This window comes from Benincasa hispida, chromosome 12 (genome assembly GCF_027475165.1).
Source record: "Benincasa hispida cultivar pf3 chromosome 12, pf3_genome.v1.1, whole genome shotgun sequence".
Classification (NCBI taxonomy): Eukaryota; Viridiplantae; Streptophyta; class Magnoliopsida; order Cucurbitales; family Cucurbitaceae; genus Benincasa; species Benincasa hispida.
This window is the reverse complement of record NC_143489.1, coordinates 58,531,235-58,603,323: the sequence shown is the minus strand read 5'-3', so window position 1 is coordinate 58,603,323 and position 72,089 is coordinate 58,531,235. Positions and strand designations below refer to the sequence as shown.

Here is a 72,089-nt window from a genome sequence, read left to right as displayed (position 1 = left end):
GCAAAGAAAGATAAAGATGAAATCGAAGAAAACATAGAAATGCATTGAACACACAATGTATTAATTTCTTAATCCAAAATGTAATACAATACAATATAAGAAAAGAAGAGAAAATGAAATGACAAGCTGGAAGCAATATCTTGCTTCCAGCGGATGTGTTTCAAGGCTGCCGGTGGTGCTATGGATGGGCGGTGGAGCTGACTCTCTCGAGATCTAACTCCGTCGAAGGCTTCGATCGTCACTTGGAATGGATGAAGAAGATGAAGAACTCTCAAGCTTTCTTCTAACGTGTTCTTCTGGATCACAAGGATCCACCTGAAGGTAGGGAACCTTGGGTGAGAACCCTGGATGCAATGAAATTCTTCTCATCGACTTCTATTTATAGAGTTTGGATCACCGACAACATTAATGGATCTGCTATGATTCTGACATTCGCGGCGCGCTGGTTCTTTTCTGAATCTTTGCTGCTAACGACGTGGTAGGTGAAATGTCAACATCATATTTTGATTTGTCCGAGATATGCGTTGATGCATCCATTCCAAAGACCTTGCGGTCATCCCACTATTATGGTTTATCGAGTAGCCGCAATCTTGAAATGACCGCATTCACTTGATTACCGCAACTTCTACACGATGACCGCAATCGCTTGACGATCGCAACATCCATGCGATGGACGCATGCGGTTGATTAGTGCAACACCATGCGTTGATCATATGCGTTCGCCTTTTCGATGGAGAGTTTCTCCGCATGCGGTCGTCTGTGCGATAACCCGGCTTCCGCGTTTGCGTCCACTTCCTGCGTTAGCTATAAAAATAGATAATTGAATGCATAATAACGCATAATAGTAGGTTAGCCGAGATTCTTAATGCTGAACGACGCAAACTCATTTTCTCATGAATTCCTAACATAATTGCTGCATATTCTGCTTACCAGCCTTCATAATTCTAAATAAAAGGCCTAAGATGACGTGCATTTCTGCATGTCATCACACCCCTAAACTTAGAATCATGCTTGTCCTCAAGCATGCGTTATACTCAAGAAATTCTAACTCATCGTCAGGCTTTCCTTTGTAATGTCCAGCCTCTCAGAGTATAATTTACTCATACCTCTAACCATCGCCGCAATGCTCTGCTCTACTTCAGCTGCTTCTTCAAAAAGATCCTTCCTAAGTTTAGATCCGGCAAGCCTTTGCTCAAAAACTTTTTATTCATTCTCCGCAACTTTGCATTTAGCTTTTGAGAATGCGTTCGTTCAAAACACTTCAAAAATTTGCAATTCTTTAGGAATGCAGCGTTGAACCTGGTTACGCTCTTCGTTTTGGCTTACCCCCATGTGTGTCATGCAGGCATCCAACTTCGGTTGCGTTCCATATTCAATTCAACTCTTGTCTTGCTTAATTTTGCTTGCATCGGATAGAGGAGTTGCGCTTATGCATTGATCCTAGCGACTTACCTTCATTTTGGCTTGCCACCACATGTGTCATGCGAACATCCAACTACAGGTAAATGTTGATAACTTGTAGAAATATAAGTTATTTATGCTATTTTATTTAGATATTGCGGCAAAAAGAGAAGAAAGTTGCGTCGATAGTATAAGTATTGGCTGAGAAATACAAAAATTATGAAATGTCGTAAACGCATCCATTAACACCATTGCGATGGCGAAATAGAATGTTTCAGTCTGTTTTGCAGGAAATAGGTCACCGCATACGTTAATGGCTCGAAGACAAAATGTACAACGCCTTTACATCACATGCGCCCATCAATCAATAACGAAGATGTTGGATTTTATGTCCTAAAACTCGTAGTTTGTAAATTAATTAAACATATTCTATTTTGTTTTTCGATAAAGTTGTTATTGAAATTGTAATCTTGAATCCAATAAACTAAGGTCCTGAGGCTATTTAATGTAGTTTGAACTTTATGTAGTGACATAAATGTGGATCAAGTTCAAATATATAGCCAAAATGGTCTATAGTATATGAATAAGGTTAGGCACCTTATTCTGGGGACACTATAGATGCGGCCCACTTTGTACTTAGTACAAACGATGTGATCCTAAATCATTCATATAGAGATATGTGAGTGGGGGCATTCTATGCAATGAGTTTGCATAAGAATGAACCATAAAATAGTCACTTTTTACGTTCTAAATGTCGTTTTATGTATAAAACTGACTATTTCGTTAATTGATGACCTAGGTAACTTAATCTTAATCCTGAGCTAACTATGAACTCTTGTTCACTCAGAATTATCCTTAAATCTGCATAGGTGAGGGCAGCTCATCATCGCTGGCGCAATAAGCCTCCGATTTCAGGGGTAAGATCGGGTGGATAGCTGGGAACATAGGGTGCAAGACGGAATTCACTCCTACCCATTATAGGGATAGTAGATAGGTTGTTCCCTTTAGTACTAAATCCAGGTCTTGAAAAAGGGGCCCCACCCTCTCCTTGGCCCGAGAGGGATTCGGTTTATAGGTTGGACCTTAAACCAATTGTTCATTAGAGGATCAGTGGAACTTAAGGAACAAGATGTAGTCTTGGGGGTAAAACAGTTTTTATGACCCAGCTGAGATTACGAATAATCTTTGAAGGATTAGCTTACTAATCATGGTTATATCAAATGGACACAAATATATCAATAGTGAGGGGAGTGCAACTACAGGACTGTAGTGGAATGTGACACGGCATAAACTATAATGATGTGTAATGTATGATACAAGTCCATGTCCCCATTACCAGTTCCCTGGCAACGACACCATAAACTTGACACAGCATATTTTAAGTCTTTATCATCATAAACAATACAATGATGCAAGCAAGGATGCGAGATACAATGTATTCTAATCTTATGCCATACAACGCATGGATGAATGATGAATTTTTTTCTTTATGCGATACTACTTCTAGATATGCGTTATAAATGAGAATCTTGTAGTATACTATGCGTTGTCACAAGTTTCCTTGCGTTGGAACCAAGTATAATTCCACTGAAAGTTTCTCGGTGTGATCCGAGGTCGAACACAGGGATTGTTTTAGGTTGATTGCGTTATATTTGTGATATATGCGACCGGGGGTTTTTCAATTTATAAATAGGTGTTGTTTGTACATGCGATAAAGTAAATTGTGCAGTAAAGTAAAGATAAGCGATAAAAATGCGGTAATAAAGTAAATTGCGATGAAAGTAAAGTGCGATAAAATATACCTAAGCTATGATGATACAAGATATAGGTTACATGATACAAGATACCGAGGGTGAGACTGACTGTGAAGATTATACAAAGATCGTGTTATGTGGTGACAAGGCTTATGTGTGAAACAGAAAGAGAAAGGATAATTAATATAAGCAATGCAAGTTTCTTAATTGCGTTAAAAGCATAAGTACGGTTCCATTTTTCCCTTGGCATACATCTCTCGGTGATCGACCACGTTCCCACATCTCTATGGTGAAACAGGGTAAAACGTAGTGAATGCAAGGTTGCTTCCATCTCTAGAAGTTCTTATCACTTTAGTTAACGCATTCTTCTAACCTTCTCTCGACAGATCAGAATGGCATCTTCACTTCTGCTCTCACAGGTGAAGATGTCGTCTAGCATGCTTTAGCTAAACATATTTATTTCTTTAGCACAGATTAAGTTACTTGTGAATGGAAGGATGAACTTCCCTCTCAGGCTTACTCAACCGGTAGAAGGGATCTAAGTATAGAGCTTCATAATGGGGATTTGGAAGAATTGCACTGAGACTCACCTCTCGGCCTTGTCTCTTCTCTTCCCGAATTTCCTCTAATCAGCACTCAGATCAGCTCTCTCTCAATAGCCTCGTATCAATTATCCCCCGTATCAAGTATATCTTTCAGTGAATTCTTTGAGGGTATTTATAGGCTGAAGCCTTTGACTCTCTGAATTATGTGATCCCCACTTTATTGTTATGAAAAGTCCGAAAATGGTGGAATAAATATTCCTTCTGTTATGCAATCAATCCATCGAATATGAACAACGGTTAGTTATACACGTGTTACAATCCTCCGCATTTGCGTTGCTCATTTGCATCTTTCGATCATGTGTCCGCATGCGGTGTTGTTTTTATTACTGTATGCGGTTGAAGTTTAGCTCTGGATCGACTGTCACATTGCGTTGATTGTCTCTTCAGTATTGATTTGACGGGCGCAATGCGACAGAGATGCGTTGTTCAATTTCTCTTTGAGCCTTGATCGCAAGCGGTGACTTGGTTTCCTGCAAAACAGACTTGAAATATCCTTTTCTACCATCTTAATTGTCTTAGTGGGTGCATTTGCGATAATTTATAATTATAGTATTTCTTAGCTAATTTTCATACAATCGACGCATATTTTCTCTCTTTTGGCTGCAATATCTAAATAAGGCAACATAAATAACTTGTATTTCTACAAGTTATCAGAATGACCCGTTAGTTAACAAATGTTGATTAGCTCCGTTTAAAGAGTTTAGCTAGCTAATCTCGAATCGTTGGAGCCCATGATGATTAATATGAATAAACTTCGAACAGTATGATAGAATAATTCAAATTGTTTGAATTAGGTGAAGAGAGAGAAATTGACAAGTATATGTGATATAGTGGTCGGGTTTTTCAGTTTAGAGATACAACTTTAATATTTAAATGTGATTTAAATATCAAGAATATGAATATGTTCATATTCGGAAGCTCGAAAATAATGGAAATGGTCAAAGGTGTAAAAAGTCAAAGAGTTGACTTTTGACTTTGAAAAGTCAAACTTTGACCGACCTTATATTTAAATGTGATTTGAATTTCGAGAAAATGAATGCCGATTCATGCCTGGGAGGTCAAAATTAGTCAACACGAAAAAAATAATAAAAAGTCAAAATGTTGACTTTTGGTCAAAGTTTGACTTTGACCAAATGACTATTTTGCCCTTTGACTAAAGTTAGTGGGAAAATCCAAACTTTTGTTGGATAATTCCACTAACAAAATAGTGAGCTAGGTGTTGGCTTATTGTGGAGACATTAAGCCCACTAAGATAGTGGATTATAGGTATTGAGTTTTTATGGATTTGGTTCATGCAATTGTTGCATGGTTTTTTCTATAAAATGGGTTTTCATTTTGAATGAAAAATGTTTTGCCAATTTTGGCAAATTGTTTTTTAAAATTGGGCTAAAAAAGGGGAAAACCCAAAACCAAAATTCCATCTTATTTTCTCCATCTCTTTCTCTCTCTTGTTTTCTTCATCCACCGAGTCCCACAATCCAGTTCTGAGTCTAAAGGATAGTAGGTCAACTCTAGTGGTGGTCTGAAAGAGTTCAAGTCGAGATTCAGTGAGAAAAAGCAGTTTTTGGGAGCAACAAAAGTTGTATCCTATCCTATTGATTTACTGTTTTCCCCTTGATTTGCATGCTAGTTTCTTTTTAATTAAAAGCAATTAGACTGTAATTAGATCCTAATTCTACTGCGTATGTCCCATGTTCCATCAGAAGAGATGATCAACGCAATGACGATGCATACGACAATCGATCAATGGCTTTAGGGATCAACGCATTTCAACTGCATGCGGTAATAAAAAACAACATCGCATGCGGCGATAGATCGAAGATGTGAAGAGCAACGCATTCGCAGATGATTCTGACAAGTGTACAGTTTTTTGTTGTGCAATTCTGACGGATTGATCGTGGAACAGAAAGGAATCTTCTGTTACGCCATTGTAGGAATTACCATAATTATACAATGGGGACCACAAATTCAAAGAGCCAAGGCTTGTCTATAAATAGCTTCCTCATATTCGCTAAAAGAGATACTGAAATGGGGAGAGAGAGGCTGGTCTGAAGAGACTTTATAGAGTAAATCCGGGAGAACTATGAGACAAGGCAGAAAAGTGAGTCTCCAAGCAAAGAATTCTTCCGATTCCCAAAGTTGAAGCTTTGTGCAAAAGGTCAATTCCACTAGGAAAGCAAGCCTGAGAAGGAAGCTTTCCTCTCCACCACATTCATACGCCGGCAAGCATAAGTCTCCAATCATGATCTGTGTCAAGACGTTGACACTCTTTCTGTATTTGTTTCTATTCTCTAATTCATCTTCTGTGTTCATCTTCTTTATTTTCTCATTCACAAACATGTATCAAACGCTTAAATTTAGAATTAAATGTTATCATCGTCATCGTTATCATCTCTCTGTCTCTTTCCATACATTTATCATCCATTTTCTCCATGATGTGTTCTTAATCCTCGGGGTAAAAAGCGAGAATTAAGCGAGTGAGTCAATCTATGTCAAGGAATCAATTAATTTTAGCTAAAGCATGTTCGACGACATCTTCACCTATGAGAGCAGAAGTGAAAATGTTATTCCACCTATCGAGAGAAGGTTGGAAGAATGCGTTAAATAAAGCGAGAAGTATTTCCAGAGATGAAAACAACCTTGCATTCATCACGTTCATCTCTGTTTCACCATAGACGTATGGGAACGCGGTCGATCACTGAAAGGTGTACGTCAAGGGAAAGTGGAACCTTAGTTGCGTCCTTAACGCGATTGACGAACTTGCGATGTTTTTACTCTTTACTCTTTCTCTTCATTCATAAGATTTGCCATCGCATTTATCGATTCTTTTATACAACTTCACAGCCAGTCCTCGACCCCTATATCATGCATCACAGTAGTTTAGGAATTTACTTTATCAACGCATTTTTACTTTCAATGCAATTTATATTTCTGTACAAACCAAAATTCTTTATTCATTATTATAACCAGTCCCATGTATCACATAAGTATCGCATTTAACGACAATAATCCCCATGTTCGACCTCGCATGCACGATTTGAAATGAAGCCAGTCATGCTCCAGATGATACAAAATGCGGGGCAATTTGGAGGTCTACAAGATGAAGACCCGCACGCCCATCTGACCAGCTTTGTGGAGATGTGCAACACTTTCTCCATCCCTGGCATCAACCCTGAAGGAATTAGAATTTATCTCTTCCCATGCACACTAAGGGATGAGGCAAAGAGATGGGCTCATTCGTTGGAGCCAAATGAAATCACATCATGGGACCAGTTGGTGGAATGGTACATGAAAAAATTCTTCCCTCCAACCGTCAACGCAAGGAGATGAAAGGATGTGCTGAATTTTGAGCAGATGGATAACGAGACTCTAAGCACCGCCTGGGTGCATTTCAGAAGATTGGTGAAAAATTGTCCGCATATTGGGATTCCAGATTGCATTCTGATGGAAACTTTTTATAATGGCCTGAATCGATCAACGTAAGCCGTTGCTGATGCCTCCACAGCGGAAGGATTTATGGATAAGACCTACATGGAAGCCAAGGTCATCCTTGATCGCATTTCGAGTAACACGAATGACTAGGTTGATGATGGGTATGGGGGAAGAGGCCCCGAGAGAAGAAGAACTGATAACGCCATTGTACCAGCAGATACAATGACAACCCTAGCCACAAAAATGGCCGCGATGACCTCTCTTCTACAAACGAGGCAATTAATCAAGGTGCCCTCTCTCAAAGTTCAGCGCAACCCAATGCGCCGGCACAAGTGGCCGAGATAAGTTGCGTCCAATGCGGAGAGGGCCATACTGCAAAGATTTGCCCATCGAACCTACAGTCAGTGTTTGCTATCCAAAACAATCCTTACAGCAACACTTACAATCCAGGTTGGCGGCATCACCATAACTTTGGTTGGGGAGGGAATCACAACCAGGGGGGCCAAATTAATCATTAGAACAACAATTCAGGGAATCGAGGAAATCCTCCATCTTTTCACCAGAATCAAAATTAGAGTCATCAAAGGCAACTGCATAACCAACCGTCCTCATCGAACACCTCTGTAAATTCATCATCATTGGAGTCCCTGCTGAAACAGTATATTGAGAAAAATGATGTTGTCAAGCAGTTGTAGGCGTCTTCAATAAGGAACTTGGAGATCCAAGTCGAGCAATTAGTAGCTGAGCTTTGCAACAGAACACCGAGAATGCTGCCAAGTAACTTAGAAGCCTCGGGATCTCATGGGAAGGAACAATGTCCTTGATGACATTGTGCAGGCAAGCTTGATCGCCTGCAGGGGTGTGGATTGCGGTAATCGTGAGAAATTTCTTTCAATTCACATCTCTAGAATCTATGTTTAATTGCTTTCTTTACAACTTTCCTTTACTGTTTTCTACATTGAGTTATTTATTGTTTACTAAATTTAACCTTTACTACTTTATGAATTTACTTTCAATTTAATTCAATTGCGTTATTTCTGTGCCTTGTTCAATTTACTTACTTTTTTGCATTAGTTGCGTTGTTCTTAAGTCTCTGTGAATGATTGACCAAAATAAAATGAACACCGCAAAGTCTTAGCGACTTGCGTTGTTGATGAAAAAATAAAAATAAATAATGTATATAAAAATAAATAATAAACTTTAATAAACATTTGGTATGCATTGCGATGATGGGTGCATCTTGGGCTGACAAGATACACTTTGCGTCCATCTTCCTCAAATGCATTGCGCTGAGGGGTGTGTTACGCATGTATGTATTCTACACACGTCCTTAGCGAAAACACACTATGTCGAGGTAGTGTTGCGCTAGTAGAAATACCGTGCGCCCTCCTCCATAAATGCGCTGAGTTGAGGGGTGTGTTACGCTAATACATGCGTGTTGCCTGTCCTTTGCAAATATGCATTTGCGGTAACAGATGCAATGCGTTAATCTTTAACTTTGCACCTGTCCGAATAAAACATAAAAGACAAATTCTTTTTGCGAGAGAGTAGTCCAATCGCTTAGGCTTCCAAGGAAATGATGACTTAACAGATGAAAGGACGTCCTTTTCTGCTAATTCATAAATGCGAGGAGCGCGGGGGGTAGGCTTTTTGAGTATCTCAAGGCCTGCCACGTAGAATTTATATTGGGTTCATCAAGGCCCAACCTATAACTTCCCTCCTCCTTCATTTGAGGAAGTCTATTTGAATCTTTTGCATAAAAGAAAACCCTAAGCGAATCCTCTGCATACCCAACCTTCGAAATTTCTTCCTAACTTCTAAGAACTTTCCTAACTCTATCACTCACCGGAACCATGGCCGAACAGTCCTCACATTCATCTTCCCTACCTTCATCACCTTCCCCAGCCTAAGTCACCGCACGGGAGGCGGTGTTTCTCGCAGCAAGCCACCGTCTCGCCGCCCAGCCGAAGCCTATTCCAAGAATCGCCGGAAAACCTCGGCGAAAACCTTTTGTAGCCAAACCACTCCAAATCCGAGAGGGCCGAGCACGGAGAGTGCCCCACTCCTAGCACTGTCATCAGAAAGCGAAAAGAAGAGAAAATATGACAAGGAAGTGTTTAGGAGCATCCTGAGCAACATGGATGAGGAAGGAAGGCTACCCGAAGTTGGAGTTGTTAATCAGCCCTTGCCTTTGGAGGAGGAGATGGCAGAAGCTTCACGAAGAAGCGCCCTAGACATTTCGGAACCTAAGGAAACTGTTCAAACAGAATCCTATGAGGGACCTATCTGGGTCGCTTTGAAGGAGGTGGAAGTGAAGAAGCTGCCGAAAATGGCTAAAAGGAAGAAGAAAAGAAAAAGCAAGGAGAAGAGGGTAGAAGAAGATGAAGAAGCCCAGCCAAAGAAGGAAAAGAAGGAAATAAATCGAGTAAAAAGAGAGAGCGCATGCGAGAAGAGAAGCGCCTAAAGAAGAAATAAAAGAGGAAGAGAGCTGAAAGCCCAAATGTCGACGGAGAATCCACCACCGCAAGGGTGGAAGAGGGGATGTCACAACACGAAAAAGAATTAGCGCAACCTCTAGAGGCATCAATGCATATCAGGATGGTTGCGACTGAAGACCGAGAGGATGCAGACATTACCCTTCTAATGCGGTGTCGCAAGGAGAATGCACCATAAGGGTCAACAAGCGACTCACAATTTTGCCAAAGTCTAGCAGAAGAGAAGGAAAGGAGAAGAAGAGAAGAAGAGGAAAAACAAGAAAAGTTGTTACAAGCGCAACAAATCATCGCAGAAGGAAATTTAAGAAGAAAACTCCAAGATGAGGAAGTGTGCAGTAACAATGCAATTTCGGCAGAAGAAGAAAGAAAAACGCTCGACGATGAACAACGTATATTGCTGAGAGCAATTTGAAAGAGAAATGAGAGAAGAAGAAGAAGAAGAAGAAGAAAAGAAGAAGAAGGAAGAGAATGAGAAACGGTGCAAAGCAAACGTACAGTGCATTAGAGAGAAGAAAAGAAAAGAAATTGCAGAGTGGAGAAGGGAAGAAGAAGATCAGTGCAAGGAACGGGAGCACAACCAAAGATAAAGGTCCCGCCTTGCATTGGCACAAGATAAGGGCAAAGCAAAAGTTGAAAGTAGTGAGCTTGCGTTGACCAAAGGGCGCCCATCAAAGAAGAAGGAAAATGATGACATGATGATGGAAATGCGGTTCTTTCTTGCATCAACGCCACTATCAGATTTAATTACAAATGTTGTGCTGGAGCATTGGTGGGAAACATTCTGCTAGTGCCCATCTATCATAATTTCAATGGTAGTGAGAGCTTTTTACAATGGACGACTTCATGGCACCAAAGATGTGGTGATCATGAAAGGGTGTACAGTGCCATTCAACGCAAGGGACATCAATGAATTATATAAGATGAAGGACATCTCGGATGTGTCGGGTAACAAAATTATTGATGATCCCCAAGAAGAACAATGGAGGATTCGTTAAGAATATTAACGCAATCGGACACTCAGTGGTCGGTATCTTTGAAAGGCATTAAAACACTTGCATCCAACAAACTGCTTCCGGAAGCACACCTTTGGGTTTACTTGGTGAAAAGGTGACTCATCCCTACATCGCATGACAAAACAGATTCAAGGGATCAAATAATCGTCGCATACTGCATAGCGCGCGGTATTCTGACCGACGTGGGTCAATTGATCGCAAAGAAAATTTGAGGTTTTGTGGGGCATGTGACAGGCTAGTATTTCTTTCCTTGGACGGTTTCAAGCTTATGTCTCTCAATGGATGTAGGTATTGAAGAGGAGCCAATGTCATAAGTCCATGGTCTCATCAACACAAAGATCTTAAGAATGCTTCTCAAGGACTCTTCTCATTGCCCCGAGCTTCCACTTAAACGACTCCTTATCGATTTGAATGCGCCGTAGCAACCCAAGCCAAAGAAACAGCGCAAAGATGACAAAGGCAAGGAAAAAGTCCAAGAGCAATCAACACAAGACCAAATACCCTTAGACCCCTTAACTTTAGTTATTCGCCATTCAAGCCTACCTATGGAACATCTTCCCCACTCCTGGAACATTTTACAAATCTTCTTCTTGCTCCCGATTCACCTAACGCATTCCCAGCAACATCTTCCTTCCCTTTATCTCCACCGCATTTTTCTTCTCCATCGTCGTATGTTGACGACCCATACGGTTTGGGTGAAGGCACTTCTACTCAACCTCAAACTGTTGATGGTGAAACATCACAGGTGCATCCCTCCATCGCAACCCTTGCTGCTAACTTAGCGGAGATGCGTTCTTTTCTCTCTCATCAATAAGAATTTTCTGCCAAAGAATAACGGAGTTACAAGAGAGCCACACAGAGGTTCAATGCAGTATTGCGATGATGCGGCAGGTGCTGATCAATATTCAACGCAATATTTTCACGATCCACCTTAACCAAAGATAAATGGCAGAGTGCAACCATGAGTACTTTAACTTTTTGATAGCCTATTTATATGGTCCCATGGTGCCTCCGCATTTATAGCAGTTGCCTCCGCATTTATAGCAACCTCTGCATTTTGAAGAAGCTTCTCGAGTTCCTCCATAGAATCCTCCTCCAGAGCCCCCGCCGTAACTCTAAATTTGGGGGTGTGCCACATTATCAATAAATCTGCAATTTTTCGTTGCGGTCATTCTTTTATTTTATTCATTTCATTATTCTTATGTATAGAAGCTACCTTGATTTTTTTGTACATGCTTAAATTTTGTGTTGCGATATTGTAATTCTTTGTATACTTAGTTAATTTTAATACAACTGAGTAACTATTCTTTCCATATGCGTTAGCCTCTTTACTTATCATCCTTTGTCAATTATTGCGATATTCCTTGTCTTTTATTTTGCATTATTAATTGCATTGCCATGATGAGTAGTATGCATATCCTTAGCAACATTTCTTACACTTTGCACTTTCCGACTAACACTTAGACAATTCATAGCAATAACACTACTTTACCTTTTCTATTTCAAGACTCTGCTTAAACCTTCTTTTCAAAATTTTGACTAAGTGTTTTGTCTTTTCTGTCCAAAACAATGCAATGAGAACCTTGCATCTCTAAATTTGGGGGTGGAGAAGGTCTGAGCAGATGCGATCAAGCGGATGCAGTCATTATCAAGAACATGTGTTCATTATAAAAAAAAAATCATAAAAACTCCAATGTCAGCGTAAGGGAAAATCCCAATCTGATAAGAGTTAAGTCGTGAAAGGAACCTACTCGTAGTTGGATGTTCGCATTTCACCCATGGGAGCAAGTCAAAACGAAGGTAGGTTTCCAAGATCGACGCAATATGAAAAGAAAAAAAAAAGAGAAAATAAGAATATAAGAGACAATTCCTCTGACTAGCAAAGTGAAACTTGGCTGAAAATCAAGAGTTGAAGTTGAGATTGGTGCACAACTGTAGTTGGATGTTCGCATAACACCTGTGGGAGCAAGCCGAAACGAAGGGTGTAACCATGATCAATAGTCTCTAATAAGATGACGCAAACCAGACCATCGCATAAAGACGCACCTAGTTGTTTTCGCAAGAAGAGGTAAACATTCTTCTCAAAACAAGAAAGGAATTTTTGGGTAGAGTTTGTTGTATAAAAGAATAAAGTAGAGCATGTTGATGAATTGTTAAAGGATAGAAGGAAATTGCTGTGTTAAATAATATTGTAGAGGTGGAGCATTCGGTGAAGCCAGTCGACGCAAAGTTAGGATAGGAATTGAGCGAAATTGCCTAAGTTGAAGATATGCTTGAGGACAAGCATATATCTAAATTTGGGGGTGTGATAACTTGTAGAAATACAAGTTATTTATGCTGTTTTATTTAGATATTGCGGCAAAAAGAGAGGAGAGTTGCGTCGATAGTATAAGAATTGGTTGAGAAATACGAAAATTATAAAATGTCGTAAACGCATCCACTAACACCATTGCGATGGCGAAATAGAATATTTCAGTCTCTATTTAGCAGGAAATAGGTCACCGCATGCGTTAATGGCTCGAAGACAAAATGTACAACGCATCTACATCGCATGCACCCATCAATCAAGAACGAAGAGATGATCAATGCAATGACGGCGCATGCAACAATCGATCAAGAGCTTTAGCGATCAACGCATTTCAACTGCATGCGGTAATAAAAAAAAACACCGCTTACGACGATAGATTAAAGATGTGCAGAGCAACACATTCGTGGACGATTCTGACAAGTGTATAGCTTTTTGTTGTGCAATTTTGACAGATTGATCGTGGAACAGAAAGGAATTTTCTGTTACGCCATTGCAGGAATTACCATAATTATACAATAGGGACCACAAATTCAAAGAGCCAAGGACTTGTCTATAAATAGCTTCCTCATATTCACTGAAAGAGATATTGAAACGGGGAGAGAGAGGCTAGTCTGAAGAGACTTTACAGAGTAATTCCAGGAGAACTATGAGACAAGGCTGAAAAGTGAGTCTCCGAGCAAGGAATTCTTTCGATTCCCGAAGCTGAAGCTCTGTGCAAAAGGTCAATTCTACTGGGAAAGCAAGCCTGAGAGGGAAGCTTTCTTTTCCACCACATTCATACGCCGGCAAGCACTAGTCTCCGATCGAGATCTGTGTCAAGATGTTGACACTCTTTCCGTATTTGTTTCTATTCTCTAATTCATCTTCGATGTTCATTTTCTTTAATCTCTCATTTACAAACATGTATCAAAAGCTTAAATTTAGAACTAAATGTTATCATCGTCATCGTTATCATTTCTCTGTCTCTTTCCATACATTTATCATCCATTTTCTCATGATGTGTTCTTAATCCCCGGGGTAAAAAGCAAGATTTAAGTAAGCGAGTCAATCTGTGTCAAGGAATCAATTAAGTTTAGCTAAAGCATGCTCGACGACATCTTCACCTGTGAGAGAAGAAATGAAGATGTTATTCCACCTATCGAGAGAAGGTTGGAAGAATGCGTTAACTAGAGCGAGAAGTATTTCCAGAGATGGAAACAACCTTGAATTCATTACGTTCATCTCTGTTGCACCATAGACGTATGGGAATGCGGCCGATCACTGAAAGGTGTACGCCAAGGGAAAGCGGAACCTTAGTTACGTCTTTAACACGATTGACGAACTTACGATGTTTTTACTCTTTAGTCTTTCTCTTTCTGCTTCATTCATAAGACTTGTCATCACATTCATCGATTCTTTTGTACAACTTCACAGCAAGTCCTCGACCCCTGTATCATGCATCACAGTAGTTTAGGAATTTACTTTATCAACGCATTTTTACTTTCAGCGCAATTTATATTTCTGTACAAAGCAAAATTCTTTGTTCATTATTATAACGGTCGCATATATCACATAAGTATCGCATTTAATGACAACAATCCCCGTGTTCGACCTCGGATCATTATGAGAAACTTGCGTTGGAATTATACTTGGTTTTAGCGCAAGAAAACTTGTGACACGCACTACTTCATTACATACTACGAGCTTATCACTATCAATGCATACACTTAGAACGTAGTATCGCATAAAATGTCTTTATTGTGAGCGCATATAAAGCATCAATCATTCTTTCATCAGTAGTGTGCATAAGCCATACAAAACATAACAAAGCAAAACACTTTATTTTTATCCTCACAAGTGCCTTTCACAACTTAACTCTTATCAACATGGGTTTCCCCATTGCATTGACAGTGGAGTTGTTATTCTCAAAATATATTTTTTTCTTTTTTTCATAGAAATGATCACAATGTAATAAACGCAATTCTCTGAGACCACTGCCACCCCCAAACCTAGAGGTTGGCTTCGTTCTCACCACAAAGCTAAAAACAAAATCAACAAGAATGCAGTAATAAATGTTTGAGCAAAGGTTTGCACGCAATAAAACTTAAGAATTTCAAAATTTGAAGAAGCTATTCAAAGTAAGAAGCACCTTGCGATGCTTAGTTAGCAGATGCAGTGAATTATATGTACCATCATAGATGCATCGCAAAGGAACGCAATCGGGAAAATAGAATTTCAAAAGGATAATGCATAAAAGATAACAAGAAAGGACCTTAGGCGGAATAACGCATGCGATCATGCTTTGGAATTCACGCAATCGAAGCCATGCGTTGAAGGATGGAGGAAATTCTTTCGTTGTACTATGCACTGAGGAGACTTATTGTCGCACCTGAAAGGAGCAAATGCACCATAACCAAGGAAGCTACCGCATATCCAAAATAACAATGAAAATAAAAATAAACTAAACTAAGAAAGCAAGGTAAAGATAGAGTAGAAGACGTCCCTGGAGAAATTAAAGTGTTGTCACCACAAAGAGTCTCCCATGCAGAAGATTACTCTTGACTTCTTCAAGGAGCTCGTCCTAACCATTGGAACTTCCGGCAATTGGTAGGAGCATGTGGCCGCCATGTGCTTGGAACTACCTTCAGCTCATGCGACTGATTGCCCTTCTACCCTGGGGTCAATATTGGCTTTTGGTGCATCGCCTACACTTCAATATTGTTTACAGCTTGGTCGCACAGGCTGCAATACTTCTAAGATAAAAAGGTTTCCTGTAGAGACACAAAACTCAACAAACGATTAGCTGCCAAGTCCCTCGCAACGGCGCCAAAAACTTGATGACGAAAATTAGCCATTAAAGACTTGATGACTAAAATTAGATGAATGCAATATGCGATATATGTCTTAAGGTATGCATTGATTATCATGCGTCGGTGGTCATGCGTTGGAATGAAAGTATGCGTTAACGAATGTATGCGATGACCATGCGTTCCCGTCATAAGTTTTCTTGTGCTCACGCCAAGTATAACGCAAATGCAAGTTTCTCGGGTGATCCGAGGTCGAACTCAGAGACTTGTAACTAAATGCTATACGGCGGTTGAATAAAAGAATGATGGGGGTTGTAAGCTACAAACTACTCCTACTCCTAACTAACAGACAAGACAATGAGAATAAGAATGAGAGGTAGAGACACGGCAACTGTTGACGCGAAGTAAATGCATGGGAAAATAAATAAAATGGTGAAGATGTCTTCATTGCAACCCTTAAGAGTGATCGTAAGGGCAACCTCAGCCAACGCAAGCTATTGCGTTCATGCCATACACGCCCGCCGCAAATGCACATGATTTATATTAGCAAACGGAACTTATTCCTAAGTCTCCATTCTTGCTCTTGCAATCTTAATCTAGCTCTCCCAAGCATCGATTCTAACCTAGCTCTCTCAAGTCTTAGGTTCTTTCTTTAGACTCTCTCCTGAGTAGCTCTAAAGGTGTGATGGATGCATATATAAGACAAGATAACCGCAAAAGCTTGGTTGACGTAAGATTATTCCTTTCTCTAGTGAACACTTGCTCACACTGCTTAATGCGACCAACCACTTACCCTCCCAGGCAGTTAGTTGTTGCTAATTTTACTCATAGACAAGCACTGCGTCTGCTTATAGATAAACGTTGCTACAGCTTCACACTAAGCAAATAAAGTTTTCTCGCACACTCACGCAATGCACACCTCCCGATGGTTTGCTCCATGCTTCATATTCCTATGTCGCGTGATTAAGTATGTGGTACTCTAGCAATCTCACTAATTGATGAAATGAAAGTTAAAGAAGCAAATAAAGATGGAGATGAAATAGAAGAAAACATAGAAATGCATTGAACACACAATGTATTAATTTCTTAATCCAAATACATACAATATAAGAAAAGAGAAAATGAAATGACAAGCTGGAAGCAATGTCTTGCTTCCAGCAGATGTGTGTCAAGGCTATCGGGCAATGGAGCTGACTCTCTTGAGATCTAACTTCGTCGAAGTCTCCGGTCGTCACTCGGAATGGATGAAGGAGATGAAGAACTCTCAAGCTTTCTTCTAACGTGTTCGTCTGGATCACAAGGATCCACCTAAAGGTAGGGAACCTTGGGTGAAAACCCTGGATGCAATGAAATTCTGCTCATCGGCTTCTATTTATTGAGCTTGGATCGCTGACAGCATTAATGGACCTGCTATGATTCTGACATTCATGGCGTGTTGGTCCTTTGATGAATCTCTACTGCTAACAGCGTTATAGGTGAAATGTCAACATCATATTTTGATTTTCCCGAGATATGCGTTGATGTGTCCATTCCACCAACCTTGCGGTCATCCCACTATTATGGTTTATCGTGTAGCCGCAATCTTGAAATGACCACATTCACTTGATTATTGCAACTTCTTCACGATGACCGCAATCGCTTGAGATCGCAACTCCCATGCGATGGACGCATGCGGTTGATTACCGCAACACCCATGTGTTGATCGTATGCATTCGCCTTTCCGATAGAGAGTTTCTCCACATTTGGTCATCTATGCGATAGCCCGGCTTTCGCGTTTGCGTCCACTTCTTGCATTAGCTACAAAAATAGACAATTGAATGCATAATAACGCATAATAGTAGGTTAGTTGAGATTCTTAATTCTGATCGACGCACACTCATTTTCTCATGAATTCCTAACATAATTGCCACATATTCTGCTTAACAGCCCTCATAATTCTAAATAAAAGGCTTAAGATGATGTGCATTTCTGCATGTCATCAACAAGTCACAAACTTGTGACCGTTCCACAAAGCGGGCCGCATCCGTAGCATTACCAGGATAAGGTTTCCCTCCTATATCCATACACTACAGACCATTTTGGTTATCACTTAAGACATGATCAACTTGTATGTCACCACATACATGCTTAAGTTACATACAGATAACCAGGGATTTTATGTTTATTGGTTTGTGGTAAAGCAAATAAAAAAAACAACTGAGCCAAATCAAAAAGTGAAGTAAAATATCATATATTATACATCACAATCGTTTGTACAAACTATTTATAAACTACAAGACACGAGTCTTTTGGGCATCAACCCCTCAACAGTCTCGCAGTTGTCCTAAAGCGAAGTGGGGTGTACATAAAACTAGTACAAAATAATAAACTAGGGCATAAAAGCCCAATACAAGAAAATTTCCCACTTACCCTAATCCAGCCATGAGCGATCCTATAGACCCATGCTCTAAAGGTGACCCTTAAACACTGTAGCCGTGAGAGCTTTCATAAACGGGTCAGCAACATATTGCTCCGAAGCGATCTTCGTGACGACCACGTCCCCTCGATGCACTATCTCGTGGATCAAATGATACTTCCACTCTATGTGTTTGTCGTGTCTTTGACTCCTAGGCTCCATGTTTGCTGCGTCTATCAAGAACTTCCTGAGCTAGATGGCCTCCTTAGCAGCTTCGCAAGCTACTACGTACTTCGCCTCTATAATGGAGTCGGCGATGCACCCCTACTTAGTGTTTCGCCACACTATTGCTCTTTCGTTAAGAGAAAAGAATGACCTTGACGAGCTTGTGAGAGTCCCTATCAGCCTAAAAGTAAGAATCTGTGTATTCAGTAAGGATCAAATCCCTAGATCCATACACGAGCATTTAGTTCCTCGTTTTCCAAAGATACTTGAGGATGTTCTTCACTGCAATCCAGTGACCCTGGCCTAGGTTAGACTGATACCTACTTACTATGCCTACAACATAGCAGATGTTTGGACGACTATGAAGCATCGCGTACATCAAACTGCCAACGACAGATGCATATGGGACCCGTCTCATCTCCTCAACTTCTTGAGGCATCTTAGGACACATGTCCTTAGACAAAGAGACTCCATGGCTAAATGGCAGTAGGCCCCTCTTGAAGTCCTACATCGAACACTTGAGTAACATTTCGTCAATGTACGATGTCTGAGACAGTGCTAGCCCGTTGTTCTTACAATCTCGAAAGATCTGTATTCCCAGAACAAACTGAGCCTCTCCCAATTCTTTCAATTGGAATTGGGTCGCTAGCCAGTTCTTAACTATAGTTAGTAGACCTCCATCATTCCCAATGAGTAGGATATCGTCTACATACAACACTAAGAAGACTACTGAAGCATTAATGATCTTTTTGTAGACACAAGGTTCATCAACATTCTGATCAAAGCCATACGACTTGATCCCAGTATCAAACCATATGTTCCAAGATCTAGATTCCTGTTTCAACCCATAAATGGACCAATTCAGCTTGCAAACTTTTTGCTCTTGACCATGGGATATGTATCCCTTAGGTTGCACCATGTAAATGGTCTCCTCAAGATTGCCATTCAGAAAGGCCATCTTGATGTCCATTTGCCAGATCTCATAATTATAATAAGCTATAATGGATATGAGGATGCAGATCGACTTTAACATGGCAATAAGCAAGAAAGTCTCCTCATAGTCGACTCCCTCTACCTAGGTATAACCCTTTGCCACAAGTCGAGCCTTGAAGGTTTGCACCTTCCCATCAGCCCCCGTTTGCACTTATAGATCCATTTACAACCTATAGGTCTTACCCCATCAGGCTGATCTACAAGATCCCATACTAAGTTGAAGTACATTGACTCCATCTTGAGATCCATGGCCTTCTGATAAGCTAACGGATCCTCAACATCGCCATCTATTACAATAGCAAGGATTTCTGTGAAATCCAGATCGTGAACGGGTCAGTTCAAAACCCTCCCACTACGTCGAGGTTCAACTCTTGAGGTGCAACCGACCTATTAGATGAACCACCACCAACAACTCTTGCTAATGAAGCAGGCTCTTCAACAACTCTTGTTGAAGTTTCAATAGTTTCATTGGAAAGCTCATGCCACACGACTTTACTTTGTGGATTGTGCTCCCTAATATGATTCTCCTCCAGGAAAGTAGCATTCGTGGAAACAAACACCCTATTTTCCAATGGATCACAAAAATAACCCTCTCATGTACCTTTGGGGTAGCCTACAAAGAGGCATAAACTCGACCGTGGTTCCGGATTTGCCTCAAGCACATGTGCAGGGCAACCCCAAATGTGGAAGTGATGTAAACTAGCTTTACGCTTGTTCCACAACTCCAGAGGTGTTCTCGTAACACTTTTGGAGGGAACAAAGTTGAGTATGTATACCGCAGTCTTCACTGTAAAACCCCAAAACGAGTCCAGTAAGGAAGCGTAACTCATCATCGAACAAACCATGTCCAACAAGGTTCTATTCCTCCTCTCCTCTACACCATTTTTCTGAGGTGTACCTGACACTGAGAGTTGGGAAATGATTCCATGTTCTATCAAATAGTCCTAGAATTGCGCGTCCAAAAACTCTCCACCTAAATCTGATCAAAGTTTTTTAATCCATCTATCCGATGTGTTTTCAACTTCAGCCTTGAACTCTTTGAACTTTTCAAAGGATTTAGACATCTGTTGCATAAGATAAACATACCCATACCTAGAGTAATCATCAGTAAAACTGATGAAATACTCATAGTCACCTCGAGCTCGCACGTTCATAGGATCACAAAGGTCAGAATGTACTAACAAGAGGCTCTTTGGCTCGATAACCTTTTCCAGTAAAAGGTCGTTTAGTTATCTTACCCTCAAGGTAAGATTCGCACATCGGTAAAGAATTTTCTTCTAACTCACTTAGAAGTCCATTCTTCACCAATCTCTCAATCCTATTGAGATTGATGTGCCCTAATCGAAGGTGCCAAAGTTGGGCATTTTCTTTTGGAGAAATACGTCAACGTTTAGTTTGAGTTACGACAGTTTTAAACAATTCTGTGTTATGGAAGGAACTAATGGCTAACGGCCTTAGCACATACAAGTTACTTTCTAGATACGTTGTACAAATATTAACACCATCTTTACTTTCCAGATATGCTGTACAAGTTACTTGCCAGTAGATCGTCCGGTAAGCTTGGGAGAGTGCCGAAAGCTTCAAGGACAGTGAAAGGGCCGGTGCCTGCAGAAGTGGGAACATCTTTAGAACAGAATAGAGATTTCAATGTAAAAGCCTCGGTTAGCAAGGTATTGCTACCAGACTCTCTACCTTTAACTTCCATTGTCATTTTGTACTCAACTCATTTATCAAAATGGAATTTTCTTCTCTATATTTGTTCGCTCTCTATTATTCACGCATGAGTAGCTAAATCAGTTCAATGGGTTGAGAAGCAATTAGCTAGCACAACTAGGAATCTTCATTCTTGCGATTATCTTGTATTATGTATGTTTCATTTGTCCATTAGAGATACTCGGGAGGGTAGTCTAAGAACAGGATCTAGACTTGGGAAAGTCAGGTTAGAATCTAGGCTCAGAAGAATCAGATTAGAACACATAATCAAGAGATATAAGCTTAGGAATGAGCACTATTTGTTATCAACGCATCGCATGCATCCTAGAGTTAGGATATGATTGTATGCGGTCACCTTGCTTTCATGCATTTTGCATCATCACATAGGACAAGAGTAGAGACTTAGGGATAAGCTCTATGGATACTTTTGCATTCAACACATGCGTCCTAGACTTAGGAGCATTGCATTTACATTGGAAGATGACTTGCTGTGCATGGTTGTAACATGATCGTAAAGTCTGACGCATTCCTGACTAACGCTAGCTTAAGATCTTTTCAACCCGTTCATCGCATACTCATTGCATCTACCAATGCAACTATCTTTTCTCAACTCCGCCATATTTATTTATTTATTTCTTGTCAATGCAATCAAACAACAAACTCAACACTTTATTTATTTATCCGGTTACCGCAAAGCTCTTCATAAAAATTACCAACGCAAACTATTTTCAGAAGTCCCTGTGTTCGACCCTAGACTTACCAGGAAACTCAGAGGAATTTACACTTGGATTCCACTGGGGAAATTTGAGTGCACAACACAATTTCATCAACGCATACCATCCACATTTCCACTGCATAAAATCAAGCATCAATCGCCTACACTTCAATACTCTTTGCAACTTGGTCGCACAAGCTACAATACTCCCAAGGTAAAAAGGTTGCCTGCAAAAACATAAAACTCAACAAACAATTAGATGTCAAGTCCCCAGCAACGACAGCAAAAACTTGGTGACATAAAATTAACTGTCACAGACTTGATGACTAAAATTATAGTGAACGCAATATGTGATGCATGTCTTAGGTTATGTGTTTATTATCATGCGTCGGTGGTCATGCGTTGGACTATGCAATATCATCTTTTGATTCTCCTGAGGTATGTGATGACAGGTAGAAATAACAGTGGTTGGTCGCATTAAGCAATGTAAGCAAGTGTTTACTAGAGATAAGAATAATCTTACATCAACCAGGTTTATTCGATTACCTTGTCTTATGAGCGCATCATTCATCATTTAGGCATACTTGGGAGAGTAGTCTAAAAACCAGATCTAAGCTCCCTTAAGGGCTGATTCCAGGGCTTGAACGATGTGGTGCCACACACCTTCTCATGACCCGAGAGGTGTCTACTCATAGTAGGACTATGATATATTGTTTATTAGGGGGATCAGTGGTACTTAAGGAGTTAGATGTAACTACAGGGACAAAATGGTAAATTGGCCCAATTGTACTTACGAGCATCTGTGAAGGTTATCGTACTGATGACTGGTTATATTCAATGGACACAAAAATATATCTGTAGTGAGAAGAGTGCAGTTGGTAGTCTTTATTGGAGTGCCCAATAGTTTACAGATGGTGGATCTCGTGGCTAAAGAGTTCAGTCAGCTATTCACTTACCATTGGAGCTTCAAGCTACATGTTCATAAGATCCTCTTGAATTGTTCAATGGATTCAGGTTGAGAATTAGTTTTTGGGTCAATTTGAAGTGTTCAAATTGACAAGAGAGAGTTTGATTATATATGATATGATTAAACTAGTTTAATTATATATGATATAGTTGACATGATGTATGAGATATATTAATTGTAGGAATTTGATGTAAATGTGATTTATATCAAGTAAAAAAGAAAAGAACTATGGTTTAAATGTTGCATATGATGTGAGATTAAAACTATAGGTTATAAATATAATATGATAAGTTAGTTATTATATTCATTTATAATTAAAACAATTATGAGATAACTATTGGTGGTTTCTCCTTAACTGTGCGTGAAAGTGGGAGGTTGTATTCAGTTTTCATAACTGAAAGGATAAAATGAATTTTTTTTCATTTTGGAAAAGAATCGAAGCATCACATCTTTTGAGTACACTGCCTATTGTTTAGCTCACGATAGATTACACAATAGTTCAAAGTGTTTGTCTAAATGATCGTGTGCACGTGAATTTGTCTAAATAGTCGTGTAGCCTTTTACTAAGTGATCGTGCACCTAAGCGAGCCTCACTAAACAATCGTGTAAACGATCACACCTGATTTCCTAAACTATCGTGTACCTTTACTAAACAATCAAGCACAAAGTCTATACGATAGACTCTATACTCTCCCACTTGCTTGATCGTTGAGTGCGATCTTTGTTTCCTCCTTCCCTCTACCAAATCCAACAGAGCCCACACCTCCTAGATTCTCACTTCAAGAATACCAAGGTCACTGAGTTGTGTTGTCCGAGAGGCTGCTTGTTCGTGTGCTAAGCGACAGCGAGAGATTTGAGTAGACGATTGCAGCGATAGCGAGAGGTTACTGGTCCCAGTTCTTCACGAGAGTGAAAGAAAAATAGAAGAAGAGTTCTTCAAAGGTAACTATCTCGCTCCTTTTGTATTTAATTTATTAAAGCATGCCGTAATTTGTTGTGAAATGCATAACTTGTTTGTATGTTTGTGAATGCTTGTAATTCTGTCACAATGAATTTGGAACAATCTTGCTTCCACTCATAGGTTCTCTTTGATAAGAGTTCCTTCACAAACAACACTAGTCGTAGCATTGCAATGCCACAACGGTGATTAGCGAAAGAAGGCAGTAGCTGCATTTGAGGATGCATCATTGCAACACTTTGTCGAAGCGTTGTGACGTTGGCTTTTCTTATTTGAAAATTTTAATAATTTTGGCAAGGATTTTGTTCCAAATTTCTAACCCTCTAATTAATTCAATGACTCTAAACATTGAGTGAATGATTCTGACCTAATTGTAAGACATTCAAATCTAATTTTGAGACAAAAAAGATAGAGTTCTTGTTCAAGAGTAGAGAGTGAAGACCGATTGTGGAGACCGTTCAATTTCTCAACATGCTAACAGAGAGAAGAGTGGCGATTTCCACCAAAGGAGGAGCATTTTGGATGGGGTTTCCTCTAATTCTTTGTTTTTCTCTATTTGAATGTTGTCAATTAATATGTTCTTAACAACGATGAATGGTTAGACTCCTTGTTTTAGGGTGTTTTTGGATTTACATATGGATTTTCATTAATACTAGGAATTTTATGGAATTGCATGACTCTTTATCTTTTAATGTTACTGTTTTTGATTAATAATAATTGGCCATCAATAAATGCTACACTGAATGTTCAATTCAGTAGATTGCATGTTTAACCGAACTTGGAACATTAAATTACTATAAGTCTATTCATGTGCATAGTTAGGAGAGTAGTAAAAGTTGATGATGACAATGTTCAATTCCATGGGTTTTAATTTGATATCATGTTGATAGTTATCATTTAGAATTACATGAGAAAGAATTGTTTTCGAAAGACAATAATTCAAAATTTAGTTTCTAGACTTAATAAACGGTATTGCTTAATTTCATGATTGACCTAAGTATTGTTCAATGATATATGTAATGAAAACCAACACCCTAGAACACTTTTTAATTTTGAATTTACATATGTTTGTCTTGTTTTATCGCAACTAAATCAAAACATCACTTAATTCGACTTTCCAATCTCCTAGCTAAAATCAATACAGTTCTTAATATATAAGTAACTACTGGTTGTTTGATCCTAGAGGACGATTCTTGGCCTCTTAAGCCATTTTAATATATTATAACTTGGCCACGTTCACTTGCGCATAAACATTTCATATCAAGTACGTTTGGTAATATATTTATGTTGCATTTTGTACATCTGTGAGTTTTTTGTTTCCAGTCCAGATCTACTAATTTGATCGGAATTTTTTTCTTCACAAACTCAAGCTGTTCGTCATTCTACCACATTGAGTTTAAGGGAGAAGTCTAAATACGTTTGACAATATATTTATGTTGCATTTGGTACATTTGTGAGTTTTCTGTTTTCAATCCAGATCTGTTGTTTTGATTAGGATTTTTTTTTTTTTTTTTTTTTTTGCAAACTCAAGTTGTTCGTCATTCTACCACTTTGAGTTTGAGGGAGAAGTTTGTATCAGGTACTTCATTGTTTGGTGCTGAATGTTTTAAAGTATTTGTGGTTCCTTATGGGACACTTTGATGTATAAGGAAAAAGTTTGAGTACGTCTGGCAATGTGTTTTATGTTGCATCTGATACATCTGCTATCTACGAAAGAATTCAAGTCAAGGTGGAGATTTGTTGAAATGCCTTGAACTCTAATCAGAATTGGTTTATGAGATTTCAAGTCAAGGTGGAGATTTGTTGAAATGCCTTGAATCCTAATCAGAATTGGTTTAGGAGATTTCAAGTCAAGGTAGAGATTTATTGGAATGCCTTGAATCCTAAATCTAATTAGAATTTGTATTTGATATATTTAATTATTTAATTATTTTCCTTCTCCATTTAGGTTTTAGAAAAGTGCACTATATAAACTCTCTAACTCTATAGACATTATTTGACAAATTTAGTATTTTTTTTTGTAACATTCTCTCTAATAAAATGTTCTCCCTCTACCCCGTGGATGTAGCTAACATATTGTTAGTGAACCATGTAAATTTATGTGTCGATCTTTTCTATTCCTTTTACTTTCTTTTGTATTCTTTAATTGTCGATTTTGTAACAATAAGAAATGAAATACTGAAAAACTGTTCAACTAAGCAAGAAACTAATATAAGATTTCACTTAATCTTAGGAACCAAATAAATGTTATCTAATAAAAAATTATTGTTTTTGCTGAAGAATAACTTTACACTTCCAATAGCAGCAGCTGATACAATTTTCCTTGTCCCAACTTTCATGGCCATTTCTCCTTCCTCCAACTACTTCCAAGAATCAAATTCCTGAAATGAAGAACAAACATGGTCAGTGGCACCAGAATCAAGTATCCAGGCAGGGTCATCATTCTCAACTGAACATGTTCCTAAAACAAATAAATCAGATTTATTCATTTTGGACTCGTTATTTTCAGTTAGGATCTCATTTATGATGACTTTATTCATTTGAGCAAAATTGGGGTGGACCATCATATTAAGAACATGTTCTCAAACAGATGTTCTCTCTTCAATTCTTGAATTGTGAATATGTTCGTTCATAGGTTGAACAAACATTTTATTCAGAGACTTCATCATCACACGAGCAGTCTGCATGACTTCAAGCTTCTTGGCCAAGACATCAAATATGCTTGCCAAGATATAGGTTCAAGTTATCTCATTAGCCTCCCTCCACTTGTCATAAGCCTCACGAATATTTTGTATGACAATAGGACCAGGGGTCTGAGGACATTCCTCGGATAAGATGAACTTTATATTATTAACCACTAAGATTGAATTAATGTTCTCTTTCCAAGTTGTATAATTATCTACCATTAAACTACTAACAGAAAAAAAGGAAATTAATGAATTTGACATTTTTTTTTTTTTGCTTAAATCAAACAAAATCATTTATATTAGAAACCTTGTATAGCTCTTAAAAGACAAATCTAATCAAAATTTAGAAAATTAATAATGAACCCCGTTTTCATTTTAAAATTGCAATGATACCTCACTGATTTAGAATAACAACCACCATAGGGCAGTCAATTACTCCTTTACTGAATTGAGATGTTCTCAACCAAATATTACACTAGAGTAACTCTTATTTCTATAATACTCAGTCACAATTATTTTGGTGAGAATATCATTTACCATCTTAATGAATTCTTGTAAGTGTAACCCATCAGTTTGGAATTCATAATTTTGCCCCAAAAAGTTTGCCTTAGGACAATATTGAAAACAAAAATTATATTCCTATCTTTTTCAAGAGTCAATCCTGATATTGACCCATGCAAATACCTTCCATAGGGGGACGCTCCTATGGGCGTCACGAGGCCAAGCATGAATCTCACGATGTTAACTAATGATGGAGACCATGGAATGTGTGGACACATATCTCTCTCCCACTTACTATAAATATTTTCTCTAATTCATTCTGATATTGGCCCATGAAAACATCATCCATAGGGGGACATTTCTACGGACACCTTGATCCCAAACATGAATCTCACATTGTGAATTACTTGGGAACGTAGGAAAAATAGATATATCTATTAGGTTGTATACCCTAAAACTCGAAGATAAAAAATTTAAATAAATTTACTATCATTAATAAAGAGTTATCGGTGTTATTTCAATTTATGTTATTGACTGTATTGTATTCGTTTTGTCTTAATAACCTTAAATAGAATAAACTAAGATCCTAGGCTATCTTATGAGTCTTAAACTATATGTGGAGAAATACGAGGATTAATGTTTAAGATACAATTTAAAGGGTCTATAGTATAGGGATAAAGATGAGTACCTTATCCTGGTAACACTATGGATACGACCAACTTTGTATTTGATACAAAGTAATGATCCAATGTGTACATGTAGGTGATATACAAGTGGGAGTATCCTATGCAATGAGTGTGCATAAGACCGGACCGCGAAATAGTAATCACTATATGTAACTTCATTGACTAGTTTGGTTTCTATTTCAATAGGATGTCCTAAGCAACTTAGACTTAATCCTGAGTGTATTATGAACTCCAGTTCACGAGGGATTGTCCTTTGATTTGTATGGTTGAGAGTGGCCAGTTTGCTAACTCAATATGCCTACCATTTTAGGGACAAGATTGAACAGGGAGTTGGAAACATAATAATACAAGATGAATTTCACTCCTTCCCGACTATAGGGTAAGTAGATGAGTATTCCCTTAAGTTGTATCTTCGGGACTTGAACAAAAGGGCCTACCCTCTGACTGACCCGAGAGGGTTTCTGTTTAAAGGTTGGACCATAAAAGATTGTTTATTAGAGGAGTACTAGTACTTAACGATAAAGAAGGAATCCAGGGGTAAAATCATAATTTTAACCCTTTTGATGTTACGAACACTTGTGAGGGACTAATTTTCTATTATTGGTCAATATCCGTGGACACAGAAATATATCTACAGTGAGAAGAGTGCAGTTAACGAATATTGATTAATGTGTTTAATGAGTTTAGACAATTAATCTCATATCATTGGAGCTTCTGATCTGTATGTCCATTAGATCCCCTTCTTAGCTCGTAAAGGTATTGAGGTAATTATGTCTTGAATAAAATTTGATGTTCAAATTCACTTAGGGAAATAGTATAATGTATAATGACACATTGTAATATAAGGCTTATATTATAATTAAACTTTATAATATAAATTTAATTTTGGATATGATTCAAAACTAATTTATAAAAGAATTAAATATTTGAATGAGTTCAAATATTAATTTAATATGAATTGGATTCATATTAAAACTAGAGGTTAATATTAATGTGTATCATATGCACATTAAAACTATAGGTTATGAGAGAAATATAACTAAATATGATTCAAATGTAGGCTAAATTGAATATTTGATATTTAATTTGATAATTAATTAATTATTTATTTTGATTTGATTTGATTTAATTAAATCAACTGAATTTATTATATAGATTATGTGAGATATATTCATTTAAATATAATTTAAATGAATTTATTAATTAAATTAGATTTAATTAATTATTAATTAATCAATTAATTAATTAATTAAATTAATTATTATTTTATTTAACTTAATTCTTAAATCAAATAATAATAACTCCCAAGTCAAAAGAACGTGAATCACAACCCACATTTAAGATCTCGTCTAAATAGATCTAGAGAGGGAAGAAGAGGGTTTTACAGAGGAGTGATTAGTAAAAGAAGAAAATCTCTCTCTAAAATTTTCTCAAGAAAATGAGTATTCTAGCAATTTTTTTTTTCTCTTTTTTGAGATTAGTTCCCACAAACCATTAACCCCAATTTCTCATAAAATATGGAGGTTCCCAAGTGAAGATGTTCTTGAATTACATCTTAGGAAGAAATTGGCTTTTTCATCTGAGCCATCAAAGAAAGTAAGTGTTTTTTTTTACTCTCTTAAACTTAAATTCCCAAATGTAAAGCATGCTTAACCTAGTTTCTACAATAGGTTGAGTTTTTTTTTTTTTTTTTTTTTTTTTTTTTTTTTTATCTATGCTTTAACATGTATGTTTTACCAGTGTACTGGTATTTTGGAATCTAGATTAATTTCGAGTTGGGTCTTGGTTCTTCTGCCGCTGCGTTAGGGGTTTTATCCCTACAATATCATATATATCTTTTTTCTTCCACTAAGTATTTTAAAAACAAGAGTTTTTACTTAGGTAAATTCAACTTTTTTTTTTTTTTTAATCTAAATGATTGTTAATTTGCCCAATATTACACTTATATTAGATAGTTTAACAATATGGTGTAGTTTATCAAACACTTTAATAAAGTAACTACATAATTTCATGCTTATTAAATTTTGACTAATTCACATTCCAAGTCGGTTCCTAAGTAGGGGTATTTCATTTCCATCAATTCAAACACCCCAATCCTTGACAGAACTTTTCTTAGACAAAGGTCCCTTATAGTCAATATTTTATAAATTGATATTTTATTTTCTAAATTTAATCGTATTAAAAGAAAAATAAAAGATTATGAAATTCTAATCATATTAGAAAAACAACATAAAGTTTTAGTTACCAAATCTTAAACCATTTAAAATTCAATTAAAACTTTGTCAGTATGTAATTCTTTATTATATAGATTTTAATTTTTAATTCATTAAACATATAACACTTATATTTTAATGAAATATTAAAATCTATGATCATACATTCTAATGTCATTATAAATATAACTCTTATATTAACTAAAATAATGTAAGGTTTAATGCATCCATTTTCATAAAAAAAAATATATATAATACTTATATTATAACTAATGAAAATCATCAATATGTTATTATATAATATAACAATTATATTCTAGTATGATACATGAGTATGCTTAATTGAGTATACTTAATTAATCATGTAACCATATAATATAATACTTATATTAAATATAATGAATGAAACATGTTCATCCTAAGATGGACTTTTAAACTATATAAATACATTATGCAACATATATTAAAAATATAATTTAATCACATCATATGTAAAATTTAAACTAACAAAAAAAAGTAGACCAAATTTTGACATCCTAAAATAATTAACTAAATTAAAATAATCTAATTACATTAATTTAATTAACAAAACAAAAAAAATAAGGAAATGGTTGAATAAAACAATCGACACCACCAAAACTTGAACCCACATTTGGCAGAATTCTAGGCCCACGTCTGAATATCGGGGTGTGCACCGCCTTTGATCAGCATTGCAGCACTATGTACTTTTATTCTGTAGCACCGCGTCGCTTAGCTCGGTGCTCTGGCACAGAAACGAGTTTTCTTAACTGATTTTCACCGTTTTTCTCCATTTTTCTCCGATTTCAGTCAGTAACACTTGCCTTCGATTGACACGACCTTTATATGATCATATCAAGTAAAAATAGTAATCTAATTCAATTGTAAATGTCCTAAACTCCCAGTTCATAAATATTGTTAACATATTCTATTTATCAACAAAAATATTATTGAATATTTTTTTAATAAATTATTATTATTATTGCATTATATTACAAAAATCCAATAAAGAAATCCATGACTATATTATGAATACTAATTTTATGTGGCGACATAACAAAATATATATGGATGAGATAATCACATTCTCATGACACTATTGGATGCAGCCTATTTTTGTCTAAAGATACAAATGATGTAATCCCAAAATAATTAATGTGAAGACATGTGAGTGGGGACATCTTATGCAATGAATTAGCATAAAAACCGGACCTCAAAATGGTCACTTTTATCGTTTACTGTTAAAACTGATTATTTCAAATTCAATGACCTAAGTAACTCCATCTTAATCCTGAGTTAACTATGAACTCTTACCTATTCAGGGTTGTCCTTTGATGTGAAAGTAGTCTATTGATACTGCTCAATAAACCTCCCATTTTGGAAGAAGACTGGATAGATAGCTGGGGACATAGTTCTGCAAGATGGAATTCACTCCTACCAAACTTAGGGATTAGCAGATAGGTTATTCTTAAGCACTGATTACTAGTCTTGAATAATGGGGTCCTACTCTCTCATGATTGAGAGGGACATGGTTTATAAGTTGGACTATAAACAAAATTGTTCAATGGAAGATTAGTGAGAGCTTAAGGAGCAAGATATACTTACAGGGTAAAACAATAATTTTGACCTAGTTGTAAATACGAACGACCTGTGAAGGATCGACATGCTGATTATGGTTAAAATAGACATAAATATATTTACAATGAGGAGAGTGCAACTATCGAATTATAGTGGTGTATCTTGGTAGTTAACAAATATTGATTAATTTGGTCTAAAAGAGTTTACCCAATTAATCTCAAATCGTTGGAGCTCGTGATCTGTATGTCCATAAGGTCCCTTTACTAACTCGTAAAATTATATTTTGGATTAGTGAATTGAGTGGAATTGAAATATTTAAATTCAAAATTAGGGTTTTGAATTTAAAGTGTTCAAATTCAATTAGGGTTTTAATTAGTTGTATTTGATACAATTAATACATTTAATTTTGTGAAAACTGAATAAAATTGGAGAGTTTAAAACATTTAAATGTTGATTTAAATATTAAAATTACATGAATAAGATTCATGTTTAATTAGATGGTTGATTAATTTAATATTTGATATTAAATTATTATTTATTTAATTAATTAAATTAATTATTTAAATAAATAAAACATTATATCATTTATTAAATTTCAGATTCAGATTTGAAAAAAAATGGAAATTATAAAATTGAAAATTGAAAAAAAAAAAAAAAGAATTCCATGTTTTTTCTTCATTTAGAGTGCATTCACCCAGATTAGCCACATTTTCGACTTGCTTAGTGTTAATTGAAGTGTCAATTAACACCTAACATGAATAGAGTTGATAAATAAACTGAATCTCAGCTTTGATTTTTTTTTTTATGCTATTGGAAAATCTAAAACCCTCTCTCTATCTCTCAAACCCTCTCCAACCCTTCACATATTTAGCTCCAATTATGAGTTCCACTTCTCAAATCCAAGTTAGAGGATAGTAGAGAAGTTCTTTGTAGAGGTCCACTGAAGTTTTGGAGTTCAAATTCATGGAGAGAAGCAAGCATCAAAGGTAATTATATTCTTAAAACCTACTTTAGCAGAAAATCTATTTTGCATGCTTTTAAAACTCAAATTAAATATAATTTGAGTGCTTATCGATTCTGTTTTTTTCCGCTGCATGTTAGTTTTATCTATCAAATGCCACAATTTCAAAACGTCGATTTTGTAAAACCCACACTCAAAATGCAGAAAACAACTCACTTTTCCTACTATTTTTTATTCTAAATCCAAAAACAAAGATACGATATGACTCGGATACCAATTGAAGGGACTAAATCCCAATGTAGAAACATGTTAATGACGATGCCATTTGTAATTTGGTTTGAAAGATTCAGGAAAAATAGAGAAAATAAGAATAAACAACAATTTACGACATACATTTTACATAGAAAACAAGAATATACAGACTTTCTCACTATTCTCCGACAAGGATTGGATTATATGGGATCTTTTTTTTTTTGGAATAATTAAGGGAAGAGCAAAAACAAAGAACACTTTTCTCTTCTGTAAGTATTGAGAATTGAGAGAGAATACCCATCCACACCACATATAGAACACGTTATTCTTTTTCTCAATTAGAGGGGAAGCTATATTTATAAAATAACTTCCGTTAACCAACTTTTAACTCCCCTTAACCATGAGACGTTAAAATCTAACAAAGTTAAATTTAATTTAACTTAATTTAACTTAATTAAATAAGTAAATATTAATTAATATAAATTAATTAAATAACATAGGTTTAATTAACATTACATTTAAATCCTATCCAAATGCATTTCCCTCTCTTAATATATATAGTTTAAATATGAATCTCATTCCTATTAAATTTGAATCTATAGTTTTGATATGAATCTCATTCATATTATTTAATATTTGAATCTTATTCAAATATATTATTCTCTTCTTATATAGTTTAATTTTGAATCTTATTCAATAACTTTATAATATAATGTATCTATATACATTATATTAATTCCCTTATAATATGAATTTTATTCATATTAATTTAATATTTGAATCTTATTCAAATATAATACTCTTATGTTGTGAAGTTTATTTTTTTAATCTAATTCATAATCAACTTTATATTATACTGTATCTCCATGCATTATATTAATATTGTATCTAATACAATTAATGTAGTCCAATTCTTTAATTTGAACAATTTAAAATTTTCAAAACTAATGAATCGTTGTTTTATCCTTAATGAGCTAGTAGAGGACCCAATGAACCTACAGATTAAAAGTTCCAATGATACAAGATTAATTAATTAAACTATTTAATTAAATTAGCCATTCATTAAGTGTGGGTCACTTCACTAAAAATCCAAAGCTGCACTATTCGCATTGTAGATATATTTATGTGTCCATAGATATAACCGTTATTAGTAAGTCGACCCTTCACGAATTGCTCGTAATTACAGTTAAGTCAAAATTATTGTTTTACTAATTACCTCTTACTCCTTAAGTATCATCGATCCCTCTAATGAACAATCAGTTTTAGTGCAACTATAAACTAAATCCCTCTCGAGCCAGTGAGAGGGTGATGCCTCATTGTTCAAGACTCAAAATTAGCCCTTAAGGGAACAATTCCTCTACTTACCATAAAGATAAGAATGAGCGAATTCCATCTTGTGCAGCTATGTTCCCAACTCCCTACTTGAACAAGTCAAAGATGGTAGGCTCATTGAGTCGACAACGTGGGTCACTCTCACTCATACGAATCAAAAGATTGTTCTTATAGACAAGAGTCCATAACTCACTCAAGAATGAGATTGAGTTACATGGTTATCCTGTGAAATGTTAATATCTTCAGTCAACCGTGTTATAATAAGAGATTAATCATTTCGCGGTATGGTCTTACACAACTCTTTGTATAGGATACCTCCACTTGCATGTCTCCATATAAACTATTTGGATCAAATCGTTTGTAACTTACAACTCTTGTAATATTTACAAAGTGGATTGTATCTGCAGTGTCACCAAGATAAGACATCTAACCTTATCTATATACTGCAGACCTTTTAGGTTATTACTTGAACACGAAACACTTGTATGTCTATTACATATTGTTTAAGTTATTGGATTGAGTTACACAATACTCAGTTGAAAATAACTCCTTATTTTATTGAATAAATGAATATTGTTTATACATTACAAACTACAAAATTTAGGTCATAAATTCCAACAGTTTTCTTGTTTTATTATCTACGTTTGAAAAAAGTTTTCAGTTATCAAACCAAGCCATTTTTTTAAACTAAAAAAGGTAGTTTCTACAAAATTAAGAAAAAAATTCCAATGTTAATCAAGAAGGAGAAACAAGATGAACAAATATAGAGAACATTTGAAAAAAAAAAAATCAAAAGGTCAGAAGATAGAATCTCTGAACAACACATATTACTGAATTAAGAAAATGTATAATAGGAATAAAAATAAAATGATGTATGGAGATTTGAGAAAATTGCTATATTTGCAATTGTTTAAAAATTTCTATACAGTTAATTATTAGTTCAAAAAGTGTTATTCATTACCATTATCCTATAAAAAATGAGAAAAAAATATAATTAAAAAGAATAAATAATAAATAAAATTAGTTATCAAACTTAACCTAATAAATTTATTAAAATTTCAAGAAGAGGCCTATTTAACTGAATTTGGAATTTAACCCAATAAACTAAAAAGCGACAATTTTGGATCACATTTGGATGTGATTTGTGAATTGATTAATAGTGCATATACTATTATATGATTAGAAATAGAAGCATATATTCTTTTCCTTGTGACGACGGTTGGGGTATTATTAATGTAATACTTTAATCAATTATCCCCAAGATTTTGTTGGTTCTTCTTTATAGAAAGTATTCAAAATCTTCGGCGTTGTAATTTTGAAGACTCACTTTCTCCCACGACATGGAAAAGGAACAATTGGGGGTGTTCCAACTCAGTCTTCATTCTCTCTGTTCCCTGTCAGCTTTTGTACAAACAATTTTTTCTTAACTTATCCATTTTTCCACCTACTACTCACACAAGTTAAAGTTATTATCATCTTCAAATAACTATATATTGACAAATCTATAATAAAAATTTTACTCTATCTCAAATTCAATTGGTAATGAAAATGAATAGTTTATGTATATATCTTTTTTAACCATTGTGAGGTCTCTTTGTTTTCTAACGTGAGATCTTTAATATGTCCTTCAAGATGGTGTTTCTTTGGCTCATATCATTTCATTGGGATCTTATTTCTTTTTTTGATAAAATATTTGTGTGGATTTTATGAATTTTGATACCATATTGGATTAAACACGGGATTTAAAAAAAATTAAAGTTATTTTCCTTAATACTTTCTTTAATCTAAAGCAACCAAATATAATATTTTAACAACTATTTAAAAATTATAAATTATAAAAAATTACGAAGGTTAATACTAGGTTTATTTTAGTTATTATATATATATATTTTTAAAAGACTATTGGGAAAACAAGATCAAGATGCACACTAGAACATTTGAACTAGATATTTATAAAACAAAATAATTTAGTATTTATTTACTAAACAATATAACAAATTTGTTGAGGTTTAGGGTTGAAATTTTCCAAACAATAATTTGTCTCATATTATAACTCATTTTCCTAAAAACATAATTGCTAACTATTATTGATTCTAAATTAAGTCTAAAACTCAAACTTTTATGGAAGATTCTTTAAATACTCCGGTTAGAATTCTATTTTAAAAGCGTTAAAGACATGATTATTACTCATGTGAATGTATGGGACTTCTTTGATTGCAACAATTAATGAAAATTTAGAAAGGACAGTAAAGACTTTCATTAGTACATGAGTGACTTTTCATCTTTTTATTCCACCTCTATTTTTCTTTTACTTATTTAGGAAGACATATATGATGTTTTTTTCTTTCTACTTAGGAGAATTTTTTAAAAAGAATAACGTCATTTAGGTGATTTTGAGATGATTTTAAATGGAATCAAGTGAAAATAGTTGTAAATTACTAAGGCTCGATTTTGGTAATCATTTTGTTTTTGAAAATTAAGTCTATATCATCTACATTTCTTACCATAATTTTCAACTTTTTGAAGTGCAATTGTTGAATTCTTAGTCAAATTTCAAAAACAAAAACAACATTTTGAAAGCTACTTTTTTTAGTTCTCAGAATTTTGCTTGATTTTTTAAACTATTGGTGAAAAGTAGATAACAAAAGAAGAAATTTAGAGATGAAAATGGTGTCCATACACTTAATTTTAAAAAATAAAAACAAAAAATAAAATGATTATGAAATGGGACCTAAATAATCAACTGACATATTTCGATGGAGCTTTGTTATGAGAAAATTATTTTGGAGATTGTTTTAAAAAGCTCTAATTCTTTTCAAATAAACGTGAGATTATTTTTTAGGATTCTATTACATGCCACTTAAAAAAGAATTAGAAAAGTAATAGAAAGTTAATGAGTCCTCTGCCCCCACACACATTACTTTTGGTACAATTTTAATGATTTTCATATCTACAACTATACTGAGATAGATATATGAATTGTGTTGATCAGATTTTATATCGAGATTTTACAATATCAATCAGCATGCATATATACACTATCTAATAAATAATTAAGTGCTCATTTGATAATATTTCACTCTTTTAAAAAGAGTTTATCAACAATTTTTTTTTTTTTTTATTATTGACAAAATTATTTGTCTTATGTAACTTTAATTTTTGAGTGTTTTTTTTAAACTCTGTAATCTATTTTTGAAAACATTTATATATTTTTAAATGTTAGAGCCAAACAATATTTAAACTTTAAAAATAAATGTTAACAAAGTCTTTTAATTTTGTTTAATTTAAAAAGAAATCAAAAGGATTTTAATAAATGAACAACGAACTATATGCTAACAATTACCAACTTTAACTCTAAATAACAAAAGAAAATACAATATCATATGAGATCTCTAAACAAAAAATAATAATAATAATAACAAAATAACAAAATAACACAATAACAAAATAACAAAAATAAACTAATAAGAGCCTTATAATTTCTATTTTATTTTACTGAGTTACATTAGAAATGTATTTAACGGTAGAAAATAATGAAACTAAATTTTAAATACTACTTTCTTCTAATAATTTTTATTTTATAGTCTATGTGTTCCAAAATGTCAATTTGAAACACGTATTTCTTTTAATTTTAGTTTATTTTGGTCACTAAACTTTTAAAGAAGGATCGTTGTGGACCTCTTCAAAATGAAATGAAAAAGAAAAGGAAGAGATATCAAAATCACCATCTTTTAAAAGTACGATAACCGAAAAATGAACATTTTGAAAGTATAGATATTCATAACGAACTCGGAGTAGAAAATCATTTTTTTTTTTAAGGAAAAAAAAAAAATCCAACACAATATCATAGCTAAAGAATTTTAATCATATTATATCAAAGCTGGATGGCTAAAACATTTTTCTAATCCCACATCTCAGTGTTTGTGGGGTTAAAATTGAAAAAAAATAATGATATAAAATAAACAGAAAAATTAAAGGAAGAGACAATAAAGTAGAGTATGATCCACTTGGTAAATAGGATTTTCAACTAAAAAAACAGCTCATATCCAGCAGCACAAATTCCTTTCTTCTCACACTAATGAAAATTAGTTAATTTCTTACAGACTCCTTTCTTACAGACTCCTTTTTCTTTTTGTCTCTTCTTGAACAACTCAATGTGCATAAATAGAGCTTACCAAATCCAATCAACAACACAACCAAAGTATTAGCTTACCTTCTAATTTATTTTTCTTTTGTTCTCTTCTATCTACACCCAAACCATGGCTACTTCACTCAAGACACCCATTATTGCTGCATCTGCATTGCTTCATGCTAAGCAATCATCCACCCTCAAGGAGGAGATAAGCATGAAATATTACTCCGACGACCTCGTCACTGGCCACATCTATGCCAAACATCGCGATGACGACACGACCAGGATCGACCTCCCTCATTACATCTCAGTTATTGAAAGCATTCTCACCCTTGCTGATCGAATTACCGATGCTGTTCATCGGGTACTACATTTCACTCAACTTTATTCTCTTAATTTTCAATTTGCAAGTTATTAGGAGTAGTTGCAAATATAGCAATAAAACCCAAAGTATTAGTATTTATAGCAAATGAAAAAGAATTTGCAAATATAGCAGATAAGAATCTATCAGAGAGAGTCTACCACTGAAGATTTTGCTATATTTGCAATTCTTTAAAAATGTTATTATACACTTAATTATTAGTCCTAAAAGTACTATCCATTGCAATTACCCTAATTGTTATTATATCTATCAATGCAGGGGAGTGATGGACGTTTAGTATATTCAGATGAATCTCTAGCATCTAGTGTTGCAGTTGAGCCACCACTTTGTACTCTTCATCATATCACGAGTGAGGTGATAGTCTATTTAAAATGACGTTCTAAGTGCTTAAAAAATTTTCTGTTTTGAAAACGTAATCTGAATATAATGTGTGTTTTTTTTAGCTATCATGCAAGGCTCCGGGGATAGAAAAAGCACACGAGATTACACTAAAAATCTTTGAAATATTGACAAATTATCCGTGGGAAGCCAAGGCAGCTCTGAGTTTGATAGCCTTTGCAACTGATTATGGAGATTTATGGCATCTCTACCAATATTCCCAAACTGATCCATTGGCTAAATCTTTGGCAATTATCAAGCGAGTAGCTAATTTGAAGAAGCACTTAGATTCACTTCGATATCGACAAGTGCTTCTCAGCCCCAACAGTTTGATCAATAGCTGCTTACAAGCAATTAAATATATGAATCAACTTAGAGAATTCTCAAAATATGATGTGAAGGAACTTCCTGAATTACCTTCTGCTCTTCGTCAGATTCCTTTGATTACTTACTGGGTTATACACACTCTTGTTGCTTCTAGAATTGAGCTCTCCAGCTACCTAAGTGAAACTGAGTAAGTTTTATTTATTTTTATTTTTAATCTATTTTTCTCATTAATTCCTCTTTTCTTCTTGCAGGGATATTAATAGTAGTTCAGTTAATTAAAAGAGTGTTTTCAAATTTAAAAAATTGGGTAAACTATTTACAAATATAACAAAATATCACTATCTATCACACGTAGATCGCGATAGATGTGTATCGCAGCCTATCGCTCAATAATAGACGTCTATCGCAGTCTATTATTATCTATCACCGATAAATAGTGACATTTTGCTATACTTGAAAATATTTTCAATAATTTACTATTTAAAATAATTATCCTTAATTAAACTAGGATACTTTATTATCAGAAACGTAGGTGAGAAATATACAGTAATAGCAATAAGAAGAAAGTATAGAAATTGAGAACAATAGTGTAAGAGTCGTAACTAGAAAAAAACCTTGATCGGAAACCAAGTTAAATCAACCCCTTAACTTTTCAATTTGTGTCGAGTAGATTTTTTTTTTTTTTTTTTTTTTTTTTTAATAGGTTTTCAATTTTCAATTTTATAATTAATATTATATGTCATTGAATTTTAAAACATGTGTCTAATAAATCAACTTTGAAATTTGTATATATTCCCCAAAGTATTTAATTTCATATCTAAGTTTGTTAATTTTAAAAACTTAACAAAATTAAAAGCCTAGAGAGGAACTTTGTAAAGTTCATAGAACTATTTGACACAACCATAGAAAGTTAGGGACTCACTGTAATTTAGCTTAGCATATAAAACATTATAATTGTTTTAAAAGAAAATGAGCTATATTATCAACATTATTAAGAAAATGAAAGGCCACGAGAGTTTTGTAGATACAAACGTTGTGACTAGTCAAATGTTAAGGCTTTGTCACGAGCAAGATTTGTTAATTCAATATGTTTTTTTTTTCTTTTTTCAGGAACCAACCACAGAAATACTTAAATGAACTATCTGAAAAGATGGCCATTGTACTCGCTGTGCTAGAAAAGCATCTAGACGCCATCCGAGAACAATATGGTCAAATACTTTACAATATATAATATATTCATTATCGATATCATTAATTTTCAAATCTATTGGTATGACTATGACCTAAAATTAACATTATTAAATTTGTTGTAAATATTTTAATGCAGAGGAGGTTGATCTTTATCGGTGGCTGGTTGACCACATTGAGCATTATCATACTGACATTACATTAGTAATTTCCAAGCTGCTTAGCGGAAAAATTGAAACCAAACCCCTTATTGACGGCTCTACTCTAAGAGAGGTCTCTTCTATAATCTAACTTAATTGCTTGTTCTAGGCATTGTCTTAAAATACTATTAGGTTAAATTATAAAACATGATAACATATATATAATTTTCAACAAATATATTTTTTAGTCTCTACTTAATTGTTTTTTTTTTATATAACTTGTTGTCCATATTTATGTGGGATTTTTTGGTTCAAGCATTAATGAAATTATACGTGCATTACGTCTTTCTTTTCATGCATTCATATTATAATTAAAATTCGGAACATCTTTGAAAAAAGAAAAGTTCAATTTTCAAACAACTTTGGAAAAAAGAAAAGTTCCATAACCCTACTCATTTTTTCATAGCCAAGATGGCCCTACCATTGAAAAGCAAGCAAAAGTCATCAAAAGAGCAAATCACTCACTACTTTGATGGTCAATAGAGTTTATTTACTTTCTACCTTTTTAGTTTCATCATTCTTATCTAATATGATATCATATTAGATAAAGATTCTAGTATGAAAGAAGTACGCGTGAATCTTTTATAAAGATTTTGAGGTATTCTTCATCTTTCGTCCAACGTGTGGGACCCTTTATAGTTGTATGATTTTTTTTTTAATTTTTTTTTTCATTTAGCATATAAAAGAGTTATTGATTCTTATTTCAATTTTGAGTAACAAGTTAATTTCATATTTGTTTTCAACAAAGTCAAGATAACATTTGTTTGATTTGTTTTACTCATAATAAAATACTTTTTAAAGTACTTGATTTAGATGTTCATTTTCTCCTTATATTTTTAACAATTTAATATAAAATTATACAATTTCACATGTATCACGTGTGTTACAGGTTAGCATTCAAGAAATTTTATCAGGAAAGAATGTTGTATTAGTAATTTCGGAATTGAGTATCTCAAATGATGATATCATAGCTCTTCACCAAGTTTACAATGAATTGAAAAGAGACAACAAGTATGAGATTGTTTGGATTCCAATAATCCCAGAGAAATATCTTGAAGAAGATAGAAGGAGATATGAATATTTGAGGTCTACAATGAAATGGTACTCAATGCAATTCACTACAAGAATTGCTGGCATGAGATATATTGAGGAGAAATGGCAACTTAGAGAGGACCCATTAATTGTGGTACTCAACTCACAATCTAAAGTGGAATTCACTAATGCAATTCATTTAATTCGAGTTTGGGGAACTGAAGCAATTCCTTTCACTCATAATAGAACTGACTTTCTTCTGAGAAAACATTGGCCTGAATCAACCCTTGTCAATTTCACTCACCAACCAAGATTATTGAGTTGGGTACGTATATTATTACAATTCTTACATCTCGTTTGATAATCATTTCACTTTTAATTTTTCGATTTTCGTCTTTTTTTTTTTTTTAAGCTTTTCATATTGTTTGGGGCAATGAAACTTCCACATATATCTACATTTGTATAATATGTATCAATATTAGGTATAAGCTTTCGTGGTTTTATTTCTAGAATCATCCCAAAAAAGACTTCATACCAATGAAGTGATATCATTCCTCACTTAATATATTGACAGTCTTCCCTTTTCTTAGCTAGTGTGAGACTTCATTTGTACTTCTACAAATCCTTTCTTCGAACTAGAAGCATATAACATCCCCTCAAATATTCTTTTATCCGTTCACGTGACTTTATTTAGATCCTAACGATTCTTCTTTCGAGAATACTTCACATGCTTAATAGGGCTTAACCATAGATCACTATCATTGTGTCATCTGTATTTTACAACCTTTGTTCGTCAATCAGGATTTGTACTCAGGCATGGCTAAGTCTAGTGCATGCGATGACTCTGATACATTTTCTCTTACATGCCAAATTTCAACATTTACTTTTTTAAGTATTTGTTTTTTAAAAAATAACTTCAAAATTAGGAGGTAGTGTGTTATAGAAATTGATCCTCCAAAAATCTTCACAATTGTATGATCTTGTCCATTTTAGTACAAATCCTCACAACTTTTTTCGTTTCACTTAAACACCTCATACTATTTGAAATAGTTGTCCTATATATCTACGATCATCCCCATATCTAGTAAGTGTGAAACTTTGATCGCATTCTCAATAGAAAATTAAAAAACGAAATAATTCTACGACCCGGATGTATGCATTTATCTTTTAATTTGTTTCAATTGTTTATATCACTAATTTCTCTAATGATTCCATTAGTTCAACCAAGAGAGAAGCATCCTATTCTATGGAGGAAAAGATCCAAAATGGATCCAACAATTTGAGGAAAGAACAGAAATCTTAAAATCCGATCCTCTAATCATCGAAGGCCGTTCATTTGAGATAGTTCACATAGGAAAGAACTCGAGAGGAGAAGAAGATCCAATGCTCATGGCTCGTTTCTGGACAACACAATGGGCTTATTTCATCATCAAGAGCCAAATCAAAGGTTCAAGTGCAACTGAAACAACAGAAGACATTCTAAGGTTAATTTCCTACGAAAATGAAAATGGTTGGGTTGTTCTTACTGTTGGTCCTACTCCTCTTCTTGTTGGTCGTGGCTTCTTGATTCTAAGATTGCTCGAAGATTTCCCTAAATGGAAACAAGCTTTACGCCTCAAAGGCTTCCCTGATGCTTTTAGAGAATACTTTAATGAATTGGCTGCAAAAAATCACCAATGTGATCGAGTAATTCTTCCAGGATTCAGTGGATGGATTCCTATGATTGTGAATTGTCCTGAATGCCCTCGTTTCATGGAGACTGGTATTAGCTTCAAGTGCTGTCATGGAGGTCCTCTAATGTGATTTCCATTATAATTATATGCTATTATATTACTACTACTAATAATAAACAATAGTATTATTATTGCATTTATTGCGCTTTGTATGCGCTTTGTATGCGCTTTGTATTATTTGCTTAAATGTTGTTTTTCCCCTTTTTGGTATACTTTATGTATTTGCTTAAATATTATCATCTTATGTAAGAACTAGTACATCAAATAAAGGACGTTTATTTATTTAATTGGTTTCTTTTCATTTCTATTATTGCCATTTAAACAAACTTTTAGCTTATTATTATTTATGTCGGCTAAAGTTATGATATTGGCAAATCCTTATTTAAGGTTAGTTGTTCTCTTGCGATGGGTGGTTGTTAGAATGTCTCAACATGCGTGTTTTCTGGTAGTTTGGTGTTTATGTCAAAGATGCAGTTTGTGTAGACATTTTATTTTCTTATTGGGAAGATTGTGACATAATACTTTCATAAAAGATGTTTCCTTTTCTGTTGATCTCTGACTATTTTATTATTGTTGATTTTTTCGTTTCGCTGAGCATATTGAAAGATGGTCCTGTTGTCTATTAGGGTTCGCACATTCAATTCTAAAAAGACTACTATCGGTGCAGTTTTCTTGTTAGAAGCTAAATCACAAGTGTGTGTCATTTTCTTTGAAGGCTATGCGTTCTTATCTCACCAATTCTCATCTAGAGAATACTGGTTGAGTTCACAATAAGTTGAGAGAGATTTTTTAACTTAGGGGGAGCCTAAGTTTGTAAAATGAAGTGAACTTCACAAAAAGAAGGAAAGATAAACGACTTTGGAGTAGGAGTCTCGAATTTAGAGGGAGTTTAAGTGTTCACCTACTTATATACTAGTACTTGGGGGGGGGGGGGGGGGGGGTGGGGGTCCTAAGATATATTGAGAGGAGGCCTAAGTAATATTTATAGAGATGCAATAAACCATATCACTAATATTCGTCAAACTATCATGTAAAATGATACAATTCTCTTAATAAAACCTAAATGATAGCTACAAAACATGGATTGTTATCATGACATTTAGATTATAACAAGTCTCATCTCATAATTAAAAATTTTAAAATTCATTAAATAACACATTTAATTAGCATGGAATACAATGAAAGAAAGTTATAGAGTAATCCCTACAAAGTGAGTAAACAAAATACAAGATTCACAAAAACTTGAAGATTAAAGTGATGAAAACAAAATTTAAGAATCATTTGATTCGGGTATCTTCATCTATATGCAAAGTCTCATTCCATCCACCTACAAAAACAATTAAAAAAAAAGAAAAATAATTACCATATATTCAAAACTACCAAAACAAAAACAAGAATTTACAGCTACCAATAAATTCTTACGAAACTCATAAGTCAAAAGAAGTAATGAGACAGAAAGAAGATGAAACACCTTGTGGAAACGACAAAAGAGCCAACTAAATTTTCATTGAGGTCTTTGTGAGTCAGAGCCTTTTGGATTTTTCAGTGTGAAAAGTCATTTGGCAACCTACCTCTTTGGATCCATGTTCATATTTTTGTAGCTCGAAGAATAGCCTAAATCATAAACAATAGACCCATCATTCCATCACTAGCTTATATTGAATCCACAACCTCCACACACCAAATACAAAATTAAGGCATATCAATATGGTATCTCAATGATGGAAATATTACTCAAGAATTTTAATATAAGGTGCTTTTTATTTATTATTTCTTGGGTGTGCAATAACACAATAAAGTCATAATGGTTTTAATAGAGAGTAGTTATAATGGTTTTAAGCTTATATTTTATTCACCTCGTGGGAACAAACAACTTAAACTTATATACGAACACAGTAGAGCTATAATAGTTTTAACAAATCAAAGAAAATATGAGCAATAAATACACTTTTACTATGTCTAACAAAACATTATAAAGAGAAATATCATGGTCATACTTAAAACATCGTGTAGATAAGAGCAATTGCAACACATTAATTACTTTTTTCATGTACTTTAGCTTGTTCTAAAAAAAATAAAAGGAAAAAAGGGAAGAAAATAAATAATATGAATAGCAACCCACAAAACTAAACTTAAGTACTCAACAACATTTTAACACAATATGAATTTCAAACCTTTGCAAAAGTCACAATATCAAGAAAAACTTAATACAAACATGTGTATTTCTTGGTGGGAAGTGAGACTAATAAATACTTACTACTTATTAATTTAGAATCAAGAAAAATCTTCTTCATCGACACGTATTTCCTTGATTATGGCTTTTTTTCTGCAATGACAAATGATCTAACTTCATTGGTTTGATACAAATGAAGACGACAGGAATAATAATAATAATAATAATAATAATAATAATAATAATAATAATAATAATAATAATAATAATAATAATAATAAAAATAAAAAAAAATAAATAAATAAATAAAGATGATCACAAGAAAGTAATTTGACCGACAAGATAATGAAAATATTGATAATGATATATTTAATTGTGGTTAAAAGCAAGTTAAGAAAATTTAAACCTACAAATAGCTAGCCTAAATGTTATACACCTTAACTAAGGACTTTGTTATTGTGATAGGTTAAAAAGTAGTTTCGTGCTTGAAAACAACCAACAACATCCACAAGACATGGCTACTAATTAATAGATTCACTCTTGATTGAGACTTTCATAATAGAGACTTTCATTTCACAAGGATTACCATAGGTAACATGACCTTAATCAAGAGTGAGTTGTGAACTTCTGCCTATGAGGGCGGTTCTTTGATTTATATGGGTGAGAGTGGCCAAATCACCGATTCAACAACCTACCATTTTGGGGATTCATCTGATTGGGAAGCTGGGAACTCAACTATACAAGATGGAATTCACTCTTTCCTTGAAGCATGAGTAAGTAGATAAATTGCTCCCTTAAGGGCTGATTCCAGGTCTTGAACAATGTGGTGTCACACCCTCTCTTGGCCTGAGAGGGGTTTAGTCATAGTGGAACTATGATCTATTCCTCATTAGAGGAATCATTGGTACTTAAGGAGTTAGATGTAACTATAGGGCAATACGGTAATTTGACCCACTTGTACTTATGAGCATTTTGTGAAGGATCATTGTACTATTGATTGGTTATATCCAATGAACATAGAAATATATCTGTAGTGCGAAGAGTGCAGCTGTCGGTCGTTAGTGGAGTGTCCGACAATTAACGGATGGTGGATAATGTGATTAAAGAGTTTAATTAATTATTCACGTACCATTGGAGCTTCAAGCTACAGGTCCATAAGGTCCCCTTAGTAGCTCAAAAGAATTTAGTTGAGAATTAGATTTTGGGTTAATTTGAAATGTTCAAATTAATAAGAGAGAATTTAATTATATATGATATAATTTAATTAATTCAATTATATATGATATAATTAACATGATGTATATGATACATTACAGTTTAATTAGAGGAACAAATATTTGAATATGATTCAAATATATTTTCTATGAATTGGATTCATAGTTGTTCAATTTAATATAAATATGATTTATATTAAATGCCATAAAATAGAGAAAAATTACTATAGTTTATATTATATATGATGCAATATTAAAACTATAGGATATAAATATAATATGATAAGTTGGTTATCATATTTATTTATATTATTAATTATTTGATAATTAATCTTTTTTCTTTTCTAAGCATCTTAGTGGGAGGTTAGTTGAGTTTTTATGGTAAATGGACTAAATAAAATAAGATTTTATTATATTTTAGAAAAGAGTTACACGAATTGTGGAGATCTATATGATACATTGAGAGAGCCTATACGATAGTCTCATCGCTTAAACGATTGAAGTAATTATCTATGTGATAGAGTGTGTTCTTCCTTTAATCGTCTTCCTCCTCCACTCCTAAACTCCCTCCTAACCAAAATAACCAGAGGCCACCTCTCCTAGGTTCTCACTCTGAGAATATCAAGGTCACCAGTGGTAGTGTTCTCTGCCTTTTGGTTAGAGTTCTCGTTGCTGTACGAGGAGTTCTATTGCTGTTCGAAGTGTTCTTAACTGTACGAGGGATTTACTTGAAGAACGATTCTTCAAAGGTATAATCTCTAAACCCTTGTTTCTTATTAAAAAGCATGCTATAATTTATGTTATGATGCATAATCTGTATTGTTTTACTGTAAATATTTGTTTCAATCAAAATAGGATTTGGACAATCCACTTCCAATCATAGGTTCTTTGTAAAACGAGTTCCTTCAATTGGTATCAGAACCAGGTTGTAGTTCTGATTCCAAATTCCATTTGTTGTATTGAAATCGTTTACAGTCTGGTAGGTTTTTAACTTTTGCATTGCGTTTAACTGTCAATGTGGATGGATTGTTGATGGATGTTTCGAGGTAGTAATCTCAGTTTTGGCTTTCTGTTTTAGTTACAAAAGTTAATTTGTAAGGTGCAATCGAGTCTATATTTGTTTTGTTTTTTGAGTCATTCATGAAGCTTCAAACGTAAAAGTTTCAGTTCGTTTTAATGGAAAAGAAGAAACGATGGTCACATCGTGTAGCTTAAGCTAAACGATCATTTAGATTTGGCTATGTGTTTGTGTAGAATTTTCTATACGATTATGTAGCATCTGCTAAATGATCACATAGCTAATGCTACGTGATCATGTAATTGTGTTGTGTTGGCTGCATGATCGCATAGGCACTCGAGGAGTAAACGATCGTGCGGTATTTGAAACTCGACGCAAGGCATGCGTGCTCATCGCATGGTCAATAGCTACACGATCATGTAGTATTCGATACTCGACGCACGTTACTCGATCGTGTAGACTATCATGCTCATCGCATAAACATTAGCTACACGATCATATGGTATGCGCTATTTGAAGCACGCTGCACGATTGCGTGAACTTTCATACTCATCGCATAGTCCAAAGCTACATGATCGTTTATACTTGACGCTCGTTGCTCGATGACCAGAAGGTTTGCTACACGATTAAGTTGCAAGGCTTCAAGGCGAGTGGTTCAAGATCCGGTTCACTTGTTCCGAACTGGTGGACTCAACTTTTGTAATAGTTTAGCCTTTACTTTTCCAGGTTATGAGATTTATTATCCCGGTCCATCAATTTTATTTAAATATGCATTTGATGTATGTTTATTATATATGCCATAATGTATGACATATAGTTTTAAAACCCACCATAAGTTATACATTTTTTTTCATGCATCAATTTATATTATAAGTGTTATAATATATTAGTATGCATGATTAAATTACATAAAGCATGTTCATGCATCATATAATATAAGAGTTATAATAAATACATGCATTATAGCATATCCATGCATCATTTATATTATAAATGTTATAATATAAGGTTGTATGTATGTATGGAATGTATGTCATAGCTTAGTTCATCACTTAATTATATAAAAGTTATATATTGGTAATGAATGAACATTGCATGAAGCATAACACTACCTTAGGTTTATTTATAAGTGTTACAAATAACTTATGTACGTCTAGCTAGCAATGTTGAATGGTTTTAGTTGTTTCATTTTTTATAAGTGTTATAATTAATGAAATTAGAATTAAAATCAATAATAAAGAATTGCATGCAAACCTTAGGCTTTAATCATCTTTTAAAAGTGTTTTAAAATTTGATTTAGATAAACCTAAGATCACATTTCTAATAATATTAGAAATCTAACTTTAATCTTTTAAATCAGTTTAATATGATTAAATTGATTTCTAATAAAAGATTAAATATGTAACAAGTGTATCTATAAGGACCTTTTGTCTAAGGCTGGTTCTGGCTAGGCTGGGATACTTAAGTCGATGGAAACATCGCACTCCTATCTGGGAACCTACCTGGAAAGGTGAATTAGATAGATTTGTTACATGCATGCAAGTTTGATGAAAGTCTGTTAAAGAGTTTAATAAGACTTGAATCAATGTTGTTTAATCATCAAAAGCAAATGTTGTTTTTAAGCAAATTAAACAAATCACTTAGTTAAAATCAGTACCCGGATTTTCTAAGTTAATGAAACCTAGGTAGAACATTCAGTGGGAGGTAAATAGGGTATATGATACTTCACTTTAACCTCTACACGTATCTCCCTAAAAGTTCACACCATGAAATTTATTCTCGGCCTCGAGGCACCATGAGAGTGTCCCCCTACGGGTGACATTTGGGTAGGTCAATAGCAAGGATAATGGAGAGAATGTTAATAGTAAGTAGGAGTGGGACGTGTGACAACATATCCCTCGGTCTCTCATTAGGTTGGATAAAGTTTTTGTGCATCACCTCGTGGCATTGTGGGTGTCCTCTAAAGGATGGCAGTTTTGCACAACTCTTTATTTGATTTCCATAAATGGATAGGGTTTCTTTAGTCTCTTCTCCTAATAGGCTTTCCCTAAGGTTAGCTCATTAGGGTGAGACTCTAGGACCTAAAATGAGGGGTTACACTTACACAAAATTGTTAAGGATGTTAACAAATTTTGGACCGAACATGGTGACTATTAGATTCAATTACAAGGAATTGTTTCTGTTTAATGGTTAAGAATGTCTCATTTCAGTGAAGAGGCACTTGATCACCCTACAGAGACTTTTGTCCTGCCTCACTAAAGCATCATTGCAAAATAGATGTCACTTAGGGTACACTAGACTATTTTGTTAAAACATGATTGGTTTTAAAAGTGGTTGAATGCAAGTAGAATTAATTTAGTTTGTTTATTTTTCAACAATTTAAATATGGCTACCGCTACACTTAGTTTGCTTGCCGCTGATAAATTAACTGATGAAAATTACGCTAGTTAGAGAAACACCATTAATACGATTTTGATTATCGCCGATCTAAGATTCGTCCTTATAGAGGAGTGTCCTTCTATTCCACATTCTATCTCTGCTTGAAACGTTCGAGACGTGTATGAGCGTTGGACATGGGCTAACGAAAAGGCCCGAGCGTATTTCTTCGCCAGCCTTAATGAAGTTTTGGCCAAGTAGCATGAGCCTATAGTCACTATACGAGAGATCATGGAGTCCCTGAGGTGAATATTCGGACAACCCTCAGGCACGATGCTCTAAAGTACATCTTTAATTCACGATTGAAAGAGGGGACATCTGTTCGGAAACATGTTCTCAACATGATGGTCCACTTCAACGTGGTGAAGATGAACGGGTCGAGCATCGATGAGGCCAACCAGGTTAGCATTATTCTGAAATCGTTATCAGAAATCTTCTTTCATTTTGTTAGCAATGTTGTTTTGAACAGGGTTGACTACAACCTTACAACTCTACTCAACGAGTTGCAGACTTTCCAATCTTTGCTGAAAAGCAAAGAGAAGAAGGCTGGTGAAGCAAATGTTGCTTCATCATCCAAAAAGTTCCACAAAGGTTCGATCTTTGGAACTAATTCTGCACCTTCTTCTTCTGGCACTAGAAAGTGGAAGAAGGAGAAGGGTGGTAAGGGGAAGGCGCCTGCTAACCCACAAACAGCACCTCTAAGGGGTAGACAACCAATGAGGGTTGACAAGGAAAAATGTTTCCATTGTAATCAAGACGGATACTGGAAGCGGAATTGCCCTAAATATTTGGTAGAGAAGAGGAAGACCAAACAAAGTAAATGTGATTTACTAGTTTTGAAAACTTGTTTAGTGGAGAATGATGATTATGTCTTGATTATTGACTCTGGGGCCACTAGCCATGTTTGTTTTTTATTTCAGGGAATTAGTTCTTGGCGGTAGCTTGATGCTGGTGCGATGATGATGCGAGTTGGAACTGGGCACGTCGTCTCAGCTGTGGTAATGGGAGGTCTCCAATTGACTTTACAGAACAAATTTCTCATTATGAATGATGTATATGTAGTTCCCGATTTAAAGAGGAACTTAGTTTCTGTAAAGTGTTTGCTTGAATGTAAATATCAACTACATTTTTCATTTAATAAAGTGTTTATTCCCAAAAATGGTGTTGATATTTGTTCTACACAACTGGAAAGTAATTTGTATGTGTTAAGATCGTTAGCAACAAATGGCCTCCATAACATATAGATGTTTAGAACTGTCGTAACTCAAAACAAACGACTTAATATTTCTCCTAAAGAACCTTTTACTGGAAAACGTCATAGGGCCAAAGAACCTCTAGAGCTAATGCATTGAGACCTTTATGGTCTGATGTTCGAAGCAAGGGTTGTTGTTCTTCAAGGAAGAAGACGATCAAGGGTTGATCGGGTCGTGTAGACGATAGGGTAAGCGATCGCTGAGTATCAGATGCTCGGGTGTCATTTAATGCACACGTGCATTAGACGGTCGTTTAGCTCAAGAAGCTTTATCGCTTAGTAACTGACTAAATGATCACGGAATAACGCACGGTAAATCGTTTACCTTTCGCCACGTTAAGCGATCGCCTAGACGATCAGGCTTCACAGCCTCATTGTCATCTAAGCGATCGTTTAGCTTTTGCGCTATCATCTAGTGTGCGATAAGCAATTGTTTACCTGCGGCATTTACTAAACGGTGGAGTTTCTCTTGGCGGTTCAAGACCCGGTTCACCTATGAACCGGTTTGCTCGATGGAAAATATAATAGATAGAGTTATTTCATTTTGGTTTTTGTAAAGGTTCATCCCGGTCCATTAATCCTTGGTTTTTTACATGAGATGTATGGTTTTTTATATGTCATATGGTATGCACATATAGTAAATCCCACCTTAGGTTATGCATTGGTCATGTATCATCTCTGTATTGTAAATGTTATAATTTAGAGAAGCATGATTTAATTATGTAAGAGCATGCTCATGCATCATATAATATAAGAGTTATATTTATGCATGCATAAAAGCAATGACATGCATCATCTTTATATTATAATTGTTATAGTATAAGGGTGTATGCAAAGCATGTTTCTTGGTTATTACGCTTATATATAAAAGTTATGTATAGTAATGACCGGACATGCATGCTCACTTAGGTTTAATTCATGGTTTTAAAATGTTTAAAACTTGGATGACATAGACCTAAGATCACGGTTCTAATATGATTAGCAACCATTAGGCTTTAATCTTTTAGTCAGTTTAATAGGATTAAATTGACTAATAAAAGGTTAAAGTGTAGCAAATCTATCTATAAAGGACCTTTTGTCTAAGGTGGGTTCTGTCTAGGCTAGGGTATTTAAGTTGATGAAAACGTAACATCCCTACCTGGGAATTTACCTGGAAAGGTGAATCAGATAGATTTGATGCATGCATGCAAGTTAAGGACAGTCCATTCAAGTATCTAAATGTGACTACTTGAACTTGTTCATAATTCATAGACAAAAGTTGTTTATGAGCGGACTTAAAAAGATGACTTAGACTAAAATCAATAGCCGAATTGTCTAGGTTAATGAACCCCTAGGTAGAACATTAAGTGGGAGGTACTTGGGGTATATGATGCTTCACTTAAACCTTTCACGTTTCTCCTATATAGTCCACACCGTGAGATCTACCATCGGCCTTGTGGCACCCTCGGAGTGTCCCCCTAAAGGATGGTGTTTGGGTAGGTCAATATCAAGGTGGATGGAGAGAGTGTTCATAATAAGTGGGAGCGGGAAGTGCGACAGCATATCCCATTGTCTCCCTTGTTGGATTGAATAAAGTTTATGTGCATCGCCTCGAGGCACCCTGGGAATGTCCCCCTATAGAATGCCAATTTTACGCGTTTCTTTATTTGATCTCCTGTAAGAGGATAAGGTTACTTAGTCTCTTGTCCTAATCTGCTTCTTCCCTACGGTGGGCTCATTAGGGCGGGACTCTGGCACCGAAAGCGAGGGGTCACACTTACACGAAATTGTTAAAGGTTAACAGTTCTGGACCAAATAAATGGTGGCTGTTAGGTTCAGTTCCAAGAGTTGGGTTTGCCTAATGGTTGAGAAGGTCTCATCTCAGTGAAGGGGCATCTGATCATCCCACCGGTGACGTTTGTCCTGCTTCGCTGGGGCATCATTGCAAAATAGAAGTCTTTCACTTAGGGTACTTGAAACTTTTTTGCAAAATTAATTGGTTAAAATGTGGTTTAGCAAAATGTAATAAAAGTTTTGTTCGTTTTTTAGCACAATCTTTTGAAAAATGGCCACAATCACTTTAGCTTTTCTTAGCACTGAGAAATTAGCTGGCGATAACTTTTCAACATGGAAACACATGATCACGACAAAACTGATCATCGAGGATCTCATGTTTGCCCTTACGGAGGTTTGTTCTTCTATTCCAGCTCCCAATACCGCTCAAAATGTTTGGGAGGCATACGAGCGATGGACATGGGCGAATGAAAAGGCCTGAGCCTATATCTTGGCAAGTATTTCTAACGTCTTGGCTAAGAAGCACGAGCCCATGGTCTTAGCGCGTGAAATCATGGAGTCTTTGCGGGGAATGTTTGGACAACCGTCTGAACAGTTTATGCACGAGTCTTAAGTATATATTCAACTCCAAAATGGAAGAAGTCACCTCTGTTCATGAACATGTGCTTAACATGATGGTCCACTTCAATGTGGCAGAGTTGAATGGGTCTACCATCGATGAGGCTAGCCAGATTAGCATAATCCTGCATTCTTTTCCAGAGAGCTTTCTGCACTTTGTTAGCAATGTGATTCTTAACAAAGTAAAATACAATCTTACAACTCTCCTCAATGAGTTGTAGACCTACCAATCTTTACTGAATAGTAAGAAGAGGAAGAAGGCTAAGGCAAATGTTGCTTCATCTTCCAGGTCGTTCCATAGAGGTTTGACCTCAGGAACGAAGTCTACACCTTTTACTTCTAACTCTGCAAAGGGGAAGAAGAAAAAGGGTGGTAAGAGAAAATAGAAGGCGCCTACTAACCCGTCGCCTGTTGCCCCAAGAAGGCGTCTGCCGCCGGTTGAGAAGAAAAAATGTTTCCACTGCAACCAGGATGGACACTGGATGAGGAACTGTCCTTGCTGGCTAAAGGAAAGGAAGGCCGCCAAGGCTGATAAAGGTAAATATGATTTACTTGTACTTGAAACTTGTTTAATGGAGAATGATGTCTGCTTGAATAATTGATTTGGGCACCACTAATCACATTTGTTCTTCTTTTCAAGGGATTAGATCTTGGCGACAGCTGAAGGCTGGTGAGATGATGATGCGAGTAGGCACCAGGCACATCGTCTCAGCTATCGTAGTTGGAGGGCTCCAGTTATCTTTATAGAATAGGTTTCTAATTTTGAATGATGTATATATTATTCCTGAACTTAAGAGGAACCTTATTTCTGTAAAGTGCTTGCTACAAAGTAAATATACTATTTTTTAAATGTAGATAAAACGTTTAATTCATAAAGATGGTGTTAATATTTGTACACATATTTCTCCAAAAGAAAATAACCAACTTTGGCACCTTCGATTAGGGAACATCAATCTCAATAGGATTGAGAGATTGGTGAAGAATGGACTTCTAAGTGAGTTACAAGAAAATTCTTTACTGGTGTGTGAATCTTGCCTTGAGGGTAAGATGATTAAATGACCTTTTACTGGAAAAGGTTATTGAGCCAAAGAGTCTCTTGAGTTAGTACATTCTGACCTTTGTGGTCCTATGAATGTGCGAGCTCGAGGTGGCTATGCATATTTTATCAGTTTTACTGATGATTATTCTAGGTATGGGTATGTTTATCTTATGCAACAAAAGTCTGAATCCTTTGAAAAGTTCAAAGAGTTCAAGGCTGAATTTGAAAACGCATCGGATAGACGGATTAAACACTTTGATCGGATCGAGGTAGAGAATTTTTGGAATCGGCATTCCAGAACTATTTGATAGAGCATGGAATCATTTCCTAACACTCAGCGCTGGGTACACCTCAGCAAAATGGTGTAGCGGAGAGGAGAAATAGAACCTTGTCGAACATGGTTCGTTCGATGATGAGTTAGACTTTCTTACCAGACTTGTTTTGGGGTTTTGCAGTGGAGACTGCGGTATACATACTCAACTGTGTTCCCTCCAAAAGGGTTGCGAGAACACCTCTTGAGTTGTGGAACAGGCGTAAAGCTAGTTTACGTCACTTCCGCATTTGTGGTTGCCCTACACATGTGCTTGAGGCAAGTCTCAAGAAGTTGGAACCACGGTCGAGGTTATGCCTCTTTATAGGCTATTCCAAAGGTACACGAGGGGGTTATTTTTATGATCGGTTGGAAAATAGGGTGTTTGTTTCCACGAATGCCACTTTCCTAGAGGAAGATCATATAAGGGAGCATAGTCCACGAAGTAAATTGCGTGAGCTTTCCAATGAAACTATTGAAACATCAATAAGAGTTGTTGAAGAGCCTACTACATCAGCAAGAGTTATTGATGGTAGTTAATCTAGTAGGTCAGTTCCACCTCAAGAGTTGAGGGAACCTCGATGCAATAGGAGGGTTGCGAACCCGCATGTTCGCTATTTGGGTTTCACGAAAATCCTTGCTATGGAAGCTGATGGCGACGTTGAGGATCCGCTGTCTTATCAGAAGGCAATGGAAGATGTTGACTAGGATGAATGGGTCAAAGCCATAGATCTCGAGATGGAGTCGATGTACTTCAACTCAATATGGGATCTTGTAGATCAGCCTGATAGGGTAAGACCTACAGGTTGTAAATGGATCTACAAGTGCAAACGAGGTGCTGATGGGAAGGTACAAACCTTCAAGGCTCGATTTATGGCAAAGGGTTATACCCAGGTAGAGGGAGTTGACTATGAGGAGACTTTCTTGCCTGTTGCCATGTTCAAGTCGATCCGCATCCTCCTGACCGTTGTAGCTTATTATAATTATGAAATCTGGAAAATGGACGTCAAAACGGCCTTTCTGAATGACAATCTTGAGAAGACCATTTACATGGTACAACCCGAGGGATTCATAGCCCAAGGTCAAGAGCAAAATGTTTGCAAGCTGAATCAGTCCATTTATGGGCTGAAATAGGCGTCTAGGTCTTGGAACATACGATTTGATACTACGTGTTGGGATTGGTGTCCTAATTCTCCCGGAGTCTCGTTGTTTTGTAAAGATACACATTGTTTGATGAATAAAATAAGTGTATTTAATTTTGGCATTTACTCATATCCAATAAACAAAGCTCCTTGGTTATCTTATATGAACTTAAGCATGTATATGTGATATACAAGTAAATCATGCCTTAAATGATAACCTAAATAGGTATGTAGTATAAGGATTAAGGTGGGATACCTGATCCTGGTGACACTACGAATATGACTCGCTTTGTAGAGGTTTGCAAGTATTGTAAACTACTACAGATGGTAGATCTTAACCATTCATGTGGAGACGTGCGAGCGGAGGTGTCCTATACAAAGAGTTTGTATAAGACCTGGACCACGAGATGCTTAGATTCTATATATAACGCGTTGATACTAGAGACTTACATCTCATCTAAACTACCACAGGTGACACGACCTCAATCCTGAGTGTTTTGGGAACTCCTGCCTTTGAAAGCGGTCCTTTGATTAGTATGGGTGAGAGTGGCCAGATTGCCAACTCAACATGCCTACTTTTTGGGGACTTGTCTAATCTGGGAGCTAGGAACTCAATCCATAAGATGGAATTCGCTCCTTTCCCGAAGCAGGGATAAGTAGAGAGATTTCTCCCTTAAGGGCTGATTCCGGAGCTTGAACATAGTGGTCATAACTTCTCTTTGGAAGAGAGGACTTAGTCATAGTAGGACTATGACTTATGTTCATTAGAGGGATCAGTAGTACTTAAGGAGTTAGATGTAACTATAGGGGCATAACGGTTATTGTCCCAGCTGTACTTACGAGCGATCTGTGAAGGGTTGTCGTATTGCTGATTGGTTAAGATGGACACATAATATATCTGTGGTAAGGAGAGTTCAACTATCGGTCTTTAGTGGAGTACCTGTCAGTTAACGAATGGTGGATCCCGTGACTAAAGAGTTTAGTCAGTTATTCACGTACCGTTGGAGCTTCGAACTACAGGTCCATAAGGTTACCTTGGTAGCTCAATGGATTCAGTTGAGGATCAGTTCTTGGTGTTGATTTGAAATGTTCAAATTGACAAGAGGTATTTTGATTATATATTATATAATCGGTATGATGTATGAGATACATCTAGTGGAGGATTAATGTAAGTGAGATTTACATTAAGTACCATGGAATAGAAAAAGAACTATGGTTTATATGTTTCATGAGATGAAATATTAAAACTATAGGTTATAAATATAGTATGATAAGTTGGTTATCATTTATATTTATAATAATATTAATTATTGGATAATTAATTCTTTTTCTTTAATAACAAAATGAGTGGGTGGTTATTGGTGATTCATGGTAACCGTGAGATAAAAGGAAAATTATTTTCCTAATTTTATTAAGTTTTTACAAAGTTTGAAAAATTTTGTTGAGTTTTCTCTCGCAAAAAGAAACTCACGGAGCTTGTCAAGTAAATACAGATTTACTAAGCGATAGGTTGAGTGAAGTAAACGATCGTGTAGTGTTTTGTAGGCGATAGACACTAAGCTAAATGATGAGCTAAACGATCGCTTAATTTAGCTAAACGATTGGGCATCGACCTATGCGATTGATGACGGGAATTAGGAAGTCAATTTTACTCAACAACCAAATTCCCTTGGACGTGATATGCAATGCATGTTCCTAAGATATGCATTGATAGTCATGCATCGATGGTCATGCATTGAAATGATAATGCGTTAATGAATGTATGCGATGACCATGCATCCTGCCACAAGTTTTCTTGCGTTCACGCCAAGTATAACATGGATGCAAGTTTCTCGGATAATCCGAGATCGAACACAGGGACTTGTGACTATATGTTTGCGGTGATGTGCATGCGGCAGTTTAAATAAAAGAATGGAGGGGATGTTGCTAAGTTAATCCTACTCCTACTCCTATATAACAGACAACGCAATGAGAATATGCATGAAAGGTAGAGATGTGACAAAACTTGACATGAAATGAATGTGTGGGAAAATAGATAAAATGCAGAGATATTTTCATTGCAATACTTAAGATTGATCACAAGGGCAACCTTAGTCAACGCAAACCATGCGAATGCAACACTCATACAATAGTAAACCACCTCCCGGTGTGAATGCTACGGCTTCTAATACTAGAACGCATGCGATGTATGTGCAAAGGTGTCTATAGAGCCTACATCTAAGCCTCTAATTCTTGTCTATGCAATGATACACAAACAAGGCGACCACATATCATCATTCCTATTCCTAGGGTGCATGCGATGCAGTGTTGACAAACAGAGCTTATCTCTAAGATCCCCATTCTTGCCTATGCATTCCAATCCGCTCTCTCGAGTCTTAGATTTGTGTTTTAGACTACTCTCCCAAGTATGCCTAAATGATGAATGAAGTGCTCATAGGACAAGGTAACCGCACGAATTTTGCTGACCTAAGATTGTTACTATGCCTAGTGAACAAAACATACCTTGCTTAATGCGACCAACCACCTACCCTCCTGAGCAGTTGATTGTTGCTGACTTTACTCATAGAAAAACAATGCGTTAGCCTATAAACAGATGATAACGGGCAGAAATGCACATTATCATAGTGCTAAGTTCTTAAACAATGTTGGATTGCATTGATAAAATATGATAAATTGCGTCTATCTATAATATTGCGGTCGCATGCGTCCAATGCACTAGAACAGTTGATCTTTATATTTTTGTGCAGAATATGCGTTAACGCAATGCAAAGATTGCGATCATAAGAATTCATTGGTCGAGTGCAACTTCACCGCAAGGCTTTGTATTGATCTTGTTTGCAAACATTTGCCCAAGAACAATCCCCACAACTTGGTCAGCGTAACATGGTGGGCGCATCCGGGTGAAAGGATAATTAAGAGCGATGGGACAGAAAGTTGATGACAGTCGGATCCAAATTAATTGACAGCCGATAACGGTCACGAAGTACATTTAGCTTTATTGGTGATAATTATTCGGTGCGTCAATCAGGAATTAAAGTTGTCCCATCTGTACAACCGAGAGAGAGAAGCCGCCTTTGCATTCTTCAGAAAAGGGGTTGATCAGTTGACGAGTTAACCAGTTGCTTCTGTTCATAGTTTTCTTTTCCATTTTACGACGAAGCAAGAGAATAGTGGTGGCGCTGGAGACCGCCCAGGCAACTCGAGAGAGAACCTTGGGGCATAAGAGCAGAGAGCAGGCCGACTCTCGCGAGAGCGAGAATATCTTTAGAGTGCAAGTAGAAACAGTGTAAATGCCTGGCAGCAAGAAATTGCTACCAGGCTCTTTACTATACTTGCATTGTTATTTTGTACTTCATCTTCATATCTATTCAATGGAAGTACTATTTCTACATCTGCTCACTCTGAATACGCATGAGTAGCTAAACTAGTTGAATGGGTTGAGAAGAACTAAGCTAACATGACCTAAGAAGTTCATTGCTTGCGATTGTCTTGTTTTCTGCTGTGCAAAATACCCTTTGGAGTTACTCGAGAGAGAATCTAAAGAAAGAACCTAATGTCTCGAGAGAGCTAGGTTAGAATTTGGACTCGAAAGAGCAAGATTAGGCTTGTATAAACAAGAGATAGGGACTTAGAGATAAGCTCTGTTTGTCAACTTGCATCGCATGCATCCTAGGAATGGGAATGATATTATGTGGTCGCATATTTGTTTGAATGTCATGTTGTCATTGCATAAATAGAGATAGAGGTTTATGTGTAAACCTTGTAGACTTATCGCATATTTATCACGTGCGTTCTAGCCTTAGAAGCCGTAGCATTCACACCGAGAGGTGGTTTACTATTGTATGCATGTTGCATGATCGCAAAGCATGAACGCATTCTAGGGAGTGTTAATAGAAACTTTTCTCAACCCGTTCACCACATATTCATCGTATTTCCTGTTTACCAACTCTTTTCAAACTCCGCCGCATTCGTTATTTATTTTCATCAACGCAAACAACAAACCCAACGATTTATTTATTTAACTGATTACCGCAAGTCTTCATAAAAATCACCAACGCAACTATTATCACAAGTCCCTGTGTTCGACCTTGGACTTACCAAGAAACTCAGAAGAATTTACACTTGAATTCCGCTAGGGAAACTTGAGTGCACAATGCAATTCCATCAACGCATATCATCCATATTTCAATAAAATAACGCATCAACAGGCGTTGCAGCAGCTTCACACTAAGCAAATAAGGTTACTCGCACACTCACGCAATGCACATCTCTCGATAGGTTGCTACACACTTCATATCCTTAATCCACATGACTAAGTATGCAATACCCAAGAAATTCCACTAAATGTTGCAATGAAAGTGAAGATGCTAAGCACAGAAGATGGTGATAGAGTCAAAGGAACAGAGAAATGCATTGAAAAAAAATTGTATTAATTCCTTAATTCCAAAATGTCATACAATACAATATGAGAAAAGAAAGGAAAAGGAAATGACCAGCTGGAAGCAAAGATTTGCTCCCAACGGATGTGCATCAAGGCTACCGGTGGTGCCATGGATAGGCGGAGGAACTGACTCTCTCGAGATCTAGCTCCGGTCGAAGGCTCCGGTCGTCACATGGAATGGAGGAAGAAGATGAAGAACTTGCAGCCATCTTCTCACGCAGTTCGTCTGAATCACGGGGAAAACCCTCGGTTTGAGGGATAATCTTCGAATAACTTGAATTTCAGCTCATCAGCTTCTATTTATAGAGCTTGGGTCGCCAACAACATTAATTGAACTGCTCTGAGTCTGACGTTCGACGCATTCGTCCTTTCTGAACCTTTGCCACTAACGGCGTGGTAGGTGAAATGTCAACATCATCTTTGGATTTTCTCGAGGTAGATGCGTTGATGCATTCATTCCACCTACCTTGTGTTGATCCCATTAGTTTCCATTGCCGTGTAACCACAATTATTCAATGACCACATTCATTTAATACCACGACTCTACACAATGACCGCAATCGCTTGACGAGCGCAACTCTCATGCAATGGACGCATACGACTGATTACCGCAACATCCATGCATTGATCAATGTGTTTTCCTTTGCGATGGAGTGTTTCTCTGCATGCGGTCGTCTATGCGGTGGTCCAGTTTTCGCGTTTACGTTCATTTCCTGCATTAGCTACAAAGATAGAACATTGAACGAATAATTAACGTAAAATAATGGGTTAGCTGAGATTCGACATGCTGATAGACGTAAACTCATATTCTCGTGAATTCCTATCATGATCGATGCATATTCTGCCTAACAACCTTTATAATTCTAAGTAAAAGGCCTAAGATGACATGCATTTCTGCATGTCATCACACCCTCAAACTTAAAATCATGCTTGTCCTCAAGCATGCATTATACTCAAGAAATTCTAACTCACCTTCATGCTTTTCTTTGCAATGGCCAACTTCTCAGAATATAATTTACACACACCTTTGACCATCATCACAATGCTCTCCTCCACTTTGGTTACTTCTTCAAAAAGATCTTGTCTAAGTTTAGATCTGGCAAGCCTTTGCTAAAAAATTTGTATTCATTCACTGCAATTTTGTGTTTAGCTTTTGAGAATGCGTTCATTAAAAAATACTTCAAAACTTTGCGATGGTTTATTCAAATACGACATTGAACCTGGTTACGCCCTTCGTTTTGGCTTACCCCCACGTGTGCCATGCAAGCATCCAACTTCGGTTGTGTTCCATATTCAGCTCAACTCTTGTCTCGTTTGTTTTGGCTTGCGCCGGACAGAGGAGTTGCGCTAATGCGTTGATTCTGGCAACTTGCCTTCGTTTTGGCTTGCCCCCACATGTGTCATATGGACATCCAACTACGAGAAAGTGCCTTTCACAACTGAACTCTTATCAATATGGATTTCCCCATTGCGTTGACAGTGGAGTTATTATTCTCAAAATCTTACTTCAACTTTATTATTATTATTATTATTTTGCATTGATCGCAATATAATGAACGCAATTCTCAGAGACCGCTACCACCCCCAAACATAGAGGTTGACAGTGTTCTCATCATAAAGCTAAAAACAAAATTACAAGAATGCGATAATAAATGTTTGAACGAAGGTTTGCACAGAATAAAAGTAATGAATGCCTTGCGTTGATTAGTTAGAGACTGCGGTGAACTATACGTACCATCATAGAAACATCGCAAAACAACGGAATCGGGAAAGAAAGGATTTCAAAAGGATAAGGCATACAAGATAACAAGAAAAGACCTTAGGCGGAACAACGCATGCGCTCATGCGTTGGAATCCACGCGATTGAAGCCATGCGTTGAAGTGTGAAAGTAATTCTTCCATTGTTCTACGAACTGAGGAAACTTATTGTTGCACCTACAAGAGCGAACGTACCACAACCAAGGAAGCAGCCATATATCCAAAATAACAATAAAATAAATAACCTATACTATGAAAGCAAAGTAAAGATAGAGCAGAAGACGTCCCTGGAAAAATAAGAGTGTTGTCACAGCAAGGAGTCTTCCATGCAGGAGATGGTTCTCAACTGCTTGGGTCAAGTTGCCCTGACCATTGGAACTTTCGGCAATTGTTGGGCGCATGTGGCCGTCATGTGCTTAGAATCACCTTCAACTCTTTTGCGACTAATTGCCCTTCTACCTTAGGGTCAACATTGGTTTTCAGTGCATCGCCTACACTTCAATATTGTTTGCAACCTGGTCGCACAAGCTGCAATACTCCCAAGATAAAAAGTTTGCTCGCAGAGACACACAACTTACAAACATTTAGTTGCCAAGTCCCTGGCAACGGCGCCAAAAACTTGATGATGGGAATTAGGAAGTCGATTTTACTCGACAACCAAATTCCCTTGGATGCGGTATGCGATGCATGTTCCTAAGATATGCGTTGATAGTCATGCGTCGATGGTCTTGCGTTGTGATGCGTTATTTTATTAAGTGGAAATATGGATGATATGCGTTGATGGATTGCATTTTTCACTCAAGTTTCCCCAGTGAAATTCAAGTGTAAATTCATCTGTGTTTCCTGGTAAGTCCAGGGTCGAACACAGGGACTTGTGAAAATAGTTGCGTTGGTGATTTTTATGAAAACCTTGTGGTAACCAAGTAAATAAATAAAGTATTGGGAGTGTTGTTGCGTTGATGAAAAAGAAGTAAATAAAGGTGGCAGATTAGAGAAAGATAGTTGCGTTGATAGATGCAATGAGTATGAGATGAACGGGTTGAGAAGATCTTTAGCTAGCTTTACTCGGGAATGCGTCAAACTATGCGATCAAGCTACAACCATGCACAGCAAGCCATTTCTCAATGTAAATGTAATGCTCCTAAGTCTAGGACGCATGTGTTGAATGCAAAGTGTCCATAGAGTTTTTCCCTAAGTCTCTACTCTTGTCCTATGCGTTGATGCAAAATGCATGAAAGCAAGGTGACTGCATACAATCATATCTTATCGTTAAGATGCATGCGATGCGTTAATAACAAATAGTGCTTATTTCTAAGCGCCTATCTCCCGTTTATGCATTCTAATCTGGTCCTTCGAAACCTAGATTCTGACCTGACCTTCCCAAATCTAGATCCTGTCTTTAGACTACCCTCACGAGTATCTCTAATAGACGAATGAAGCATACATAAACAAGATAATCACAAAGAATGAAGATTCCCTCGTTATGGTAGCTAACTAATTTAGAGAAAGAAATGATACTCATGCATAAATGATAGAGAGTGAACAGATATAGAGAAAGAAATTCCATTCTTATAAACGAGTTGAGTACAAAATGACACTGGAAAGTAAAGGTAGAGAGCCTGGTAGAAATTCCTTGCTGACCGAGGCTTTTTACACTGAATTTCTATTCTGATCTACAAATGTTCCCTCTTCCGTAGGCGTCGGCTCTCTCTCTGTCTTGGAGCTTCCGGCGCTTTCCCAAGCTTACCGGTACAATCTATCGGCTCACTTTCTTCCTCGCGTCCATCTTAAAGTAAAAGAAAACTATGGACAGAGGTGTGAACTTGTAAAGTGAGGAATTAATCGACTACTTAACCCCTTCTCTGAAGAATGCACTTGGTATTTATAGAGTTTCCATGGTGAAAGGCGGCTTCTCTCTCCCGATTGTACAGATGGGACAACTTTAATTCCTGACTGATGCGCTGGATAATTGTCACCGATAAAGCTGAATGTACTTCGTGACCGTGATCGGCTGTCAACTTAATTTGGATCCGACTGTTGTCAGCTTTCTATCCCATCGCTCTTAATTATCCTTTTATCCAGATGCACCCATCATGTTGCGCTGACCAAGTTGCAGTGATTCTTCTTGGGCGAATATTTGTGAGCACGATCAATGCAAAGTCTTGCGGTGAAGTTGCGCTTGACCAGTGAATTCCTATGGTCGCCATCTTTGCATTGCGTTAATGCATATTCTGCATGAAAATATAAAGATCAACTGTTTTAATGCGTTGGACGCATGCGACCGCAATATTAAAGGATTTATGCTTAATGGACGCAATTTAACATATTTTATCAATGCAATCCAACATTGTTTAAGATCTTAGCACCAAGATAACGTGCATTATTTCTGCCCGTTATCACATCCCCAAATTTAAACAATACTTGTCCTCAAGCATAAGCTAAAGATTCCTTTAGCAAGTCAACCACAAAGTTCTTTTCCTAGATTTCTCAAGAATACTCCGTTCAACTCCTATATACCAGAATTTCCTTAAGTCTTATTCAAGTCTCTTCTTAAAATATTTCTAAGACTTAGGGACTACAAGCTTACCTTTCAAAAGGACTTTACTAAATTCTGGAACATCGCATGATTTATTTCAGAAAGAAAATTTTCTACCGGGGTGTCAAATGATTTTATCCTTGCACAAAAATTTTCTTCATTGCTATTTTTTTCTGACCTTGCACTAATCCGAGTGCATTGCCTTCGTTTTGGCTTGCCCCCACGGGTGTCATGCAGACATCCAATTACAAGCAATGCACTCTTTCTCAAACTAAACTCATACCGATTTGGCAGTGGAGTTGCGGTCATTGATTTATGCGTTGATCCTGGTGACTTACTTTCGTTTTGGCTTACCCTCACGTGTGTCATGCGGACTTTCAGCTATGGGTAAGTGCCTTTCACAACTTAACTCTTATCAACATGGGTTTCCCATTGTGTTGATAGTGGAGTTGTTATTCTCATTTTCTTTTTTTATAGCAAGGTCGAAAATAAATACCTTACCCCCAAATTTAAAATGCGGCAATGTCCTCATTGCCAAAAGAAATTCAAATAAGTCATGTGATGGTCATAGAATGCATTGTAAAGAAACTTTGAAAGAAAGCTAGCAAACCCCTAACTTCGAGAAATATTTCATGAGATGACTATCTTAAGACTAAGTTGACTTTAATATATATGAAAGACATAGAAGCATATTTGTCATCATTGAAATCATACTTGGAAAAGAAACAACATGCAGTAAACTACTAAATTTATCTACTCGGCAAATGATTGTGCTAATTAGAAAGGATGCAGTGATAAAACTTAAAATGCAATGTGATAGCGCATAATTTTGAAATAAGGATAACGAAGAGTACACCCCCAAATTTTGCGCTGTCGCCCGCATTATGTATTGATGCATCCATCCTTGCGGTGATCTTTGCCTCTGTGGATTGTGGTGATGGAATGAGATCATTTTCTTCTTCGCAATCCTATGCCTTAATCCTTGTAAACAGAGAAAGAGAGGGTTAAATGATTTTAAAACAAAACAACAAGGTTTTCTTTTTCTTTTTTTTTTTTAGAGAAAGAAGAATAAGTAAAATACAGATAATAGTAAAGTGACGAAGAGTTGAATGTTCAAGAGTCGAGTAAGGGATAGTCCGGGTTTTTTAACTTTGCGGAGGCTGTTTCTGGCTGGAAATCTCCTTCGTAATATGCCTTGATCCGTTGTCTATTAACTTTAAATGTTCGACTACCATCCTCAGTGATCAGTTCCACCGTACCATGTGGAAATATTTCTTCGATGATGAAGGGACCGGACCAACGCGATTTTAATTTTCCCGGGAAGAGCCGTAATCTTGAATTGAAGAGTAAGAACTTTTGCCCGACTTGGAGGTTTCTAGCGCATATGCATTTATCATGTTAGCGTTTGGTTCACTCTTTATAAATCTTCACATTCTCATATGCATTGATCCTCCATTCTTCTAGCTCGACCAGCTACAATTTTCGTGCTTCCCCTGCTTTCTTCAAATCAAAATTCAGTTTCTTGACCACCCACAATGCTTTATACTTCAGTTCCAAAGGCAAATGACACGCCTTGCCAAATACCAACGCATAGGAAGACATACCTATTGGTGTTTTAAATGTGGTTCGGTATGCCCACAACGCATCATCAAGCTTCATTTCCCAATCTTTCCGTGAAGGTTTTACTACCATCTCAAGTATCAATTTAATTTCTCGATTGGATACTTCAGCCTAGCCATTCGTTTGCGGGTGGTATGCGGTGGCCACTTTGTGGAGGATATTGTATTTGCGCAGCTGCTCCTTTATATTGTGATTGATCAAGAATACCGAGAATACCAAGGTAACCTTCTTGGTGGTGTCATACTCAACTCGACACCGTCGAGGTTCTGTGGCAGTCGTTCGTGTTACTGAGGAGTTCGTGATCGAGGCAATCATTGAGTTGGAGCGCGAAGTGTTCGTGTAGAGTTGTGGTCATGTTGTTCAAGCGTTCGAGGTTGCTGTGTTCGAGCATTCGTCAGCAAGGAGTGTGGAGACGAGTCTACAAATGTTTGTAGCTTTCGCCTTGTCCATTTGTAGTGATCATGTTGTAATTTCTGTATTGATTGCAAAACTGTATGTTTTGTTTACGACTGTATTTGTAATGTTCATTCATGATTGTAATTTGGAATGATCTTTTTTTTCGCTGCTCATGGAAATCTCAAGTTCGATTTCCTTCACTGCGATCAAGTCATATGGCTTTGACCAAAACGTTGATGAACCTTGTCTCGACAAGAAGATCATTAATGCTTCAGTAGTCTTCTTAGTGTTGTATGTAGACAATATACTACTCATTGGCAATGATGTAGGTCTAATGATTGTAGTTAAAAACTGGTTAGCAACCCAATTCCAAATAAATTATTTGGGAGAGACTCAGTTTGTTCTAGGTATACAGATCTTTCGGGATCATAAGAACAAAGTGATAGCACTGTCTCAGGCATAGTTGCTGACCCGTTTACGAAGGCTCTCACGCCTACAGTGTTTGAGGGTCACCTTCAGAGCATAGGTCTACAGGATCGCCTGCGGCTGGACTAGGACAAGGCTTTTATGCTCTAGTTTATTGTTTTGTACCAGTTTTATGTACACCCCACTTCGCTTTAGGACAAGTGGGAGACTGTTGGGGTTAATGCCCTAAAGTCTCGTGTCCTGTATTTTATAAATAGTTTTACAAACGCTTGTGATGTATAATATATGATATTTTACTTCACTTCTTGATTTTTCTCAGATGTTTGTTTTATTTGCTTTACGACAAACAAATAAACCTAAAATCCCTAGTTATCTGTATGTAACTTAAGCATGTATGTGGTGACACATAAGTGGATCGTGTCTTAAATGATAACCAAAATGGTCTATAGTATATGGATATAAGAGGGAAACCTTATCCTGGTAATGCTACAGATGCGGCCTGCTTTGTTGAATAGTCACAAATGTTGTGACTTGTCACAGATGATCTGATCCTGATCATTCATGTAGGGAACATGCGAGCAGGGGCATCCTAAACAAAGAGTTTGTATAAGACCTAACCACGAAGTCTTAATGTCTCACTATATAACACTGTTCATGACAGAGACTTCACTTCACTAGGATGACCATAGGTAACATGACCTCAATCCTGAGTGAGTTGGGAGGATATGAATGGAGTGTTATGTTGTGTATGTTTTGTATCGCTTATGCACACTACTGATGATGAAAATGATTCAAGTTCATGTTGCCATAAACTTTATGACTAAAATTTATATCTTTAATGTTCTTTATATAACTCTAACGCATGGCTTGCGAATGAAATGAATGATGCTCTATATGTGCTAAAGTGTTTTGCGATAAAGACATTTTATGCGATACTACGTTCTAAGTATATGCGTTGATAGTGATATGCTTATAGTATGCGATGAAGTAGTGCGTGTCACAAGTTTCCTTGTGCGGAAACCAAGTATAATTCCAACGCAAGTTTCTCAGAATGATAAGAGATCGAACACTGGAATTGTTGTCGTTAAATGCGATACTTATGTGATACATGCGATCGATTTTAATAATGAATAAAGAATTTGGTTTATACAGAAATGTAAATTGCGTTGAAGTAAAAATGCATTAATAAAGTAAAATGCAGTGTAAAGTAAAGATGCGTTGATAAAGTAAAATCCTAATCTACTATGATACATGATACATGATACTGGGGTCGAGGACTGACCGTGAAGTTGTACAAAAGTATCGATGAATGCAATGATAAGTCTTATGAATGAAGCAGAAAGAGAAAGAGTAAAGAGTAAAACATCGCAAGTTTGTCAATCGTGTTAAGGACGCAACTAAGGTTCCGCTTTCCCTTAGCGTACACCTTTCAGTGATCGGCCACGTTCCCATATGTCTATGGTGAAACAGAGATGAACGTGATGAACGCAAGGTTGTTTCCATCTCTGGAAATACTTCTTGCTTTAGTTAATGCATTCTTCCAACCTTCTCTCGATAGGAGGAATAACATCTTCACTTCTACTCTCACAGGTGAAGATGCCATCGAGCATGCTTTAGCTAAACTTAATTGATTCCTTGACACAGATTAACTCACTCAATTAATTCACGCTATTTACCCTGGGGATTAAGAATACATCATGGAGAAAATGGATGATAAATGTATGGAAAGAGACATAGAGATGATAATGATGTTGATGATAACATTTAATTCTAAAATTAAGCGTTTGATACATGTTTGTGAATGAGGGATTAAAGAAGATGAATACAGAAGGTGAATTAGAGAATAGAAACAAATACGGAAAGAGTGTCAACATCTTGACACGGATCTAGATCAGAGACTTATGCTTGCCGGCTTGTGGATGTGGTGGAGAGGAAAGCTTCCCTCTCAGGTTTGCTTTCCCGGTATAATTGACCTTTTGCCTAGAGCTTCAACTTTGGGAATCGAAGGAATTCTTTGCTCCGAGACTCACCTTTCGGTCTTGTCTTGTAGTTCTCCCGAATTTACTCTGTCAAGTCGCTTCAGACCAGCCTCTCTCTCAGTATCAGTATATGCCTGTATCTCTTTATATATCTATCTATATGTATCTATGAATATGTATCTGTATGTATATGTATCAGCAAATTTGAGGAAGCTATTTATAGGCGAGACCTTGGCTCTTTGAATTTGTGGTCCCCATTGTCTAATTATGGTAGTTCCTGCAATGGCGGAATGGATAATTCCTTTCTGTTACACGATCAATCCGTCAGAATTGCACAACTAAAAGCTGTACACTTATCAGAATCGTCCGCGAATGCGTTGCTTTTCACATCTTCGATCTATCGCCGCATGTGGTTGAAATGCGTTGGATCGCTAAAGCTCTTGATCGATTGTCGCATGCGCCGTCATTGCGTTGATCATCTCTTCGTTCTTGATTGATGGGCACATGCGATGTAGATGCGTTGTACATTTCGTCTTCGAGCCATTAACGCATGTGGTGACCTTTTTCCTGCAAAACATAGACTAAAACATTCTATTTCGCCATCGCAATGGTGTTAGTGGGTGTGTTTACAACATTTCATAATTTTCGTATTTCTTAGCCAATTTTTATACTATCGACGCAACTTTCCTCTCTTTTTGCCGCAATATCTAAATAAAACGGTATAAATAACTTGTATTTCTACAAGTTATCAGTCTGTAGTATATGGATATAGGAGGGAAACCTTATCCTAGTAACGCTACAGATGCGACCTGCTTTGTTGAATGGTCACAAATGTTGTAACTTGTCACAAATGATCTGATCCTGATCATTCATGTAGGGAACATGCGAGTGGGGGCATCCTATACAAAGAGTTTGTATAAGACCTGACCACGAAGTGTTAGTGTCTCGTTATATAACACCGTTCATGACAGAGACTTTATTCACTAGGATGACCATAGGTAACATGACCTCAATCCTGAATGAGTTGGGAACTCCTACCATTGATGGCGGTCCTTTAATTTTTATGGGTGCGAGTGGCCAAGTTGCCAACTCAAACCTACCATTTTTGGCATTCGTCTGATTTGGGAGCTGAGAGCTCAGCTACACAAGATGAAATTCACTCATTCCTTAAAGCAGGGGCAAGTAGATTGATAGGCCCCTTAAGGGCTGATTCCAGGGCTTGAACGATGTGGCGCTACACACCTTCTCTTGGCCTGATAGGTGTTCACACATACTTGGACTATATTGTATTGTTCATTAGAGGAATAAGTGGTACTTCAAGAGTGTGATGTAACTGTAGGGGAAAAACAGTAAATTTGCCCAACTATATTTACGAGCATCTGTGAAGGGTCATCGTACTCATGATTGGTTATATCCAATGGACACAGAAATATATCTATGGTAAGAAGAGTTCAGCTGTTGGTCTTTAGTGGAGTGCCTGGCAGCTGACGGATGGTGGATCTTGTGACTAAAGAGTTTAGTCAGCTATTCATGTACTGTTGGAGCTTCGAACCACAAGTCCATAAGGTCCCCTTGGTAGCTTGGATAAAGTCGAGAATCAGCTTTTGGGTCAGTTTGAAATGTTCAAATTGACAAGAGAAAGTTAGATTATATATGATATAATTGACTAAATGTATGAGATACATTATTTTGGAGAAAATTAGATATAAATATGACTTATATCAAGTAGAGTATAAATTACTATAGTAGATATATGATATCAAACTATAGGTTAAGAATATAATATGATTATATTCATTTATTAATTAATTAGTCAGTTATGTGATAATTGATCAAGAATTTCTCCTGAATCGTGCGAAAGTGGGAAGATTGATTTTTGTTATTGTAACTGAAGAATAAAATGAAAATTGGTTTTCATGTTTTGAAAGGAGTTCGAAAAAATCGCTCACGACGTGGAAACTTCACAATCGCTTAGTTGAGAGCCTATACAATAACACCCCATCGCCTAAACGATCGCACACCCAAGCACTAAAGGATCGCACACGCTCTCTAAACGATCGCTCATCTTTTCTAAACGATCACTTAGCATGCCAAGCTTTTATAAATGATTGCTTACTCTTTACTAAACGATCACTTAGTAAAACCTACACGATCATGTACCCTTCTCTAAGTGACGAGCACCCGACTATATGATAGTCACCTACTATCTCCCACTTACTTGTTGTTCTATATGTTCATCTCCTCCTTCTTGCTCTACCAATTCCATCAAAGTCCACCCTTTGGATTCTCACTCTGAGAAACCAAGGGCTTCAAATGGTGGTGTCATCCCTGGTTGCTGCTTGTTTGTGCGTTTCCATTCGTGTAGACAATTGTGCTGCTAGGCAACTGATTGCTGGGCGATTTGGACCGTAGAGAAGTCGCTTCCGCTGGATTGAGTTCGAGTGAAGATAGTCTTCAACTGGTATGTTTACTCAATCTGTTGTATTTTATTTGTCAAAGCATGCCTATAATTAGTGTTAAAATGCATACCAGTTTGTTAGAATGTGTGTGTGGTAATTCAGTCACAATGAAATAGGAAAGATCTGAACCCGCTCATGG

The 72,089-nt window shown here is 36.2% G+C and overlaps 1 protein-coding gene across 1 annotated transcript; it reads left to right on the top strand.

The window, feature by feature from the left end:
* The first annotated feature begins 38,174 nt into the window (after window positions 1-38,174).
* LOC120092873 (protein SIEVE ELEMENT OCCLUSION B-like) lies at window positions 38,175-43,647 on the top strand. Its single transcript, XM_039051116.2, has 7 exons — window positions 38,175-38,484; window positions 38,761-38,856; window positions 38,946-39,394; window positions 40,318-40,415; window positions 40,535-40,668; window positions 41,485-41,952; window positions 42,846-43,647. The coding sequence occupies exons 1-7, from the start codon at window positions 38,248-38,250 to the stop codon at window positions 43,428-43,430; spliced, it is 2,067 nt and encodes a 688-aa protein (XP_038907044.1). The 5' UTR covers window positions 38,175-38,247; the 3' UTR covers window positions 43,431-43,647.
* Window positions 43,648-72,089: the final 28,442 nt, after the last annotated feature.

Bases quoted from the DNA above. Each gene is read 5' to 3' on its own strand.
- LOC120092873 (XM_039051116.2), top strand. From the start codon at position 38,248: ATGGCTACTTCACTCAAGACACCCATTATTGCTGCATCTGCATTGCTT. The intron at 38,857-38,945 runs GTGATAGTCTAT...TGTTTTTTTTAG, and splicing joins TTCATCATATCACGAGTGAG to CTATCATGCAAGGCTCCGGG. The intron at 41,953-42,845 runs GTACGTATATTA...TGATTCCATTAG, and splicing joins AACCAAGATTATTGAGTTGG to TTCAACCAAGAGAGAAGCAT.